The 68276-nt window shown below is 35.9% G+C and overlaps 7 protein-coding genes and 1 long non-coding RNA gene across 10 annotated transcripts in view; 5 read left to right on the forward strand and 3 right to left on the reverse strand.

Moving 5' to 3' along the window:
• Nucleotides 1-4334: 4334 nt before the first annotated feature.
• LOC132787779 (uncharacterized) lies at nucleotides 4335-6613 on the reverse strand. Its single transcript, XM_060795071.1, has 2 exons — nucleotides 5063-6613; nucleotides 4335-4973 (listed from the first exon to the last, which is right to left on the reverse strand). Exons 1-2 carry the CDS (start codon nucleotides 6611-6613, stop codon nucleotides 4335-4337), a joined length of 2190 nt encoding a protein of 729 aa, XP_060651054.1.
• Nucleotides 6614-11473: 4860 nt separating this feature from the next.
• LOC132787760 (E3 ubiquitin-protein ligase hyd) lies at nucleotides 11474-29471 on the forward strand. Its single transcript, XM_060795042.1, is given in 20 exon segments — nucleotides 11474-11625; nucleotides 12765-12962; nucleotides 13023-13302; nucleotides 13358-13575; nucleotides 16465-16703; nucleotides 16762-16952; nucleotides 18186-19969; nucleotides 19971-21654; nucleotides 23189-23330; nucleotides 23398-23631; nucleotides 23756-24231; nucleotides 24288-24495; nucleotides 24566-25324; nucleotides 25433-26443; nucleotides 26505-26578; nucleotides 26645-26967; nucleotides 27028-27234; nucleotides 27301-27448; nucleotides 27501-27731; nucleotides 28878-29471. Coding segments are annotated over 20 exon segments (8682 nt in total). The 5' UTR covers nucleotides 11474-11563; the 3' UTR covers nucleotides 29091-29471.
• A 4937-nt stretch (nucleotides 29472-34408) lies between these two features.
• Nucleotides 34409-44272, forward strand: LOC132784744 (inositol polyphosphate-5-phosphatase A). The gene is given in 11 exon segments (XM_060790569.1): nucleotides 34409-34566; nucleotides 34721-34951; nucleotides 35845-35901; nucleotides 35903-36016; nucleotides 36883-37055; nucleotides 37968-38010; nucleotides 38012-38056; nucleotides 38138-38293; nucleotides 38356-38595; nucleotides 41721-41757; nucleotides 44055-44272. Coding segments are annotated over 11 exon segments (1305 nt in total). The 5' UTR covers nucleotides 34409-34488; the 3' UTR covers nucleotides 44186-44272.
• On the forward strand, nucleotides 38604-41216 carry LOC132784746 (uncharacterized). The gene is made up of 2 exons (XR_009632282.1): nucleotides 38604-40463; nucleotides 40523-41216. It is a non-coding gene; the product is annotated as an uncharacterized LOC132784746 (long non-coding RNA).
• A 228-nt stretch (nucleotides 44273-44500) lies between the features above and the next one.
• Nucleotides 44501-45656, reverse strand: LOC132784745 (transmembrane emp24 domain-containing protein bai). The gene is made up of 5 exons (XM_060790570.1): nucleotides 45388-45656; nucleotides 45199-45319; nucleotides 45059-45129; nucleotides 44793-44919; nucleotides 44501-44723 (listed from the first exon to the last, which is right to left on the reverse strand). Exons 1-5 carry the CDS (start codon nucleotides 45565-45567, stop codon nucleotides 44602-44604), a joined length of 621 nt encoding a protein of 206 aa, XP_060646553.1. The 5' UTR covers nucleotides 45568-45656; the 3' UTR covers nucleotides 44501-44601.
• A 9042-nt stretch (nucleotides 45657-54698) lies between these two features.
• LOC132785970 (protein lin-7 homolog C) lies at nucleotides 54699-57770 on the forward strand. Its single transcript, XM_060792311.1, is given in 6 exon segments — nucleotides 54699-54734; nucleotides 54811-54911; nucleotides 54968-55234; nucleotides 55956-56053; nucleotides 56055-56090; nucleotides 56609-57770. Coding segments are annotated over 5 exon segments (588 nt in total). The 5' UTR covers nucleotides 54699-54734; nucleotides 54811-54874; the 3' UTR covers nucleotides 56759-57770.
• Nucleotides 57771-60840: 3070 nt separating this feature from the next.
• Nucleotides 60841-62080, reverse strand: LOC132784865 (uncharacterized). 2 transcript variants are annotated; one of them, XM_060790745.1, is made up of 4 exons: nucleotides 61972-62080; nucleotides 61710-61885; nucleotides 61496-61642; nucleotides 60841-61430 (listed from the first exon to the last, which is right to left on the reverse strand). In XM_060790745.1, the coding sequence occupies exons 2-4, from the start codon at nucleotides 61851-61853 to the stop codon at nucleotides 61173-61175; spliced, it is 549 nt and encodes a 182-aa protein (XP_060646728.1). In that variant the 5' UTR covers nucleotides 61854-61885; nucleotides 61972-62080; the 3' UTR covers nucleotides 60841-61172. The 2 variants fall into 2 exon arrangements, with proteins under 2 accessions (XP_060646728.1, XP_060646729.1); XM_060790746.1 differs by having other exon boundaries at nucleotides 62045-62062.
• A 1554-nt stretch (nucleotides 62081-63634) lies between these two features.
• Nucleotides 63635-68276, forward strand: part of LOC132786031 (glucoside xylosyltransferase 1) — a 6127-nt gene continuing 1485 nt past the window's right edge. Inside the window, exons 1-3 of one of the 2 annotated variants that reach the window (XM_060792410.1) lie at nucleotides 63635-64170; nucleotides 64226-64338; nucleotides 65554-65734. In XM_060792410.1, the coding sequence (XP_060648393.1) occupies nucleotides 64126-64170; nucleotides 64226-64338; nucleotides 65554-65734 (339 nt within the window). In that variant the 5' untranslated portion in view covers nucleotides 63635-64125. Of the gene's footprint in view, nucleotides 64171-64225; nucleotides 64339-65436; nucleotides 65735-68276 lie in introns of both variants that reach the window. The other variant, XM_060792409.1, reaches the window with a different exon arrangement.

Below are 68276 nucleotides of genomic sequence, written 5' to 3' on the forward strand. Positions count from 1 at the left end.
CAAGAAGCCATCGAAGCTTTCAACAAACTTAAATTATCTCTCAGTTCAGCAGATGTTATCCTAAGTTATCCGAATTTCCAGAAGGAATTTCATCTGACAACAGATGCATCTAACTTCGCAATCGGAGCTGTACTAGAGCAAGAGGGTAAACCAATCCGTTTATTTCTCGTACCTTGTCAAAAACGGAAGAAAATTACGCCGTTAACGAGAAAGAAATGCTAGCAATCGTATGGGCATTGCAAAGCTTGAGAACTTACCTATATGGTACTGCTAAGGTTGTGATATTCACAGATCACCAACCTCTCACCTTTGCACTAAGCAACAAAAACCATAACGGAAAGCTTAAGCGTTGGAAAAGTTACCTGGAAGAATTTAACTACGAGTTAAAATACAAGCCTGGCACTTCTAACGTTGTAGCAGACGCATTGTCTAGAACACCAGCAAAACACGAGATAAACACTCTATCCTCTTCAGCAACGGTCCATAGTGACGATAGCTCGTCCCATAATCTGATATACTCTGTAGAAAGCCCCATCAATGTTTTCAAAAACCAGTTATTCCTACTCACTGATGATAATCCATCATACAACTTCGAAATCCCATTTCCCACTTATCACAGACACATAATAAAAGACCATCTTACACAGAGAAAGACCTCATAGAAATAATGAAACAAAGATTAGACCCCAAGATACTTAATGGAATTCATACATCCGAAAATATCATGGGAAAGATTCAAAACTTTTATCCATTACATTTTATTTCTTATAAAATCCGGTTCGCACAGGGTATAGTGGAAGACGTAAATTCAGAAAGCAGACAAAATGACCTAATGGTACAGGAACATAAAAGAGCGCATCGCAACGCTAAAGAAAACAAAGAACAAATCCTCAGAAAATTTTTTTCCCCAGATGAATAAGAAAGTAATTGCAATAGCCAAAACATGCTTAACATGTAAAGAATCGAAATATGATAGAAATCCTCCGAAAGGCGCTATACAACCCACTCCAATTCCGCAATACCCCGGACAATTGATCCATATTGACATTTATATCACGGAAAAACTCAATATCTTGACAGGCATCGACAAATTTTCCAAATATGCTCAAGTGAAGGTTCTAAAATCCAGAGCTTCCCAAGACATAATGATTCCATTGAGGGAAATGTTAATAGCTTTTGGGATACCCAAAATAGTCGTAATGGACAATGAAAGAGCCTTAAACTCAGCATCTATCAGATTCATGTTGGAAAACCAACTAAACATATCTGTCTTCACGACACCGCCGTATTCTTCTACCAGCAATGGACAAATAGAACGATTCCATTCTACACTGACCGAAATTCTTAGATGTCTTAAGAAAGACCATGACGAACTTACCTTCACAGATCTACTGTTTAAAGCAACCCAAGAATATAACCAGTCAATACATTCAATAACTAAAGAAAAACCCATTGAAACTTTTTTCAGAAGTAATATAGCTAACACTCCAGAATCAATAGAAAAGAAAAGGGAAGAAATTAGGAACAAAATCGAAGGTACACAAATAGCCGACCTAAATTACCATAATGCCAGCAAGAACACCCCCAAATCATATGCAATAGGAGAAGTTATTTACGTCAGAATAAATAAAAGGTTAGGATCAAAATTATCACCAAAATTCAAAAAAGAAATAGTTTCAGAAGACAGAAACACAACAATAAAAACACAATCAGGCAAACTAGTACATAAAAATAATATCAAAACATAAGAATAAAGGAACTAAGCATGAGATCTAATGCTATATTGAAAACAACTCTAGAACATAAGGAATTTCAAGAACAAATAATATCAGTTCTAAAATACAAAATTCAAATTTTTAAAGATGAATTATACAATCTTATACACGCAATTGAATGGGCAAAAACTAATACGATAAACTCTATAATATTATCAGAATTAGAAATAAGTAAAATTGAACAAATACTAGAAAACGAAAAAATAATGTTTGTAAACGTCGAAGAACTATTAGAATTTGCAAAATTAAAAATAGCCTCAAATGGCAAAGAAATGTTGTACATGGTAAGCATTCCACTGTTAGGAAACCAACTTTGCACCGCAATGAAAATAAAACCAACAAAAAAAGACAAAGTTATAAACGTAATTAAGTATGAAAATATTATCAAATGCAATAATGCTTTGTACGCCCAGAAAAATGATTGCGAATCCCATAACGATAAAATCATTTGTCATAGAGATAATATCATAGATTTAAGTAACGATACTTGTATAACTCCTTTGTTAAACCACACAAGACCCTACTGCAATACAGTAAATAGCCAACATGTTCCAGACCATGAAGAAATTTTGACGGGTACAATTCTGCTAAATGACTACACTGGCAGCATACAAATAGACCAAGATGAAGTAGATCTGAAAGGAAACTACCTCATACAATTCGAAAACTCCACAATAAGAATTGGCGATGACGAATATGAAGCTGGCGAAGCAAGATATGCAGAAGCGATTCCACCACTCTTCCAGATGATGGCAGAGAAAACCAAAGCCAAGGAAGTACTATCGCTACAGATGTTAGAAGAACTTAACATCAACAACACTCGAAGACTGGATACGCTACGAACTAACAACTTTAAGGCCAATTCCATCAGCTTCGCACTTTCTGGCATATTGGTGATAACTTTCACTATACTGGCTATATTGGTATGGAAACTCAAGTCCACTCCAAGAGCAGAAAAAACCACAGAGATACAGAAAGGCGAAACATCAAGCAATGGAACCCAAAAACGCTTCTACATTGCGTCCGAGGACGTACGCGTTTAAAGGGGGAGGAGTTAAGTCCAGACATTCTTCGAAGTCATGGCCACCACAAAGTCGGTTGCCATGAACCTTCCTCATGCCAACGACACGTGCGCTGCGTCGGCACTTTTAGGCCAGCAACACTTGCGCAACAAGTGCAATGCCCAGACCTCCGTGGGATCGCTGGATCAGCACTTGAACCAAGGTGCATTGCGCGCACCACGCGCAACTCCAAGGGACACCTGACACCAGCGGCTACAGCGACAACGGCAGCGACAACGGAAGCAACAACGGCAACAGCGGCGGCAGCAGCGACAACAGCAGAACAGCAGAGGTGTCTTCGTGTGTTAACAAATAAGAATTAATGTTTAGTTTTTAAATCGAAATCAAATAAACAAGTCGAGCTCTGCTCGCAGTTATATTTTTTAAAACTCAAGAGAACCCTTGTTCTTAATTTATATATATTATAATAGCTGTTAAATTTTAGCTTTGCGGTAATCACTTACCAGATGCTTTTGGTCTAAATAACTAAAAAGTGGACAGGGCAAGCTAAACCAGTATGAAAGCTACTCGAGTGTGCTCGCAACTGAATCGTGGAATAGGGGAAAGGATACAACAGCCTACTACAATTGGACTCACAGCAAGGCTCAGGCGAGGGTCACGACTTCGGAGTTGGTATATGTACAGTAGGTCACAGCTTATTTCAACCAGCACCAACCGTCAACTTTGAGTCAGTATACTGGCCAAACTAAAAGAGGTATTAACTTTATTTAAACGCAGGATTTTAATTTATGTATATGTGTAGGGGGGCGTCTTCAGAATAATAATAACACTTTAACTTTTCGAATTGTTGTGCCGGTCAGAATAGTAGAACATATGTAATATGAAAAAGCACTAAAAGTGGGCAGGGTGACCAACATGAGGATAAACTAGATCAGTGTGACTGCGCGTGTGACAAGGTCACACGCACAGTATACTAACTTTGTCGCTATCGATATCAATCGATCGCGACCACACTGTCAGCTGTTTTGAGTGGTCACTCCTGCCATCATCTGGCATCAACATCCTCCCCCCCTTGCAATGAGTTGCAAACGGATTTATTGTCCACATGGACCGGACAGAATCCAATTCTGGGCCATTGGCAAATCGTTGGTGCTCGGCAGGATGCCATGTTGAATGATGTGAGGATACACATCAGTGCCGAGCACCAGGGACGGAGGGGGCAAGGATGTGAGCGAAGTTGGAAACTCCCCAGAGGTGAGGCCTGCTCGTGGGCGACGGCGAGCGGGAACGTGGCCGTGCTGGAATTCAAGATCGAGTCGTTTCCGGCTGGTCGTCGCGTCGTCACTGACGACTTGACATTCACGTATTTGGCTGGTTTCACCAAATAAATTTCTGGTACTTGGGTCCCATGGCAGCAATCATGTAATAGAGTTGAGGCCCATCCACACGGAGAAGGGCATACAACATGGAATGAAATAAGAATAAATGATTATTACAGTAGCTTCTTTACAGTATAGGACAGAAACGAAGTAGGAGGTTATTCGTCTTTGTGTCGATGCCTATCTGGTTTGGATGAATGATGAGGCAGATACAAATTAGGAGTGGTGACGGGCTTCCGGAATGGAAGAGTCACCCGAGATCTGCCACATCTGCTGCGTGAAGTTGTGTTTTCGCAGCTAACCAGCTTCGACGGAATATCCTCCGCCTCCCAAACTTTGGAGCTTAGTCTGTCGAGTTGATCGTCTGCTTGGATAGCGACTCTTGTCGAAAACGCAGAGACAGTTGTCGACACATTCTGGGAGACGGGGCCGGTGAGAATCCAATCAAACACGGTTTGTTGGCCAAGGAGTGAGCCACAAATGTTTGGCCGGGTACCGCTCAGGATGACTGACGGAAGGATATCCGCGCCAATTAAGATGTCAATCTGAGCACCTTTGTAGAAGTTTGGATCTGCCAGTTCAATCGCTGGTAGATCCTTTAGGAACCCTTTCGGCATTCGGAATGATGGCTGCTTGTCTGCCAGTTGTGGAATAACGAACGCTGAGGTCTCGATGTGGAGCCTCGGTTTCGTTGGACAACCAATGCTGAAGTTGCATAACTTCTGCGGTTGGGCCGCAATTGCATGATTCAGCCCGGATACTTGGGCTTGCACGGATTGGAATGGCAACTTTATGCGCTGAAAAATAAACGCTCAGAAATGAAAGTCGCTTCGGACCCTGAGTCGATAAGTGCTCGTGCGGTGTATGTAGTACCTAGATGGCATACATTGACAACCGCCGTGCCGAGAAGGATGTTCTGAGCGTTAATGGCAAAGTAATTTTGTACATTTGTTGCCGATTGATTCGGAGTGGACTGTATGTTGGGAAGTGTGGATGGAGTGGAAGAGGCACCATTGTGGGCACTGTCGCCCCGATGGAGAAGAGTATGGTGCCGCCTCTTGCATGTCAAGCAATTGTGCGCACTCGTACACTCTCGGAGTTGGTGACCTCTTGCGAAGCAGTTTAAACAGAGACTTTTCTGTTTGATGTAGCTCATCCGATCATTGACCGACATTTCAAGGAAGCTTAGACAAACCCGGACAGGGTGATTCTCTTTTGAGCACAAGTCACACGATTTGCCTCTCTGAGTGACTCGGGCCTTGAAAGAGTTAATTCGCTTTGTACTCTGCTGTGGACGGGATGGTCCAGCGGTAGAGTTCTGCGAGGTTTTTTGATTCACGTCCTCAACAGCCTCGAGCGTACGATAACGCTCGTTGAGGAATGTGCTCATGTCCTGCCATGCGGGAATCTTGGACTTGTCCACCAATGATTGCTCCCATAGTGAGAGTGTAAGTTTGGGGAGCTTGGATGAGCAAAGAAAGACCAGGATGCAGTCGGCGAAAGGACTAGAGACTGAAATGTCTGAGTGGTCAAGAGCGGTCAAGCACCGCTGAATTGTGCCATGCAGCTCCTTAATCGCTGCTCCAGACTCTAGCGAAACCGTGGACAGGTTGAAGAGAATTTTTAACTGGCTCGTTATTAACAAGCGCTTATTTTCGAATCGCTCGCAGAGAGCACTCCAAGCCAACGCGAAACCATCGTTCGTCAGCGGAAATTTGGCTACGATCTCATTGGCCTCATCTGCGGTTTTTGAATTGAGATGGAATAGTTTCTCAACCGGAGTCAACCTCGGATTGTTGACGTAGATGGCCGTGAAAAGATCACGGAAGGTCGGCCACCGCAAGTAATCCCCACGGAATACTTCGATGTCGACTGGAGGGAGCCGGCAGCCACTGGAGTACACAGGAGGAGCGGATGCTTCACTCCTGGTTGATTCGGAAACTTGTGTAATTTGCCCCTTTACATGGGCGAGACACCGCTCATACACTGCATAGCAGTGGTCATATTTGGCCTCCATGGCCTGTATGCCTTCGTTGTCGCCGTCTCGATGCAGTGCATCAGCGCACGTGGCATAAGCGGTCTCTACACTGTCCCAGAGGGCTTGCAGGCGGTCACGACGGATCTCGTACGTGTGTACATTGTCGTCTTCGGCTGCAGGCCCTCTGACCCGACTCTCAAAGTGCACCAGTCTGTCAGAGACGGCGATGAAGTTGCTGAGAGCCATCGCACGGGTGTTGCTAAGTTTAGCCTGGACGGATCGTGTAGTTGCAGAAGAAGCAGACGGCGATGGACGATCAACTTTGACTCGGAGTTGAGCGGCAGGAGTGGCGGATTTGGATCCCGAAGGAGCGGGCGAAGCGGACGACAGGCGACGAGCTGTGGTCGGAAGCTTTAATGAAAGTTTAGAGTCCTTTTCACTCTTTTGGCTTTTGGACATACTACGCTTCGGCAGCCGAGAGCAAGCACAAAAAATGGAAAGGAACTTCGGCTATCACAGGATAGTGAACAAAGCCGACACAACTATATACGGAGTGTATATTGAATATATACGGAGTGTATATGGAATATATACGGAGTGTATATGGAATATATACGGAGTGTATATGGAATATATACGGAGTGTATATGTGTGTAAGTGTCGTATATGGAAGTGTTCGTGTATGTATGTGTGTCGTATGTGGATGTATATGGGCAATTCTCAAAGAAAGGTAAACCACGACCGAAAAAAATCTTCACATTCATCGTATTTTTTGTATAATGTCATAAAGAAATATCAAATTTTCATAATACAATGGATCCGTAGCATATCTCGGTTGTTTTTATAAAAAATTTGCCTGCAAACTGAAAAATGTAATTTTTCTGTTTTAGCTTCCTTTGTATGCATTTTATGTTTTATTATTTCACAAAGAAAACATATGATATGTTTGCTCTTTTTCTACCAAATCTCTTAATAGCAATCCAATAATAAGATAAAAAATGCAAAGTGAGCGAAAATATGTTCAATCAACTGTTTATTTTTATTTTGCTTCTTATCTATGTTCAAATCGTACGTTCGCGACCAAAAACATCATTTTATTGTAATTGCTCCGCAATAAGTGCAAGCAGGTGAATGAAACTTCTCGTGTTAAGTGATTTTGGTATATATATTAAAAATATAAAAATCGTTGGGGTTACTCAAACCAATCTTTTTATTGATTGTCAAAGTAGCGTACGTTCGCGACCTTACCTATAAGCATATGTCGATTTTTACTAGCGTCGCATGGATTTAAAAATTTTTTTTTTTGTTTTTGTTTTTGAAAACTATGTCGTTTGCAGTTACTTATTACTTGTTAGTTATTACTTATTATTTATTACATATTTTTCTTGCTATTAATAAATTTCAGTACAAATTTCATATTTAATAAAAATTTATTTTTTGCTTTTAAATGTTATTAGACACATTAAATTGAGTTTGTTTTGTTTGTTTGTTTTGTTTTATGAAATATGAAGTTATTAATAAAAAAGTTGTGGTAAAAATAAAAATTTTATTAATAAAACAACATGGAAAAATCGTACGTTCGCGACCGTACGTTCGCGACCGGAACTTAATTAAATTAAAAATAAATAAATGGAGATATTTTCTTGGGAGTAGACTTAATAGAAAGCTACATGATTCTACTTTAAAAGTAAAGTTATTTCTTTAAAATATCCCGTCTCAATTCGCAGAGTTTTGCATTTTACTGTATTAAGCCAAAGTTGACTTCCATTTCGCGTACGTTCGCGACCGCATGTTTTGACAATATTATGAAAATTAAAATCGATAAGCCCCATAATTTACACTAACCAAAGAGCTATACAAATGCTATCGAAGAGTAAAAAAAAAGTTTCAGGAAACGTTTGTTTTCGATTTTATTTTTCTAATTTATCTCGTACGAACGTACGTTCGCGACTTTGAAATGCCCATATGTGTCGTATGTATATGTATATATATATGTGTATATATATATATAGAGTGTAGTGGATCTACGCGCGTTTGTCTTTAATAGAGTGCAACTTCCTTGTTATTTAGAGTAAAATAACACGAAGAGGTTGCATACACTGGAGTGTGTCAAAAAAACAGACAAACACGAAACGACAGAAATGTAACAAAGTACATACAACAGCGGCCAAATAGGAAAATATAAGCGAACTCTTTTAAACTGTATAGATACTTACACATACATATACATATAAGGATATATATATATATACTGTGCAAAGTATACACAAAGTAGAAAAGATTGCGGAAAGAAAGCCGGTAGAACGCTTATGTACTTATATATATGCTGTGTCACATATATTTAATGTACAAGGAAAAATAATATGGCGCGAACACGACACTTGCACAAAATAAATGGAGAATGTATGAAAGTGTATTACTTATCTTGAAAAAACCAATGCTATTGCTGGGGTCGAGCGAATCCAATCATATATCCGGCTCGAAGGACCAAAATGTGTAGGGGGGCGTCTTCAGAATAATAATAACACTTTAACTTTTCGAATTGTTGGAATTTGTAATTTTACAATTATTTTATTGCACTTGGAAAATGTACACTTGTTGTGCCGGTCAGAATAGTAGAACATATGTAATATGAAAAAGCACTAAAAGTGGGCAGGGTGACCAACATGAGGATAAACTAGATCAGTGTGACTGCGCGTGTGACAAGGTCACACGCACAGTATACTAACTTTGTCGCTATCGATATCAATCGATCGCGACCACACTGTCAGCTGTTTTGAGTGGTCACTCCTGCCATCATCTGGCATCAACAGTATATGTATATTAAAAATTGCGGAACATCGCTGGAAGCGAGGAATAAACTAACATGTACCACTCAAGCCAGCCAGTGCGGTAGGCGAAAAATTCTGCTGATTTTCGAATGCGTTGAGTGACCAACTAACTGGAGTAATCTGTGTTAAGATTTCTCAAAATAGAGAATGCATATTACTGGTTAATAGAGTGCTTTGAAGTTGAAGGTAACTACTCTTTTGCTGAAAGTGCAGTGGAAGGTCCAGTGGTAAAAAAACAAATATTAGACAGACGTTTTTGAGTTAGCGAATTAGATATTATTCAATCGGATAATGAAAGACTGTCGTACCGACAGTCGTAAGAATATTGTCGATGCTTACACACTTATATGTGCTGGTATTGCATATTGGAACTCCGAAAATAGATAGACAGGAAAACTAGGATACTCCGATACTGGACCGTATGTGAATATCGAATCAGCAGTTCCAAAATAGAAAAAAATAGTCAACCTAGTATTTTGCACTCATATCAAAGAGAAGTATTAAAATGGATAATTTCAAAAATAATAAAGCATCTAAAACCACTTTCTAATACAGAAAATAGAATTAATATTTATATAAAAATTAAAATAAAAAAAGTACTGCAACCAACCAATTTGCAATATAATTTCTTCTTGGAATATTGTCGCCTTAGAAATAGACAATGATTGTTTTTTCATCTATTTTTTTTTTTTTTGTTATTTGTTGTTTTTGTTTTTCTTAATAAGTGCATTTAATTAACACTCGATTTAGACCAAGTGCATCTGCTTTAATAATGCAGTTCTATGATGCAAGTGTTAACAGAGCATCACGCGAACAGCTGCCTAGGGGTAAGAAAAAAATTCAGGCAGAAAAAAGAAGAATAACAAAAGCAATAGAAACAAATCACCCGAAAATAAGCAATTTAATAAGCACGATGGAGATTCAAAAAAGTATAAGCACTAACCATACAATACATAGATGCGTCAAGTCATACAACCAAAACGTATCATTAAAAACAGTATTATTGCAGCCCCAGTCGGGCCGTGCGCTGCGATTCGAACACCGAGCCTCTTCGGCTCATTCGAAAATTCGAAGCTCTAACGCAGCGCGCAGCGTTGAGTTCAGTCGCAGATCAAATGCGTAGCGATGAGCATGTGCGTATTTCGTTGCGCTCTGCTTTCGTTTCTATGTATGCGTGTATGTATCTACATGCTCGCCTATATCAGTATGTGTATGCGTGTGAAGTTTTACAACGTGCAGTTGTCTCACTGACAAGCAGCTAGCTCACGTCAATTTTGTTTTGCCGCGACGAAAGTCTTGAAGATGAAGACAACAACAATTGCTCGCGTTCTATATGTTTGCAGTTAAATGGCACTTGCACAAAGGACCGCGTTGGCTCTGCTGGTGGTTTGCAAGCCCAACATGTTGTGGGTCCGGGTTCAACTCCCGATCGAGAATATATGCATATTTTGTTTTTTTTTTAATGACATTTAAATTTTTTCATTCCCTTTCTAATGATTTTTGATGACTTACAATTTTGTAATTTTAAATAATAAAATAAAGCTGTAATTCTTTTTGCAAGCACTCAAATTAAATTTTTGTACCAAAAGGTCTAAATTCATTTTCGCGACCTAAACATATGGTCGACATTTCAAGAAAAATATTGAATATTCGAGTTATGCTGCGTGCGAATATTAAAAACTGTGTTAATTTAAGACCGCCAGAAGATCAATTAACCATTTAATTATTTTTAAAACAATATATGTATATCTGACCCCACCTCAAATTCGGGTAGCAACAATTTTCGTTTTTGTGAGCAACCGATAAGTCATTCACCATTAGTTATCGCCTAAGCTGCCATACTATTGTTAGAATGGAAAAACATGTAAAAATACTTAAAGGGATGGCATAATAATCTGTTAAATATAATTACTTAAATGCTAAAAATAAGTAGTTGAAATCACCGGAATGAAATCGCTTAAAAGGGTGGCATCCCCTTTTTTTGTAGGAAACAGCTGATTGCCGCTCCACTATTTATTGAAAATGTAAGTTACAAAGCTTTATTCTCGAAATAGAGAAAAGGCAAATATATTGCTTTCAGGAGAAAGCATAAATGACTTATGAAGGACGAAATCATCCTTATGTGAGCTTTATCCACTCAGGAAATTAAAATTTCGACACTGAAATATATTTGATTCTTAAATCTCATTGGTTTAATCTAATCAATAATTCAATATTTATAAAATTGCTTATTTTCAGTTGAAATGTTACTAAAACCTTTTCTTCATGTTTAGTAACTTTTGTACCTGCAAACTGATGTTCATGAGATTTTTTTGAACATTAACACAATAGGATCGCATTATTCAAGTAGATGCGCTTGGTCTAATGAATGTGGAGTTACAATGAACCGATTATTGTGCTCAAAGCGACATTTCAAAATGTAGGTTTGAGATGAACCCCATTCTATCGATATATCTCAACAATCGGTTGTTAATGTATTTCTTGAGTTTTTTGTAGCATCTCTATTTTTAGCTACATTTTCCAAGCTGAAATGAAAATTGAGGAAGTAGTGTGTTTCGTATAGTAAAAGAAATTTACAATGGTTTCTATGCAATTTGTTTTGCAACCACTTCCAGGAACTGATGAACAATTTATTGATAGGTAAGAATAGTAATAAATTACAAAAATATTTTGTATGTATGTAGGGAAATCCATATGTGCCTATGGCTTTTGCACATGTGAAACACATGTACAAGTATGTATGCATGTATGTACATACATACATGGACATGTAAATTTTGTGCATTTGCAATATTTTAACAATATATGTACATATGTATATGCCTATGTCATGTGTTCCATTAATAATAATTTTGTATTTTCATACACGTAAAATACACTTTAAAACTGGTAATTATTTTATAAAGATTCCATTATTTAATTCGGTACATTAGTTTTTCATAAATTGTTTTTACATATGTTTGTACTCTGACATACATATGTACATATATACACACATGCCTAAATGTGTAACGTGCGCATATGTATATATAAAAATTATTACGTACATATATGCATAGTATTTTGTTTAGAGATTATTGAAATAATCGACGTGTGCCAAAACTTTAATACATCTTATGACAGGTTCATACCATACATGCATTTGCTTTTTGTGATATTCAAGTTGTCAAAATTCTTTATCATTTTCAATATGACAATTCCAAACCAAATGGCATCTGTCAACTAAATTTAATAAGACATTTGGACAATATTGGACCAATTTAGTCCAATATGTCAGGATTTCGCAATAAACGACTGATCTATGTACGATCAATTAACCTATATGTGAACATATATATAAGTGCATGTGCCCCATGATTTTATTTAGAATCGACTATGATTGTTAAGATATACTTCAAAAAAGCCGGGACTGTGGATTACAGTTGTAATTTGTGTTGGAATTTCTCTTTGATTATAATAATAGTGCCATATTTTTAGAGTGTGTAATTGAATAAAAAATGTTTTATTCATCAGTGTTACATTTTCAAAAACAATTAAAAATATCTCATAGTTGACCTCTAATTTGATTTCGAAAACACCTAAGGACCTGACGAAGCCGATCTTGCTAATATATAATGTCTACGCAGTTTGTTGTTAAAATAACATTGTCATTGAATTTGTTGGTAACGTTACTACCTTGAATAGTTATGCAATGCTGTTATGTGATGCCAGTAGTTATGTGTTCTTTTATGAAATTTACGTATTTTTTTAATGGATATTCTTTAAAATTTTTTATATAGAATACGAGAGGTATCTGATAAAGTCAACCGCTTCGGCTCTGGCACTCATCGGATTTTTGAGCAGCTGAAAATACCAGTGAAAGAAGTGGTGATTGGTCCCAATCATCTTGGAGTTCTTTTGGAAGATGGAAAGGCATTTCGAGTAGCGTTTTCAATAAACTCTGAAAAACTTGATTTGACTAAATCCGATAATAAATGGTGAGTTTCTACATTTAATTTTTTCATAACTTTCCTATACAAATATTTTATAATTAAAAGTACCGCATCGGGTGGAGTCGCAGCGTCCAATGGACCAAAAGTGCCATCTTCATCACGTCCAATGCCTCGGTCCAGAGCTCGGCTTCTTCGAGCAACAGGAAGGACAGGCTCAAGTGGACAAGGATCAGGATCAAGAAGTACTGGTGTAATAATTGGTGGTAGTTCATCCAGTCGACCACTAGTGACTGTCCCAACCACATATGTGCCTGAAGAACTTATATCTCAAGCAGAAGTTGTCCTTCAAGGAAAAAGTCGAAATCTCATTATAAGAGAACTTCAGGTAACAAATGAACTTATATAAACTTGGTATGCACGTTTAATGTTTACCTTTATAGCGCACAAATCTTGATGTGAATTTAGCTGTCAACAATTTACTTTCACGTGACGACGAAGAAGCTGAAGATACTGAAGAAGGAGGGGATAATTATGTTCCTGAAGACCTTATTTCCCTATTAGACAATGGATTTTCAGGCGACAATAGCAGTGTTATAATAGATCCCTCTGACGGTCTTTTCTCAGAGGAAATTTTCAGTAATTATTCCAGTATCAGAAAGTAAGTTATAACATATGAAATTCTAAAGATTTGAATGCATGCATTTATATAATTTCTGTTTCACATTAATTATAAGAGAAAATTCACATTCCCTTAATAGCAATTCTGATGGAAATTTTCAGCCACTAAACCTGGAATATTTTCATCTAAAATCAGATTACTCGTATTTCTTTCACTTGTACGTCTTCGTACGGTGTGCATCTCTCTCATAAGCCGAAAGTCACAGTTCTTTTGTTGACAGTCTGCAAATAGTGATAGTGCGTGCTCTAGTTCTTAGCAGTTTCACCAACTTTTTCGAGCTTAACTACTTAGGGGTATACCATACCATATAAAGGTATCTAAGTGTTTAATAGGAATTTTTTTATCCAATATAGCAAAACAATAAATTGATTTGCAATTTTATTTAAAATAAATGCTATTATATAAAACAGAAGATAAATTGTTGATAAGAAAAACGGAAGAATGGTTATTGTGAACAAGTCACAAAAATATATTCAAATGTGTTCAATTGTGACACTCGCTATCTATTTTCAATAAATACACAACAGTGGTGCGGCATTATTCATTAAATATACCAAATACAAAAGCTATATTTGGTATTTCGATATACTATTGCATTCAAAATCTACCATTAAGTACAAAATATTCAAGATTGTCAACCAAAGCAAGCAAGACCTGACTGCACCAACCACATAGCAGGAAAATTGAAAGAAACGCGGCCTACTATAGTAAAACACTTTTTTTTTGCAAATGTGTTTTATTTGCTCAACATAGTTCCATTCAAGAGTGATACGCTGATTATAGCGATTATTACCTCCAATTTTTCGATAGAATTTTTGTAGTACGATATGTCGTTTGCTTCAAAACGCGCACCATTTTTGCTGATCACCTCATTTTTCGACGAAAATTTTTTCCTAGCAGTGAGCATTCTTTTGAGATTTGAAAACAATAAATAGTCGCTGGGGTAAGATCTAGTGAATACGGTGAATGCAGAAGCAATTCGCAGCCCAAAAAAGAGACGTGAGAACCTTGACAGCCGACTGTAGAGTTTTTCCGCGCCTTGGAGCGGGCTCATCGTGTGCTGACGAACTGATAAACTAAATTTGATCTGCGTGCAATCACATAGGCTTTCTAAGATATAGGCGTTCTTACGAACAGACTGACAGATAAACATGGCAATGTCATCTTGGTTTTTGGTGAACTCAAAAATTATATTTGATCTATGTGGCAGCATTGAAGCATTGGAATTAAAGTCGATTTAGAGCAGAGTCGTTTATCTGTGGCACCGCGCAATTCCGTGGCCGATGCTTGCTCGAAGACGAAGGTCGTCCAGAAGCAGTCGTTATGCCAGAGAACGTTGATGCCGTACGTGAACTAATAATGCAAGATCGTCATGTAATATATCGTGAGATAGAGGCATCCTTGGATATTTCTTCCACCAGAATGCATTCGATGTGGCATAAACACGTGGTCGTAAAAAAAGTCTGTTCTCGTTGGATCCCGCACAATTTGACAATTGCCCAAAAAAAGGCTTGTGAGGATTCGTTCCAAGAAATTTTTAAATAATACATTCGCGTTGCTTCAAAAGACCATTTATAAATGACGAATCATGGATCTATGCTTATGAGCCCGAAACAAAACAGCAATCGATCGTGTGGGTCTTTGAAGACGAGCCAAATCCAACGAAAGTTGTTCGTGGAAGAAGCACTTCCAGCAAAAGGTCGCTTGTTTCTTCGGTAAAACTGGTCATGTGGCGACTGTTCCGCTTGAGCAATGTAGGTAGGTCAATTCTGAGGGGTACACCACAATTTGTTTGTCTGAAGTCCTTAGAGAAATTCGAAAAACGAACAAGAAAATTCGCATCATTCTGCACTGTTGTCATGGCAAACTCTCACACATCAGCTCAAACCCGCGCCTTTTTCACCGGCCAAAACGTGGAATTGATGGGTCACCCACCGTACAGCCCTGACTTGGCATCCAATGATGTTTTTTTATTCCCGTCAGCGATCTTTGACGCTAGAAGATGCTGTTGAAAAAACATGCCAAAACCATGTTTTAGAGGTGCCTCAAAAGGAGTGGAAAAAGTGCTTCGACAATTGGTTTGAGCGCATGCAAAAGTGTATAAACCTTGCTGGAGAATTCTTTGAAAAACAATAAATTCATTTTTGATGATAAGTATTTCTGTGGCACTCCTTTATGTAACAATTTACATTTTAAAAATGAAACTAACTGATGTAAATAGTAGCAATGAGGCTCGATTTATTTATTTTTATTATTATTTTTTATTTCCCAATTCAAAATGAAATTCGTGTTCATATTGTACTTTATATGCATACCATTTTGATGTTGCTTTCGTTATTTTCAAAATGAGCAATCAGACCAAACTTATTTAGTTCGTTGCCCAATATTTAAAATTATTATTACATTGTATTTTGACCTAGTCTACTCTTCATTAGCGTATAGTCTTTATTGGTTAATGATGTTGTACATGTTGTTAGTGACCAGTAATCATCATCAATATATATTATGCTGATGATAAATTTAATTAACATTATAACTTTCGGTGATAAAATGCCTCATATTTTCAATTTCCTGCGCACAAAGTACTCACAAAGGCATAATTTCAACTTGCATTGATGATTTATTCTTTCCCCTGAAAGCAATATATTTTCCTTATCTCTTTTCCCCAAATAAAGGTGCAAAGGTTGGGTCAAAAATTAATGTTTAATCTTCTGATGAAATTAACGTCAATAAACCAATGAGTCAACTATTTTTGAGAATTGTCTAAATCGGTACTATTAATTTAATTCTAATTTTAATCTGTAAGAAAAGACATGCCCAATTGGATTTTCGACCATAATCAATGATTATTTACTTTCGTTTTTCCAGTTTGCTTTTCGATCGTATTAGAAGTGAACGGACTAACGCCAACTCATCTGGAGCAGACAACAATCAATCTAATCGCTCATCTTCATCAAGTGGTGTTATAACGGGAAGCGGAAACCTTTCTGGACAAATGTCTTCCGCTAATGCTGATCGAGAAGCGTTTAGCCGTTGGCGGGATCGACAGTATTATGGACCAAGACGATGGATTAATAAAGATGATTACACATGGGATAAGGAGACAGGTTAATTTTCAATGTGCAAATTTGTTTTTAATTTTTCATTACGAGAACACTTTTGCAGATCAAAAAAAGAAAGAACCTTCAACGATGCCATCACCAATTTGGATATCTGAAGAATGGCAGCCATGGCCTGATAAAAACTCAGTTCGTTTTAAAACAATTGGCGCTTTATATTCCGAGTTTATTGCACTTTCGGAAAATGGAGAATTACATCAATGGCGCTGGTCAGATGTGGAACCTTATAAATGTGATGTAAGTAACTGTACACTAATTTCTGATATGTTGATTATTAATATATATTTTGATCAATGTAACATTATGGTCTCTTACATCAAATTCATATTGAAACAGATCTGATCTACATAAAATTGTTTCACAAATCAGATAAATATCCAAAGTCATTGACACCATATTAAGAAATTGAACAGCAATCGGTAGTATAGAAAATGCCAATACACGTGGCTTAAAAGAATTTTTAAATATATAAGTAGGAATGAGTCATATGACTAGCCTAAAGATACCCACATCTTACAAAGGGCTTAACCAAAAAAAATGACCGTAAATTTAAAAAAACCTTTTTTGTTGATAATCTTAATCTTCAAATTTCTGATCTATACAAAATCTCTTCAATGCTACAGATAGAAATAGATAGAAAATTAAGTAAGGGGAAAAAGTAGCGCAATTCTTAATTTTTTCAGAGTTCCAATAAGTTTCTGAAGCTATTAGTAAATACTGCTGAATATCACTTGAGGTAAAAGTTCGACTTTCCAAGGGTATAGCAGCTAATACGATAACTCATGTTGTTGTTCTCCATACCATGAACTGTTGGTTTATTTTCGGGTCATATTTGTTTCACCAAGTTTCATCAAAAAAGCTTCATTAAAATTAAACACTCCTTTTTAAAGGTCCTGGCATTCATTCTCAAGTCACATCAAGTTTCGACGTAACTTTTCTCGCGCACCTTGAAGATTTTTGTTCCCTACAGAAATATGAAGTTTGCGGAATTTCATCTATGAAACCTTCATTTATTTGACTATAACTTTGATTACGAAATTTTCTATACTTTTGCATTTATTAAACACAAGTCACAAATTTACCAAACTTTCGTTGTGTTTGTTCATCGTATTTTTAAAGCATATTTACATATGTACATATAAGTTATTCATAAAAATGGACAGCCATTGTATGTGATCTTCTTGCACATCATGAGTACACATATTTAAAGGAAATGGCTTCTGATCGGTGTGTCTTTATTTGCATTATAAAGTTATATATATGAACGGTAAAATGCTGAATATTTTACCAAAAATTTATAATGAGATGAGTAATAAAGTTTATATGTATTGATTTCTCAAAGTAGGACTCTTATTTATTTGAGTGCAAAGTTGAACGAAATTTTTCATTTCCATATGATATTTAGAAAATGCAACGTTAGTTGTTTAATAATTAATACTGATATTCACCTTTGTTTTTATCTTACCTTAGGCGGAAAACGTATTTCATCCAAAGTCCATGTCACTTAACATTGTTGAAAAAGTTGAGCTTATATCTGCGAATTTCATAAGATGTTCGATTGTAACTGAAACAAATCGAGTCGCCACTTGGATGGATGAACAACTGGGTTATTTAGGAGCAAAATTAGAGCACACTGCAACAGCTTTTAATGAGTTCAACATCGATCCGATTTCAACAATCCACGTGTGTTCCTTATACACTGCGGTTCGAACCGATAATAACAACATTTATTGGTGGGGAGTACTACCATTTGATCAACGGCGATATTTGTGGGATAAGTTCCGAACAAAAACCAAAAAACCATTCAAAGTGGTTGCAGCTGATATAAACGTAGGCTCACAAGTTATAATGAAGAAGTGTCCCATTTACCAAACTGGATCAATTGGATTCACCTCCACAAATGGTGTTCCAAAAGTTGGACAGTTATTAAATTCAGTGTGGGATTTCTCAGATGTTTGCCGAATGAAGATTCTAAACATCGGTACAAATTTGGCATCGGATAAAAGTCAGGCAGCAGCGGTTATATCCAACACAGATAAGGATACATCAAAGCCTGCTCAGCCTGTGCAATCTACAACTTCCAGCAAGAGTGGACAATTATGTTCATCAAGCAAGGAAACAACAGATCGTATCGATATGCCGCCCCCGCCTTCACCAGCATCTAGTACTTGCAGCGATACAGGTAGTGTCTCATCACACAAGCGAACTAAGCGAATGACAGCTAAGGAGGATAGTACCAATTGTCAAGAAGGCAGAAAGGATGAGGAAATATGGCAACTAAAAGATGTTGTTTTCGTGGAGGACAAAGTGGGCCCGATTGGAAAAGTTCTTAAAGTTGATGGCGAGTATGTAGCAGTCAGATTTCCTCAACTAAATTCCTCCAATAACATGGTGATGGGAACTGCTACAAAGGAAGAAGGAAAAGAGGATGATTGGCAACTATGTCGACTACTGCGACGTGAAGACGTGCAAGTGTTTAGGTCAGCAGCATCATCACGTGGTCCAGATTGGCTCCAAAAGCAACCGAAGAAAATTAATATTAGCGCTGATTTATCTAACTCGCAACTGCTTACAATAGCGGTCGATACGCGTGGCATTCATGTCATCAAAAAAGTATTTGGCAAAATTCATTACAGTCTATATAATCTGTATAATAGCAAACAAGAACAAAACTGTCAATTTCCTACAGACTGCATGTCATTTTTGGGTACATCTGTTAGTAACATTGCAATGTCATGCAATAATGATTGCAACGGCAACAGTAGTACAATAGTGCTCCAAGATGGAAACGGTGCACTTTATCCACTAGCAAAGGACTGCATTGGTTCAATTAAAGATCCTCAATGGTTTGATTTGCCACCTGTTAAAGCTGTTACTATGGCAACTATTTCGTTACCCCCATCACCATCATGCAACAATTTAAAATCAAAAGTTTGCATGACGGCGCTACTTTTTGTAAGCCAAAAATTAATGCCGCATATATTGCGATGTGATGTGAAAAACTGCATAGCTGTGCTAAAACGTCTTGAACAAGAAGACCGTAAAGAAGCATTATCTGTTGTAGAAGAACATTGCGATGGGAATAGGAACATATTTCATGCATGCGTCATAATGTGTTCGCCAACATCCAATAAGGATTCTCAATATTCTTCACAAGATTTCGCCACTACTAATTCCGAAAAAAAAAAAAGCTTTGGTTCTGGGTCCGGGGCTTCGGTACCACGAACGGGGTCATCGTTAGCCTACGGCAGCGCTTTTTGCAGGAAATGGAAGTAACTTTAACGAGACTTCCAGTTTTGCGACAGTATCAGCTGGCGGTATTAGCTCACCGTCTACGTCTACGTCTAGGGAAAATCGAATCAGTCTGCGTGACATGATGCAACGTCTCATCAATACTGAACAGCAGTCGGACCAAAACAATCAACATCCGTCAACAAGTGCTGGGGAGGATCATGCCTATATCCCAATGCCCTGGACAGTTGACTCCGGCGGAACTGCCAGCAACCTCAGCACCACAGCAGCACCTCAGAGTATAACTGATATTGGTGATGATGGTGATCTTTCGAAAATCTTACCTTCGTCATCGCAGAGTAAAATGGCAAGTCCAAATTATACATTTGATGTTATACAACGACGCGAATACGCCATCGTTATACTTCAGCATATGTGCTCGAGTTCTGCGATGCGCCCCTATCTCTATCAGATGTTAAGTGCGAAGGATGCTCAGGGTCAAACGGCGTTTATGTTAGCCGTTTCATCTCGTGCGTACGAAGCTGGTATAATTCTTTTGAATACAATTCTGAGTGTTGCGGATCAAGAATCGCAGTTGAAAGATGCCATGATTTTCCCAACTGGGTCTCCCCCAGATCAATCACCGTTACATGTGATATGTTACAATGATACATGTTCTTTCACTTGGACAGGAGCGGATCATATCAATCAAAATATTTTTGAATGTAAAACATGTGGACTAACTGGTTCTCTATGTTGCTGTACTGAATGCGCCCGCGTTTGCCACAAAGGTCATGATTGTAAACTTAAACGCACAGCGCCGACAGCATACTGTGATTGCTGGGAAAAATGCAAATGCAAGGCTCTAATAGCTGGTAATCTTACTAAGCGTTTTGCATTGCTTTGTAAACTGGTCTCTTGCACTGATTTGGTTACCAAATTTAATTCCAAAGGCGAATCGATATTATTATTCCTCATACAGACAGTAGGTCGTCAGATAATAGAGCAACGTCAATATCGTTTTAACGTTAGAGTGCGCAATAATGTTGTTGCTAATAATACTGGAAATGCAAATGGTACCAACACTGTCATAACAAACCGAAAATCTTCATCTCTAGACGTCGATAGTGATATGCCAGACCATGATCTTGAGCCTCCGAAATTCGCAAGAAAAGCGCTAGAGCGGCTATTAATCGATTGGCAAGCTGTGCGCTCTATGATAATGAGTGGAGCCGAAAGAAACGATCCTCCATCTAATTTACAAAATGACAGCACGAACTCGGATTCCTTTAACGTTTTTATGCAGTCTCAGCAAGGATCCACATTACTAGACAAGTTTACACATAATTTGATTGTAAAATGTACCAATGATCATCTAGATACGCTGTTGCTGACTTTAGTGCGCGAACTACAAAACTATGTTATTGCCGATCGCTGTAAAGATGCCGAGGAAGTTGCACGACGTTTTGTACGATCAGTGGCCAGAGTTTTTGTTATTTTTAATTTAGAAAAACAGCCAAATCCAGAGAAACGCAAAAGTCACACGTCTTGCAATAAATATGTTCAAAGTTGCGTTAAGGTGTTTCAAACGCTCCATAAAATTTCTATTGAAGAATTGTGTGAAGTATCCGAGGCTCTAATTGCACCAGTGAGACTTGGTGTCGTTCGTCCTACTGCCCCATTTGCCATGTCCTCATCTAATCTTGATGTAAGTTATTGTATATTATAGATATTATAATATATAAATATTATATTATATAAATATTGATTTTTTTATACCCGCTACCCATAAGAAAAATGGGTATTATAACTTTGTACCGGCAGGAATTTTTTGGAACGGGCATAAGAAGGTATCTCCGACCCTAGAAAGTATTTATATTCTTTATCAGCGTCAACAGCCAAGACGATCTAACCTGTCCGTCTGTCCGTATGAACACCTAGATTTTAGAGACTATAAGAGATAGAGCTATACTTTTTATACCCGCTACCCATAGGGTAGAAGGGTATTATAACTTTGTGCCGACAGGAAATGTATGTAACAGGTCGAAGGAGGCATCTCCGACCCTATAAAGTATATATATTCTTGATCAGCGTCAACAGCCGAGACGATCTAGCCATGTCCGTTCGTATGAAAAACTGGATCTCAGAGGCTATAAGAGATAGAGCTATAATTTTCGACAGCATTTATGTTTGCACGCAGATCAAGTTTGTTTCAAATTTTGCCACGCCCACTTCCGCCCCAGCAAATCAAAATAATCGAATAACAAGCGTAATTTTAAAGCTAGAGTTGCGAATTCCTGAAAATTTGGATGCGATCAGATAAAAATTGTCGAAGTTATTAAAGAAATATGGGCAAAAACGCCTACTTACTTGGGGTCTTAGTTGCTTTGGCTGACAATCTGGTATATTGTGCCGTCTATGGTATATTTTAAATGCGGTATTATATCGATATACCAAATATACCATTTGGTATATTTTAAGTATTTTTGTAGTATATTCGGTATATTTTGAGAAAAATACCGCAAAATATATTTCTTTTATTCAAAATGGGTAGCGGGTATCTCACAGTCGAGTACACTCGACTGTAGCTTTCTTACTTGTTTCGTCAATGTTTATGTTTGCACGCAGATTAAGCTTGTTTCAAATTTATGCCAATCCCACTCTTACCCCATATATTGACAAAACTCGAATAACAAGCTTAATTTTAAAGCTACAGTCGCTAATATAATATATTTTGTATATATAATAATACCTATAGTCTTTGTGATTCCTGAAAAGTTGGTTGCGATCAGATAAAAGTTGTAGAAGTTATTAAAGAAATATTTTTGTATAGGCAAAAACGCATACTTTCTAGGGGTCTTAGTTGCTTTGGCTGATAATCTTATATATTTTGCACTCTATAGTATATCTCGCATGTAGTACCAAATGTACCACATGGCATATTCTTATAGCATTTTTGCGGTATATTATTTTTGCTTTTATTCAAAATAAGTAGCGTGTATCTTACAGTCGAGCACACTCGACTGTAGCTTTCTTACTTGCTTTAAATTTGGATAGAAAGCGACGTCCACATAATCAAAATGTTAAAAAAAAGAAGGAATTCACGATTTTTATTATTTTATTCATTCCTATTTTTATTTTAGTTAATTAACACAAAAATTAAAATTTTTTTTTTTAGGAAGATTGACACATATCTTTATAAATTTTTATATTCCAACTCAAGTTAATTTTTATATTTTCAGAATTCTGATGATTTATTTACTGTTGAGCCATTAGCTCCCTCCAATATTGAAATTAATTCCGAACAAATTGTGCACGATGCAATCAATGCTCAGAATTCGAATTTTAGTGGGCAACAAAATTACGATATAGTTGCCATTGATAGTAAGTAGATAATTTTTTTTTCTATATATGTATAAATGAAACTCGTTAATTTACAAAACTGCCTTAGCCCTTAGAGACCCATCAGAATCGGAAGAAATTCCTAATCGAGAAAACAACTTAAGTAGCCAAGACGAAGACTTAATAGAGAGTCAAAGAAATGAAGAAGCTATGCAGGATGATGAAAGCGACAACGATTTTACATTTAATGATGCAGAGACAGAGTCGGACTCCGATGACAACCAGAGCAATCAAGATGCTCAAAGAAGTGGTCAAGCTGGTACCACTGTTGGATCAGAAACAGGTAAATTTTAAACTATGCACAGTGCATTACTTTACACTAACAATACTAAGTGAGACTTCTATTTTTATGTCTAAAAAATGTTTTCACAAAATGTGTTTTTATTTTGTTTAAATATTTATTATAGATATTGGAGTTCTTTTCTTGGAAGACGAGTCTGGCGATTCCTCAGCTCAAGAAGAAGAAGGGTCAGAAGATGGCGAATCGGATGAACAGTCGGATGAATTTAGTTTCAATGATCAACAGCTCGAACGTCGCAACATAAACTCGAATGCACGCAATGATCTCACCCCACAAACAATGCAATGGGCAATTAGAAGTCGCGAAAATACTCGACCATCCGTTCGCGTTCCAACAGGATCCAATCTCGTATTCATTGATCCTATGGCATTACGACGGACAACGGTGCCAGCTAGTAGTACTACTGTTAATACACCGACAACCGAGTCTCATACAATGGCAACAACGGCAAGCAACTTGGGACGAGCTTTTGGTATTACAATTCGTCAAATTTCCGAACTCTTGGGTATTATGACATTCAATATGATGAATGATATAGAAACTTCACTCAAAATCCATATTGGGGAAGCCATAGCCGTTCAGGTAAGCTTACATGTTTAATAAGAAAGTGTAATGTCTAACTATTTTTGTTATAAAAGGCATTTGTTGAAAAGCGGTTGAAACCAACTTGGGACTGGATGTTTACAGTCATGGACGGTACAGAGGCACAGCTGAAATTCGGAGCCTATTTGGCGAACTACACAGATCCAAATCATCCATTACATCCGCTTAATCTAAGTGCACAAGCTACATCAAATCAATCACCTTCTACTCCAAATACCGCAAACGTGGGAGTTAATGTAATTGGTGAGGCCATTTAAAACTATTTGTATCGATTGTCTTTACTAAATTATGAATGCTTATTTTCCTTTCGTAGGATCAAGTTCCCGACGCGATTTCTTTACTTATTGTCTTTCATTAATGCGCGCTCACACTTCAGAGCATAGAGATGCTCTTCCCGTTTTAGATATAACCGCATTGCGGCATATTGCTTACGTGCTTGATGCATTTGTCTTTTATATGCGTAACGACACTAGCTTTTATGATAAAAACGATTCTATTTCTGGACGCGTTAACAATTTGGCGAATTCAGTTGAAAATTATGATACTGATGAAGAACTAAGTAATCTAGACGATTCAAATGTTGATAACAGACAATGTCATTTAAATGTAAACACACGAAAGCATGCATTTTTTACCAGATCTGACTCAACTCTCAGCTTGGGTTGCTCGGCGCCTGATGGATTTGATTTACCTCTTGACATGGCAATGCCTCTTGCTGATAAGCCACACTTGTTACAACCAAATTCAAAACGACAAGAGCTGTTTGCTAATCTGCCATTACATAGTTCCGTTACTGGTTCAAAAAGCCATACTAAATGTAACATATCCCATCAGCGTTCCATTGATCAACCACCCACACGTCTGGGATTTTCGAATTTTATGAAAATAGATGCTCAAAATAGAAATAATGTAGAAATGACATCTACTATGTCCGATTTGAGTACAAAAATTACGGAACCGAAGGAGGATACTTCCTCATCGTACATGGATGGTGATACTGCAGATTCAAATATATACATACAGTTAAAGAAAAAACAGTGCTTAGACGACTCTAAATCACATGAAGTTAAAGGTAAATCGTTTATATTGCAAATTGTTATGCACGACAATTATTTGTACTCTATTTTATAATGTTAAATATGATAACATATGGTTAATCATCGATTTCTCGTAAAATTAGGCAATAAGTACATTGGCGATTCAGATGGAGGAGATATTCAAATGAGCGATGATACCGCGGGACCCAGTAAATCGGATCTTTTGCTAACAACTCGTCCCGAGGTTATTATCGCACCTACAAAAGGACAAATCCGTAGTGGAGTTCTAGAGGAAGTCGCACCATTACACAATTCTATGTCAGTATCTGCGGTTCGCAGCGTAATCGTCAGAGCTGGAGCTTCGATTTTAAAATCGGAAACGGATGAAAATAATGAATCCGAACTTTGTGCATCATCTTCCGAAAATCAAATGGCTCAAAAACACAAATGTGATAATAGTCGTGAGAAGATACAAAATCAAACAGTAATGTTTCCATTTCGTGGATCATTATTTTACAAGAGCAATTCTTCAGAACTGCCATCATGGAACTTTCTGCTGAGCCGTTGGAAGCTAGCACTTGATCTTTTCGGTCGAGTGTTTATGGATGATGTTGGTATGGAACACGGTTCTGTTTTGCCCGAATTGAGAGGCTTTCCAGTTAAGGAAATGCGATTCCGACGTCATATGGAAAAACTTCGTAACGGGCAACAGCGTGATTTGGTACTCTGTAAGCTCGAACGAAACCGTGAGAATTTAATAGTTCAAACTTTTAAGGAATTAAATGCTCAATTTGGTACACAAAACCGTCGGACTCAGCCACCCATAACATTCAACCGAGTTAAAGTTACATTCAAGGATGAACCAGGTGAAGGATCCGGTGTAGCCCGTAGTTTCTATACGTCTATTTCAGAAGCTTTATTAGCAAGCGCAAAATTGCCAAATTTGGATTCAGTGCAAGTCGGAAGTAGTACGCAAAGTAAATACGGTGTTCCATTTTCAAGTATTCTCCGAAGTCGAACTGTATCGGGGTCTAGCCGTGATCCTCCCTCTTTGCAGCGGCGTGGTACCGGCAGCAAAATATTATGGCGCACTGCACGTGAACGAAAATCTTTAAACATTGATGCTAGGCCATACGTGCCAGCAGGCAACACAGGTAAATTTCTGATATTTGAAGATTAGTCCTGATTATTAACATTTTACATATTTTAAATCAGATAACACAACTGAAAGCCCAAATGATCATTTGTCCGTACATCTACAACAGTTAGGAGAACGTTTATTTCCCAAGGTAGATATTTAAATACTATTGCAGTTAACGTTTTACTAATATTTTTTGAATTAAAATATGTATTAGATCCAATCGATAAACTTAACGCATGCATCGAAGGTAACCGGCATGCTTCTAGAAATACCAACTCCCCAACTGCTTTCGGTATTATCTTCAGATGAAACACTAAGGCAAAAAGTCAATGAGGCAGTTGAAATAATTTCGTTCAAGCAGAAGTCGGATATGCATATGCAAAATCAACAAAAAAAGTCACCATCTGCAGGACTTATTGATTCAATTGAAGATGACAATGAGCCACTGTTTTACTCGCCGGGTAAGCGTGGCTTTTATACTCCAAGGCAAGGACTGGCATCTTTTGAACGCATAAACGCATTTAGAAATATCGGCAGGTGAAAATAATAATAATATTATGAATAATCCATACATATTTAATATGTTTTTCCTTTTAGACTTATTGGACTTTGTTTATTGCAAAATGAATTGCTCCCATTGTTTCTTCAAAGACATGTTTTGAAATACGTGTTAGGACGGAAAATCAAATTTCATGACCTGGCATTTTTTGATCCCGCATTGTATGAATCATTTAGACAAATCATCCAAAACGCATCAACAAGAGAAGGTGAAGAAAATATTAACCGAATGGAGCTTAGTTTTGTGTAAGTGTTCTAGTTTTCTATTTTTTTTTTTTCAATTAATGTACTCATATAACTTTTGTATTTCAGCATTGATTTAATGAAGGAGGAAGGTTGTGGCAACCGTGAATTAATCCCAGGAGGTCGCGATGTACCCGTAAGCTCAAGTAATATATTTGACTATGTAAGGCGTTATACAGAGTATAGGCTTATTAAATCACAAGAAAAAGCACTCGAGGTAAAAGATAAAAACTATTAACCCAAACGGTCATTAACCACTAAATTCACAGGCTTTAAAAGACGGTATATTCGATGTTTTGCCAGACAATTGCATGAACAGCTTAACAGCAGAAGATCTTCGATTGCTTTTGAATGGAGTCGGCGATATCAATGTATCAACATTGATTTCTTATACCACTTTTAATGATGAGTCCAGTGAAGGACCTGACAAACTTTTAAAATTTAAGAGATGGTTCTGGAGTATTGTGGAAAAAATGAATACTTTGGAGCGTCAAGATTTGGTAAGTCTAAATTGGAAATCTGTCTTTTCAAAATCACTGGTATATAAAAAAAAACACAATCTCACCCCAGGTTGCACTGTGAAAAATTACAAAATTATTGCTATTTCTATCGAGGATTTCTTTAAGTGTTGTTTTATTCATTAATTTTTTCGAGTTCTTTTGAATCATGCGCAATTTACAAAATTTCATTATTTTGACATTAAAGATAACCAGCTTGATGGACTTATGAGCTAATAAGTGGAAACTATTGCGATTTTATCCCAACGTGGTACTATAGAATTTATGAGAAAGGATATATATACAAGTAAAACGCATGGGTTTTTTTTAGTTTTTAATATCTAAGAACCAAAAAAAAAATAGATTTCAAAGTAATTGTAAAATGGATTTATGGGCCTCCGTTAATGATTCGGCTATCATATTACAACTTTATTGTTAACATAGAATTTAAAGCAGATAGCTATTATTTACTCGTTTCTCTTTTTATTTAATGAACCTATTTTTCTATTTTAGCAAAAAATGAAAGCCAATATAACTCTGAAAAATGTAATTTAAATCCGTCCGATATGTTGCGTACAAAATGGCGTTTTTCTATATTTGTGTATCCGTCCTTAAGAAAATAAAATATATTTTACATATATTTAGACAAGAACTCAATATTAGAAGGTTTTGGAATAAATAATTGGTTGTATTCTTATTTTGTCGCGGTTGTCTATTTCTAGATTACGTTATAAATTATATTTACATTAAATAATCCCCAGGACAGCCGATTATTTGAATAAAAAGATATTTTTGTGGCGATATGTGTATGTATACACATGTTAATTTGCGGACTGTAATTATTGTAATAAAAATAATAATGATTTTGTTAATTTAGTCAATTTCTCTGACATTGCAAGTTTTCATGCCATTAGAAAAATATTTTTAAATAGTGAGACCTTAAAATGTTATTTTTTATATAATTTTCCGTGTCAAATTCAGGAAATTTGTGGGTTTTTGTATGAATGAATAGCAGAAAATATAGGGTATCTGGAAACAGCGCTTAAACGAGTCCGACAAATAATATGTAGTTCATAATTTTCATTACTGTAATATTATGTTTACTCTCTGAGTTTCTGTCTTATATTAATATGAATATATGATTTTTAGGTATACTTCTGGACTGGGTCCCCGGCACTACCAGCATCTGAAGAAGGGTTCCAACCTTTACCGTCAGTTACTATACGACCCGCAGATGACTCACATCTTCCTACTGCAAATACTTGTATATCTCGTCTTTATATACCATTATATTCCAGCAAATCAATATTACGTAGTAAATTGCTGATGGCCATTAAATCTAAAAACTTTGGATTCGTTTGAGCAAATTAACATTTCCCAATTTATGTTGATAATTTGAATATTATGAGTATTTGAAATATGACTATTCCGCATTTGTGACCAATAACTTATGTATGTTCTATATCCATTACCCAATTTTTTCACTTTTTATACAAATTTTATTATTTTTGTTTAAAGATCCCCGTCTATAATGAAAAAAAAAATATGATCATTCCTGGATACAGTTCGACTGGATACAAATTACTAGGAAAATGTTAAAAAGAACAAAGATAAAACTTTAGATGCTAGGGCAAATTTGCTTCTAATTTTACGATCACTTTCATATAAGATGTAACACAATATATAAATATGTATATTAACCAGGGAATAAAACTTAAATGGTAACCATTATCCGAAATATAATACCATTTCTTGTTTATAAGATTTTATCTTTTAACAGGGCCCTGAAAACACTAATTGTTTCACATATTTTTAAAGAATGCTATCACAATTCTATGTAAACGATCTAGTTGGATAAGATTAGTGTCTTTAAATGCCCCAACATGTATGAAAAATTAGCTATCTTCGCTAAAAGTGTACTAAGTAATTTATATGAATATATAACGTTTTTTTTTATTTTGTCATTATGTGCTATTAAAGTTTAATAATGAATCCTAACCCAAAATGGTAGCACTTATAAGAAAATTCATTATGAGCTTAATTAGTTCCATTTAGTTATAGGCTCATATCTCACACACGATTCATTTCATAAATATAATTTCACTCATATAATGTCTTTCATTTAAAAAGTATAACAGGTACAAAATAATTAATAACAAAATAACTAAATTATTTTCTTCTAGAAGTGGATTTGAGTTCTGATATTCGCCTTCTTCATGCTCTAAGAATAATTAGCCAAACTACAGGAAAGTGGATAGTGCTTTCTTTCATTATTATTAATCACGACATACAGTACCAACGATTGCCCATACCAAACAATACCAGATACATGTTTGAAGCTATTAATGAAAAATAAAAATTAAATTAAACTAGAGAAATTAAATTTGACACGGGAACGGCATAAGCAAAAAAATTCATTAGCTGAAGCATTCGCATTATTTATTTGATTTTAAATTTTATATGCAGTCCTGCATATCCACTCCACAGTTTTAATTAATGATATTTTAAATGTTGAGTAAATGCCTCAAAACACTTTTAAATGTTTTTAAATTATTGTCTATTATTTCGTCTGTGAATTTCTTTATTTTGTGAAGTTACGAAAACTTATATGAAGTTAAGCCTAAATAAAGCGATTTAATTTATCTGGACATTGTAATAATTTATTGCGGACTTTTTTTTATATGGAGTTCGGTAGAAATAGGGCAAGGTATGGTATCTGGAAGCGCTCAATCTCAACACAAATGTTGTAAGCGCAAGCCGAAAAAGTTTTCGCATAATACTAGTGCTCTATGCTATTACAAATGCAGTTAAACATCTATCCAAATATATAAGTGCATCTTTGTGATTAACGCCTGCATTCGCATATGTACAAGGTATTGTTTGATTATTTCGTGTGTTTTAGTTTCACTTGCACTGGCAGGGTGGTTGCTGTGGCAAACTCGTGAACCTCTAACAAATGCCATGACGGTATATTGCATGCACCATAACGTGTCCTAGGCCTATGGACTTCTCAGATCGTTTGGTTGATTAGATCCGTTTGGCACAAACGGTGTTATCCAGTGTTTCGTGAACAGGGCTGCAGGTCTCACGTAATCTTGTCTATTACAACTAAAATATTTATATTTTTATATTTATATATATATATATATATATATATATATATATATATATATATATTAATTTTATTTGTATTTGCAGCAGGCAACAACAATAATAAATGTATTTCCTCTACTGTGAAATACCAGTTATCGTCAACAGTACTAACAGTTTTCGCAATACCACCATGTATTTGCTGAGCCAGCAATCAAAACAACATCTCTATGGTATTTGCAATGGAGACACCTAAAAGAATAGCTTCTTTAATAAGAAAAATATTCAGGAAACAAAAGTTTACATAAAAATTGAGTAAACTATAGAATTCTTTCCATGTAATAATATATTCTAGCATTTATATTTCTCGTATCAACTAGCAAGGACCAGTAAGCACTACTAAGAGGCATAAGGCCTGATGTAACTCCATCTGAAGATCCTGATACGCTAAGAAAGAATGGATTTAACGTTAAAAATGAAATCAGTATATTATACAGTGATATAAAGCCGCAACCTTTGTTTAATGTGGAAATTCCATTAGAAACTAAGGCTCTGACAACACGATTCGTCCAGTGTTTCAGATTGCTTCAAGCTTTATTAAAAAGAGAATTTCACAGTATGAAAACTGTGTACAGAACTACAAAAACTGTCCCCGAAGTCATCTTCTTAACAGCAGCCAGGACTTCTAAGCTATGCAAATGCTTTAAATTTTAATTTTAATTGCCCTAGAACACTGTCACATGACTCTTTGTGTACAAAGAGAGTCTTACGTTTCCCAAAAGCGCTTCACCAAATTTTACAACTCATTGCCTTTCTATTGTGCCTATCGTAGAAAAACATTTCTGAACTGCATAGTTAATGCCATTTTCCCCCAACTTAAAAAAAGTATTTTTTCATTTGAATAACTTTTCGGGAATCAGAAAGACTATAAAGATATTTTATTTCTCAACATAATCTCCTTTTGGACGTATGCACTTTGACCACCGATCCTCCATTTTCCCAATACCTTCCATTAAATAGGATTTGTCCAGGTCCTCAAAATTGGCGTTTGTTTCACAGATTACCTGTTCATTTGACTGAAATTTCTTACCCACAAGCCATTTTTTGGAGTTTGGAAATAAATAATAGTCACAGGGTGCTAAATCTGGAGAATAGGGTGGATGGGTTAGAATTTCATAGTGCAATTCACACAATTTCGACATGGCCGCAACGCTCTTGTGAGCGGGAGCATTGTCCTGGTGAAACAAAACTTTTTTCTTCGCCATGTGCGGCCTTTTTTTCTTTAGCTCCGAATCAAATCGTCCCAAGAGATTGAAATAGTATTTTCCCGTAATTTTTCTGCCTTTTCCAGATAATCCACATGAAATACACCTCGGGCATCCCAGAAAAACGTTGTCATCACCTTGTTGGCCGACAAACAGATCTTTGGCTTTATCGGTGCCGTTTCTCCAGTTTAAATCCATTGCTTTGACTGTTCCTTACTCTCTGGTGTATGGTGATGAATCCAGGTTTCGTCAACAATCACAAAACGACGAAAAAATTCGTTTTTGTTTGCGTTAAGCAATGCCAAACTCTCCTTCGCAATGTGCAAGCGGTTGCGTTTATTTTCCATTGACGAAAGCTTACTCATGTGTAAAAATTCGTGTAAAATGTTTCCAACGCGTTCCCGAGAAATGTTTAGAGCATTTGCAATCTCTCGCAGCTTGATTCGGCTATCATCCAATATCATTCCATGGACTTTATCCACAATTTCTGGTGTTGTCACCTCTCTGGGACGACCCGGGCGATCATCGTCAAAAATGCTTGTCCGCCCGCGTTTAAATTCAGCAGTCCAATATTTTATTGTTGAAAACGATGGAGTTGAATCCTTATAAACTTTGTCTAACTCCTTTTTTAATATCGTCGTTGGATTTCCCTTTTAAAAACAGAAATCTTATGACAGCACGATATTCGATTTTAATCATGTTGAGGACAATGCAAAAGTGAATGCGCTAAAAGTCCTGCCAAAATTACCAGTGTTGATAAAACCGCCTGAAACTTTCACAGTAATCAGCTGATAGAAAACACTAATCGAATAAAATATTTACGAATTTTTAAACATTTTTTTTTCTTTGTTAGGCCGACTATTTATCAGCCCACTCTCGTACATTGCTTCAATTCACTAAGTTATAATACCCTTCTACCCTATGGATAGCGTGTATAATTAGAGTCTAATTATTAGACTAATACAAGGAAAAAGAAGAACGTGTGATTCTCAGGCGTGCTGCGGTTTTCACTTTCGTTTTGGGACCAAAACGTAACTTTCGTTTTTAGGTGCTTCGATTTTGGCAACCTTTTGGTCATCGTTATGCTATCAGAACATTTCATTTCTTACAGATGAAACCATGATACAATTATACAAGGTAGTGCCGTCGGAAAAAGCTTCCGTCAGTACGCATTCGTATTTCCACGCAAGAGGTTGTCTGCGGACGAATTTTTTCTGCAATTAACCCTTGCGCTAAATGACATTTTGCAATGTATGCCGTAGATACGGATAGAATTAAAACATTTCGAAAATTAGAGAATTCTCATATATATTGTTAATATTATTCATAAACAACTTACATTTTAGAAATATGTCAAAAAGACATTAATATTAGCTTCAAATTATGTAAATATTAATATCATCGTCTAAGGGTTAATGCGCATTTCATTCTCGTCCCGCTCACACTGCTTGCTGTGCTGAGTCTCTTTCACTCGCACTCATTGTTATGTTTAAAGTCGGACAGCTTTTTCCGACGGGACTACCTTGTATAATTGTATCATGGATGAAACAGCTAACGTGTGTTTTGATCAGAAGTAAACATAGCGAGAAGTGCCTTTCGTATTTTCAATTGCCTCGCTCACCAAAACGAAATTGTTGTTGCCGACGGCAAAATTTTATTGCCTTTTATTTTTTCTTTTTGCAAATAAGATCTGATTTAATGTAGAAAAAGGCTCTGCATTTCGGGAAGACAAGCTTGCTCGTTTTGTAAATCGAAAGCAACTTTTGAAAGTGAAAACGGGAGCATCAATTTTTGCGTTTTCAAAACGAAACCGAAATGTGAATGTGAAAACCGGAACCCCGCTATTTATGAATTAATCCATTAAACCAGTAGATTATCTCAAACTCAAAGGATTGTAATCTTGGTCGATAAGGTTAAATTTCGTGTACTGCCAACCAGCAGTAACAGCTCATGTGAAATAAAAACAATTCCCATAGGTATGGGACTGTCCACATCTAAACAAAAAGGTGCCTAAGCTTTTTAAGCATTAATAAATAATTCACCACCACCGGATAAAAGACATAGAGAAAAAATAGTAGTCAACTGGACAACATACATATAATGAAAACTTAAGATTTTCTTCAAGAAGCCTCAAGTAGAAAATTCTAATCCGTATATCAAATTATAATTCCCATAACATTATTAAAGACCACAAATTTAATTTTAAACTAGCAGAAAAGTCATTGAATAAAAATAAAAATTCAATTTATAATAACAAAAATATACATACTGATATATATATATTGTTATGGTGATACTTACGATAATTTGTATGAGTTATCGATATATGAGAAATTGAAATCGATTATGTGAGAGCTCTGCTCTAGTCCATCAAAAGATACATAAATTTCGGGTTAAATTAAAAAATGGAATCCATAAGTAAGGAAGTGATAGATACTGAATTAATGCTAGTAACAGCCAATGTTGGAAGTTTGTTTGAAGATGTAAGTACGTAGAGAATATAGTAAAATTGCAGCTGTAAGGGTCGCTGCATATTATTCATACGCACTACATACGTATGTATGTATGTATATTCATATGTAAATAAATAAAAATTTGAATGTAAATATATTGTATGATTTTGCCTTTGCTGTGCAGCCAAAAAGACTTCTTTCAATATGGTTAGAAGAGTTTATTGCCAAGATTACGGAATTGAAGCCACAATTTTTAGCATTACATCTTCAAGAAGTTGGAGGAAAGACATATGAAAATTCGATGGATCACGTACAGGAGTTTATTAAATACTTAAATGAAACAATGGGATCAATGGATTATACTTACGTTCGCATTTATATGGATGAAGATTACAAATCCGTTGAGAATTTTACTGTGAGTATGTTAAGCGATGGTGTTCTGAGTACAAACGTAATACATTTTTTTGTTTTTTTTGTATCTCCCATTTATTTACTTGAACGCTATATGCATATGTATGTACATATGCAAATTAATATAATATAGGGCTTCGATTCTAAGGCTTCCAGACGTTACTTCATCAGATAGCGTATAAATAGAAGTCGATTTCATGTAATCGCTTTCTTGTACAGTTTTTAATTTGAATTTACATATCCGTTAGCATAGTGTTCATAATTCCAAAGGTGCTACTTTGATGAACAAAAAAAACTATCTCCAGAGTATCACTTATGAACAAATAAAGGTACTTTTAAATTGCAGTCAATTAAGGCAGTGTTGCTAAGAAAAAAAAATTGCGAAATAACAGAGGAAACAAAGATGCCGGAACCTTTGTTAGAAAGTGAATACTATAACAGACATGGAAAATTAAAACCAGTGTGAATCTTTCAGAAGTGTAAAATGAAACAGGGCCGTAAATTTCTCACTAATATAAATTAAAACTAGCAACTAAAGTTTCGTCTTAAAACGGCTTTACAAATTGTTTATATACATACATATGTATGTAGGCAGACATACAAGAGGATTCTGATAAAAACGATAATAATAATAATTAATGAAGAATAGTATTATAGGGGAAACTATACGTAGTTAAAAAAAAAGTATGTTTTCATTGATAATGTAAAATACATATGTAAATTTTAAGAAAATAATAATATGAAGAAAAAAGCAGGGTTTTAGAATTTTTTGAGTGACCGCATGTTTACAAAAGTTTTTGTTGTCATTAGTGAAAGAATTTATGTACATATGTACAAATTATGACTATAATTTGCATTTTCTATATCGTCTACCATTTTATTCTATTTATTCTAAAGGCACTTGGCAACATTTACTTCGGACATAAAAATATTTGTACCCTAAGGATTTGGAATTTTTTTAAAGCACGGCTGGGAAGACAAACTTAATGAGAATCAAATATACACTGGTAACATTGAAGCAGTTGCAACCAAGGAGAAGTCAAAGTTTCCTCAACATTTTTTTCCTGAAGCAAGTATTTTTTTCCATTAATAAAGTATATGATTTCGAAATCAGCACAATTTGCGGTTATTGCCATATCGGTCTATTCTACCAACCAAACAAATAACTATAATTAAATAAATTCTGATATTTACGGTACGTTTTAAGGTAATTATCTCCTGAAAATACGGATTTGATCGTATACAATACTTTTAAGATCCATGATTACGATTTCATGTAAATAATTTGATAAATCTGTCTAAATTGAATTGAAGTAGCGAATTCTAAATTTCACATTTGCATTAAATGTGTTCCAATATTATTGTTAATTAAAGTACGCAACTAGAAATGTATGTTTTTATACCCGCTACCCATAGGGTAGATGGGTATTATAATTTTGTGCCGGCAGGAAATGAATGTATGTAACAGGAAGATCGAGGCATCTCCTATAAAGTATATATGGTATATTATTGATCAGCGTCAACAGTCGATCTAGCCGTGTCCATCTATAAGATATAGAGCTATAATTTTTGTTTCGTTAGTGTTTGGTAAGTTTGCACGCAGATCAAGATTGCTTCAAATTCTTACTACGCCCACAACCGCCACCACAAAATTGACAAAACTGGAAGAACAAGCTTAAATTTAAAGATAAAAACGCCTGATTACTAGGGGTGTCAGTTGCTTTGGCTGACAATCTCGCATATTTTGCACCAAATATACCATTTGGAATATTTTTAAAGTATTTTTGTGGTATATTATTCAAAATGGGTATCACAGTCGGGCACACTCGACGGTAGCTTTCTTGTTTAACATTATATTAAACATAAATCTTTAAGTTGACATTCTCATAGGCAATGTGACTTAATTAAAGGTGTCTTTTTTTAATTTTATTTTAGTGCAAATGGTCGCGAAAAGGATTTATGCGGACGCGTTGGGAAATTAACGGCACAGTCATTGAGTTGGTAAACATACATCTTTTCCACGATGCATCTAATTTAGTAGCTTGTGCAGATTTTCCATCAGTCTATTGTAAAACAAGAAGACGAGCTCTGATACATACAATTGAGAGGTAAATATAAATGCGACCATTTTATTTTGTTAGTCAAAAGTTCTTTTTGCCAATGTTAATGAGAAATATGCTAATAGTGGTTGTTCATTTATTGTGCATGGTGCTTATTTGTTCATAGAGTACCCTAAGTACCAAACTATCTAAATGAAAACCAACTATACCATATTTCATATTTATACCCGCTACCCATAGGATAAAAGGGTATTATAACTTTGTACCGGCAGGAAATGTATATAACAGGTAGAAGGAGGCATCTCCGACCCTATAAAGTATATATATTCCTGATCAGCATCAATAGCCGAGATGATCTAGCAATGTCCGTCTGTCTGCCTGTCCGTCTGTCAATATGAAACACTGGATCTCAGAGACTATAAGATATAGAGCTATCATTTTTTTTTCGACAGAATTTGCTAATTTGCACGCAGATCAAGTTTGTTTCAAATTTTTGGCACGTCCACTTCCGCCTCCACACATCAAAAAATCAAGTAACAAGCGTAATTTTAAAGCTAGAGCTGCGTATTTTTGGTGTATACAATTATAACAATAATATTTATGATTCCTGAAAATTTGGTTGCGATCAGATAATAATTGTGGAATTTATTAAAGAAATACTTTTGTATGGGCAAAACCGCCTACTTACTATGGGTCTTAGTTGCTTTGGCTGACAATCTGGTATATTGTGCCGTCTATGGTATATTTTGAATGTGGTACTATGTCGATATACCAAATATACAATTTGGTATATTTTTGTATTTTTCTAGTATTATCGGTATTATTTGAAAATAATACCGCAATATTTTGCTTTTACTCAAAATGGGTATCTCACAGTCGAGTACACTCGATTATAGTTTTCTTACTTGTTTTGTTATTATCTGGTGTATATTACCATTTAATTTTCTTGTACTAAATCAGGTTTCACTTGGATGACAAAAATGGATCCGTCCCCTTTTTTTTGCTTTGGAGATTTTAATTTTCGATGTGATACTGCAGGCGTTGTAAAAGTAAGTAACTGTCATTAACTCATAATAATGTCATGACTGTTATAATGCTTAATATTTATGTATATAAATTTTATGATTCAGGAACTGACTGCAAATTTGGTTGCCCATCGAGTACAAAGTATTAAAACGGATAATACTAAAATCCACTATCGCAATTCCATTGGCAATAACATACTTACATTGGGAAAAAAAGAGTTTAGTCACGCTGATCATCAGCTTAAATTTAAAGAATATTGGGTAATGAATGTATATTGTGTTTTTTGTCAAAAATATTTATAGTTGTTGCTCTTGACTTTTAGTTAAAAAATTTTGATAAGGAATTGGAGCCACTCACGGAAATTTTGATTGAATATCCAATAAACTTTATTCCTTCATATCCCTTTGAAGAAGATCCCGAAATGCCCACCGATTATATGTCAACAAGATGTCCATCGTGGTGCGATCGTATTTTGATGACTCCGCAAGTTAACGACATTATTGCATGCAATGAATGGAAATATGATATAATTGGAGAATCTGTCTGCATGGGAGACCACAAGGTAATGTAATGCAAATGCAAATATTTATTTTTGTTAGAATATATTAATAGTAAATCACTGAGTGACATAGAAGGTTTTTATTAGCCTCGTAGATTTAAGGCAATATTGTTGAAACTTTGCACAAGCTAAATCAAACCAGCCGAACCTTATATACATATGTATATGTGCCAATTAGCAACAAATCTTAATAATGGAATTTAAATTTTCATTTCCAATGTCACAAAACACACAAACATAGCGTAAATGACAATAAAATTGCTTTTATTTTTTGGGGTTATTTTATTTAAATTAACTCGTTTTTAGTATTAAACCATTCTTTTTAGATTGATTTTATAAAAAATGTGGGTTTTTAATTTTTCATTTCGTATATGAATATTCATGTAATTCACTCGGGTCAAGCTTTTATAATTGGTTTCTTTTTTATATAGCATAATTTATAATGAAACATTCAAAAGTAGTAATGCAAGATAAATTCGAGATATGTATACACAGCTGCTATCATTAGAGATCATTTGAAAATATTTAAAATCTATTTTAGTTCGATTTAATTTATATTTATTTTGGCAATTTTGAGATATAATATTATATTTCTCTTTCACCAAAAAAACTAACTTACAATTACATATATATTAAAGTTTGTGAAGGGCAGTGTATTTTTAAGCCAAACTTTGGAAAATTTGTAATCACGCTCTAAGCAAGTTTGCTCGACTCTATGCTCTTTATTATGTCATCATAATACGATTGACGAACACACATATCAAAGCAGTGCATACTATAAGCGTATAAATTTCATTGAGTGACTTTCTGAGCACAATTTTTTTTAACAAATGGGTTTTACTCTGCTTATCGATCGCTTTGCAATGTAAGAGCACGGAGCAGTATATAGTAAACGAATCGGGGTATATATCTTTATTTACTCAATTTGTATGTGTTTATTTTTATCAAAACACGATATGCAGATGCAACACTGATTAGTCTAATTTTATTTGTTTTATTTATATCATTAAACATATGTATAATATACAACAATTTTTTTTTTTATATAAACTGACATTATTTATAAATCTAATCTCAAATGTGAATGACTTTCAGCTGAATTACTCTTACCACTTCACTTTTTCCTCTGAGGATTTGTATTTCTGTTTTCTTACGATTCAATTTTTTCCTATTCTGTTTTAATTGACTAAAAGGAGACCATTAGTAAAACAGTGCCGACTCTGGTGAGGCATAATTGATGCCCAGCATCAATCGGTGACTTTATAATCTCTATAAAATTGGGGTGTTCAGAGAATATAAGAAATAGAACTACTATTTTGCCATACACATTTTTGGATAAATAAACTTGCAAAAAAGCACAAGAAAAGCGAATTATGGTTATGTTAATATTTGTAGCTTGGCTTGTTATGTTAGATTTCTACAGTATTAATGTGGATAGTAATGATTTCTGAACACAATTCAATTCTTTTATTTGAATGCAGCCAAATTCACAAATAACGAATAATTACGTTTAGTATTTTTAAACCCGCTACCCATAGGGTAAAAGGTTATTCTAACTTTGTGCCGGCAGCAAATGTATGTAACAGGTAGAAAGAGGTATCTTCGACGCTATAAAGTAAATATATTTTTGATCAGCGTTTGCTTTATCTCGCACTGTCTATAGAATGACTGAGATTCTTCCGTTTATTTTGCGATGCTTCTAGTTTCTCTTTTTTTCTTTTCACTTTTATAAACTTGTCAAATTTTGTGTCTGTTTAAAAATTGTCAGCTTCGTAGTTGACTGACCGACATACTATAAACCTTGGTGTTTTTTTTTAATTTTTTATATTTGGTGAAATGTGATCCAGAAAAATTAAAGACAACATAAATTTGTAAGTATGAACATAATTAAAATATTTTAAATACACTCATCCAAAACCATTCAATTAAGCTAATTTAGATCAAATGTTTGGATACATATTAAGACCAGCGCTATTCCTAAGAGAAGCAATTTTGAAGAATATTATCTGGCAACTGATTGCAAATGGAAATCAAGTTAAAACATAAAAAAATTTTGTAACCTAAAAAAATGATTGTAATAAATTTAATAAATTAAATTTTTACAACAAAAAAAAGTTTGTTTTTTAATTATGACTCGAAATAATACTCAAGTATATGTAAGCCTGAATTGTTATTAAAACGAGTCATACATAATCTCTCTAAATTCAATAAAATAAAATACTATCGCAGAAATGACATCAGTACGATGAAATTGAGACAACAACCTTGTGCGTTCCTTCACAATGGTTAGTATGCCAACCATCTCTGACAGGTTGCATCTTCAGATCTTTATCGGTCCTACGGCTGTATGGGTTTGATAGTACAGGTTTTGCAGTACGGATGTGAAACACTTATTGTTGATTATACAATGGAGGTTGTTTGCTTTTAGTTTCAGTTGTGTTTGTGTTCAAATAATTATATTCTTAGTTTTCTAGTTGTTGGTATGTAGTGGTAATGTTGGTCCTAAGCTGCTGCCTTGTGAAACTCCAGTTACAATCGTATAATCACCGGAGTTGAATCTCACTGTAAATTTCATATCTTAGAGATAAGACTAGAAAATATTGTAAGTGTTATTTACCTTGTTTTGCCTCGTACAAAAACTTTTTAACCGAACTCTCTTGAGAGAGATCAAAAAATGTGGTTGTTTTTCGACAGCGTTTCTTATTGTTGATATTTCGCGACTTACTTAATAGTTCTATGCTTTTGCGAAACTCAAATTAATGTGATTAATTGTCGGGTATAATATTATGTATGTTAAAATTGTGGCATTCAGTCTCAGGAAGGAGATTTTTGTTGTTTAAATTTTAGTAATTTTATTTAGCATATTAATGGCGAGTAAAAAGGTAGCGGAATTTAGCCATTTTTATTATTACTGAAATCTGATCGCGAACAATGTTTTTACAGCAGTACAACTAATACACTTACTACACTCCACATATTCTCCAGCCATATGTATGTGTACTTTTTGCCGACAAATACTTACAACAACAATAGGCAATTGTTTAATATAGCTCATTATATGTCTGTGTGATAATTATTATTTATTTTCTTATATTGCTAATATTTTTTCTTCTCTCTTTATCATGTAGCCTATTTACTTAACTGTTCGACTAAAGCAAAATAAAGGTACTTATAGATCATGTGATTGCAGCTGTTCATACTCTCAAGCAAACAACATCAACAACAATTTGACATCGCCCACTCAGTGCAACTTTTGTCAGTATTCGAATAATCTTTATAAAAAGATCATAAAAGAAGATCGTTATATTAACCACAATAACGTAACCCCAGACTCTACTTTCTATTGTGGAAAAAATTTAACTGACTACAATCAATCCGCTTACGAGCTACATAAAAAAGACAAAAGTACATTTGAGTATGAAACCTCTACCTTCCCAAACATTAGCATAAATATAGTTGATACTGACGATCCATATGTGTGCCAATGCACTCCATCATCTATAAGTGAGTCTTTGAATACCCAGTATGCAACTCAAACTACACAAAATATCTGTCCTATCTGCAAAAATATAAAAAAAACATCAAATAATATAACAGAAACTATGCTAGTAAATCAAATGGATTTGCAGCACTTATCAACTATTAATGTGTGTAACGTACATGTCGATCCATACACCCCTGAAAGTTATGAGTCTCGTTCACCATATCCAGAACTGTGCTCTACCACTTCTACCTCAAGCAGTAGTTGTAATGTCGAGCTTATACAATGTGAATTTTGTTTGAACAACAAAATTTGTAATCATAATTCTAAGCAAGTTTGCATGAAGGATCTTTTGTGTTTAAGAACTGAAAAACAATCAAGAACAACTGTAACACCTATTCAATTGCAATCGCGACTAGAAGATCTACAACGAAAGCATAACGAAGATAGGGATAAAAATACAATAAGAGAGGACGATGTTCATCCTGTTGTAGCTGTTTGCTCATCTAAGAAAATTTTAAATAGACAAAATCGTAGCACAAGTAATTTTCATATGTGTTGTAGCATTCACTAATTTAAGTTAAATGTTGTAATTTTTATTGTAAATTTATATGCTTAAGTTCTTTTGTTATTAAATTAATATAAGAATGTTATTAAGTATTAATATTGCTTCGACAAATAAATTCCTGTATTTACTTAATGGTTGATATCTCTTTGTATGCATTTAAGCAACGTATGAATCTGCTCGATTGACATACATACATTTTTATAAAAATTTGTAATCGTTTTCGTTTTAAAAAATCATGTGAGAACTTTATCTTTTAATTGAACTTTATGCTTTTACAATGTGAAAATGAATTTATTTAAATCAAATATGTTCCATTATTATCGATAATGATTAGACATTTTAAGAACAGAACCGTGATGTCATTGGTGACGAATTTAATAATTTCTGATTAAAATACTGAAATTATAATTACATGAATGAAAACTGGCTTCCGCGCTGCAGATTTTGACAAACTGGCTTACAGTATGTTCATTCAAATGATAATTTAGTGGTGTCTCTAAGACTTATTCTTCACGAACTCATTCATACACCCAATATTTGGAGATGTAAAATTTATTTTTTAAATTTTTTACGCATTTTAATTTTCTACTAAGATAATGATAAAAATGCTTAAAGCTGTAAATAAATGTAAAATACAAAATTTATTTTGTTATGATAATTGATTTTCTGGTCACCCCGAGTTATAAATCTTTCATAACATATTATATCATTATTTGAATCAATGTTTATTAATGGCATGAATCTTCTGAATATGATCAAATTTTTTCTTTATAATTATATATTAATTTCTGTTATTTCTTTCATTTATTTTCTAGAATTTCTTTTTAATAAAAAACACACATTTAAACTAAAGATTTTGTTTTACTTTTATTTTGTGTTCACACCAAATTTTTTTAATATCGTGAAAATATCTAATATTAAGTAACAAAGTATAAGTCTTGTAAAAGACCCTTTAAGAAAACTCAGGAAGATGTGGGAAACAATAAGTAAAATCAAAAACTACTTAATCTTCAATTAAGAAAAAGAATTATGATTTTTATTGTAAACAATAGTTACATCGAAAGTTATCTAACGATCGAATAACTCTTTAGTTGTTCAAGAAAAGAAAAAAAAACTGCAAATACCGTATTTTATATTTGAAAAGAAATATATCCCAGCAGTTTTTTGTAGATGTATGTCTTTTCAAATGGGTTTCTGTCAATCACATATTTAGAGATTTTATTTTTAATTTGCTAACATTTAATATTGTTTCAAAATTTATGAATTATTAATTAAATTATGATTATTCAAAATTTACATAGAATGTTATGCCTGAATATTGCGTTTCTACATATTTCAGATTACTCGTATAATGCTTTACTATATTTTAGTATATAATGTGAGATTGTTAATAATTTTACAATATTATTATAGGTTCCATGAGCCCTCGAAAGGCACCGAATTTATTGAAGACTTTAATGGAAAACACAATGGTAGACGATAGTCTTTGGATGGAACAGTCAAATGTGGAGGACGCCAGTACTTCAGCGAAATCGATTTTTTAATTCTCAATACATAATGGTAAAGGCTATATCTCCTAACATCAGTAAAGTGGGAAAGGATGAAAGTATTTGCCCTGAAAAGCTAAATACAGATCATTCAGGAGTACTATTAAAAGAGACAACCGTCTAAACAAGCAGTTCAAAATGTCGCCAATGCCAATATCAGATACAAATTGTTAACCGTGTTTAATACATCTCAATTATTATCTAAGGTTATAAAATAGCTATTGTGTGTTGATTAAATTAATAGTATACCTTGAAATATGATCACAATTCCACAAATTTTTAATATAACCCAAAGCAATGCAATAAACAAAAAAATATTTATTTTAATTTATTGTAAATTGAGTTGGAAAGTTAAGTATGAGGCTGATATTAATTTTGAAGCCCAACAGACACTTTTCGTACAGCAATTTAAATTATTCGATAAGTTTTTTGGCTTTGAAATATCTTCTTAGGTACAAAACCTGCCATGTCGCCAATCCAAGAAGACAGCACATACTAAAAATGCTAAAGAATAGCACCCTGCTATTAGTTTTTTCTGAAACATAGACAAGATTTACAACCTTTAGTATATTTTAACTATGAGTGGATGTCATTATGTTATCACCATTAGTATCTCGCATTTCCTCCTCTCGCTTACGCATTAGCGCAAAGTCTCGCACAATTGAATCGGAAAGGTCCTCAAGGCGTTTAAGATCAACTTCTAAGGGCTTCAATTTGGAAGCCTCGCCAATCTGCAAAGAGGCAGTTTACGTCAATTCATTCAAATTTACAAAACAAATTCAGTATTTATTTTAACCCCACATAAAATGCAGGGATAGTGTCAAAATATAATTATATATATGAATATTGATATGTGGTAGTAAGACTTACTCCTTCATAGCTCTTTGTTTCAACTCCTTTTTTTGTGACAAGAGAGACTTCCTGACCGATTCCACGTTGATCTATAATAATCATTCAATATTGAATAGAAAATATGTAATATAATATTTGTTTATTTATGGTTCACTTACGAGGTGGCACTTTGGAAATAAAGCAAATCTCGTACGTGTCATAAATTTCCGACATAAAACTAAATTTCCCTTTGGTGATGTGTTCTTTTTGGGACAATATATGTCCTTTCGTATCGCGAGCCTTTTTAAATTAGAAATGTTATACATGATGTATGTACATATGTGCATTTTCTTACAAGTTGTACTTACAACATAATCTATAACTTGGCCGGGAACGTCAGAGACTTCGTATTCACCCATTACCAATTGATTTGCCTGTATATCTTCTTTAAGACACTTTTGTGTGTTTGGTGTCAAATGAAACATGACACTCTCGAGTGACCAAAAACAACCCACGATTGTTAAAAAACCAAGCAATACTTTTATCATTTTCCTAATATATTAAATTCACAATGAATGAAAGAAGAATGAAAATTGTAACTGAGATGAGGTGGCTATTAGAGCCTTTACGATACATCAATGTATCGATATTTCAGAAAAACTAAAAAATATTCGATGTTTTCAGTAATATCAACATCAATGCATCGATGTTTTTGGCCAATATCGAAAACTATTCAAAAATGTGCCAAAAGATTAATAGCCTATTTCCACTTCACTTAGTTTTTTTACGTTTTTTAAAGTCCCGTTTCGGGGTTTCCAATGGCACGAACCGAGAAATATGGGCAACGGTAAAATTCTCAATATGGCCGCTCTGAAATGTCAGCTGTTCAAATGTAAACACGAGTTGGCGAACAATTCAAAAAACAGCACGCGCATATCTAAAATGGAAAATTTTCTTAAATTGCAGGATTTTTATGAGGATTTTGACGAAGTGGAGGGAAAATTAACGGAGTATAGAGTATAGGCCATTGCCAATAGTAAAGAAATCGCCATCAGTTTGGGGCTATGTACATAAGTAGATTTGCGGGCAGCAATGTAATATTTACATAAATACATTTACTTTTTAGCAACGGCATGGGTGTTTTTGGGATCGCGATGTTCCTGGAAACAACGAATCATTTTTTGAAGATAATTTTCGAATTAATAGGGAGGAGTTTGGCACCCTTGTGCGCCTTTGTGGATTGGCCAAAAAAGCCACTACATTTCTCCTCCCATAACTCGAGCAACATAGCCCCGTGGATGCCACTCCACGATATTGACGGCTTTCGAGTTTTTTGGCTCATCTAAAATATAACAAATTTGCTTTAAAAAGCAAAATAAAATTTTTATTTTCCTATTTTCATACCTTGGCGCACTTAAATGTCAGCTGTTTGTTTAGTGGTAAGCTTTTTTTCGTTGTCTTATCGATCAAAATATCGCGTAATTACCCAAAAAGTGCGTTCGCTGTTTCTACGTAGCTCGCGAACGTAGAAAAATTGACTTTTTTTCTTATGGGTTTTTACATGGGGCGAACGTAACATTCGGCCTGAACGGCAAAAAACCAAAGAAAACCGAGGTTTTGGGTGCAGTGGAAATAGGCTATAACTTTCCACATTCAGCTCTTTTACGTTCGTCCAAGTCCTGTTTTCGCGCTTCCACCGCCACGAACCGAAAATAATGGGAAAATGTAAACAAGATGGCGAAAAATTTACAAAACTGCGTATTTCTGAAATGAAAACCTCAATGTCGTTAAATTTTCCTCCCAAAACTCATACAACATTTCTTCGTGAATAGTCTACACGATATTGCACGAAATTTGTTCTAAAAAGAATATCGGTTTTTTTCTTATAAGTTTCTTTACATGGGACGAACGTAACATTCGAACTGCTCGGTAAGGAACCGAGAAAAACCGAGTTTTTTTGGTACGGTGAGAAAGGGGCATTACTCTGAGTAAGTGCACTTACTAACTATATATATATACTTATATACATACTTATATATACTTATATACATAGATACTTCAAGTCCTGAAGAAGAAACGTTTTAAGTAGTGTTTGCAAAAAAATTACCGGCTATTCTTTCACATTGTAAGCCAAATTTTTAATCATCAAAAATCAAGGCGCAATTAGTTATTAATTCTGTCACTAAGCTAAATCGCATTTTTAAGCTATGTAAATACATATTCACGATCGCGAATTAAACTCGCACACCACAAACTATCAGCAGAAACAACGCAGTTCTTGTGTTCTGCAAAAATTTAAGACACAAGCAATTGCTGTCATCTTTCGAGACTTTCGTCTTGTCTGAACAAAATTTACGTTCGTTAGTTGCTTATCTGCGCGGCAACTGGGCGTAGCAAAACTTCACATGCATGTACATACATTTCAATAAAGATGAGCATGTAGATACATAAACGCATATATACAAACGAAACCACAGCGCAACGAAATAGCTCACGCTCATCGTTCCGCAACCGATCTGCAACTGAACTGAGAGTGTGAAGTACTCTGAGCCATGATACAATTATAGAAGGTAGTCTCATGATACAATTATAATAGTCTCGTCGGCAAAAGCTACTAAGCTTTTTTTCTAGCTTTCACGCGTTAAACTATTGTTTATAAAATTTAAGGTTTATTTTCGTGGTACATATGTTTGTATATGTAATTACATGTAATTTTGCCTGTGACTTGAAAAATTATCAAGCTTCGACACCGACACTATTTCAATAATAGTAAGAATACAAGTAAGAAAGCAATTAGCCAGTCGAAATGCCAGCGATCGTGAACAGTGTCAGAGAGCATGCAGTGCTGCCGACAGAAGCAACGCTGCTGGCTATTCCATAGCCATGATACAATAATACAAGGTAGTCTCGTCGCGTGCCTTAACGTTCGGCTTCGAGCCGGTATCGTCAGTGCGCTCGTGCTTGTTGAAGGGAAAGGTTGTATGCGGACGATTTTTTCCCTATTGTATCATGCTGCTGGGCTGGCAAAAATCCTCTGCTGAACCCTCCCCGAGGGTGCTGGCTGGGTAGGATCTGTATTACCTCAGTGTCAACGGGTAGCAGATCTCTACTATACGTCGATATTTCAGGAACTGCAGATCCTAGCTGAGGACTCTGTTCCTTATCTTTCGGGCATCTGCCTGAAGATAAGTAGCAGAATCCATGGTACGAGGTGTCTGGCGGTCAGACTGAAAACGCTATGGGGGGGCTCCCAAGAACAAAATTAGCCAACTATGGTCTCGGAATGGACTCTTTAAACTATTCAACTCGGGCTGGGATGTCAGCCCAAACGTCGGTGGAAGGCGTGACTGCTACCACCGGCGGGCACGGGGGGGGGGAGAGATCCTCTCTGCGTGTCGCCAGCGGTCACACCTCTGAGGCGGCGGGAGCAGGCCGTATCAGTTGTAACAACACTGCCACCAAAAATTCGAGGTTGGTGCGCGCGGGTGCTGTGGTCTTAACCGACACGGACCAAAGAGCGCTGCGCCAACTTCTACGGTGGAGGGGAACGTCTTCCTCTTCAGTCACCCCTGCCTATCGCCAGCACCTCCAAGGTTGCGCAGCGGGGCGCGGGGGGGCTGAAGGAGAAGGCCAAAAATAGGGCGGCGACCCGTATTCACGCAAGGCTTAGTGGCGTAGCTAACCTGTCCGTCAAGGACCAGGAGAGGCTTGCCTGGACCAACACGTGGATGCGGGAAAACCAACTTAGCCCCTTCCAAAAGACAATAAAGTGCAGACCGGTTCTACCGGCCCTGCCAACAACAAGGTGGAGTCCATGGCAAGCATGCGCCAACGGTCCGCTGAGAGTCCCAAGCAAGGGGCTCCAGTGAGCAAGAAGCTGCGAGCACCTGGCTCCACCAACACGGACTCGAACAGGACGAAACAGAGAGCAACGGTTGCTGAAACTGCCAGGCGGCATCTCGCCGTTGCTCTCATAGACAGAGGGACCCTAACGGGAAAATGTCTGCAGAGCGGTGGCGGTTGACCCATAGTAAGCTGGTCGACGCACTGTTTGTCAGGATGGAGAATGTCCCAGACAGTCCAATGCCTACATTCGAAGGCACTGGCTGGCTGAATGGTGTCAAGATCCTGACATGCAAGGATGACCCAACATTGCAGTGGCTGCAAGCGACCGTACCCAAACTGGACGGGCTGTGGGAGGGGGCCAAGCTGGACGTGGTGGACAGGAATAATATTCCGTCCATGCCGAAGGCGAAAGTCCTTTTCCCAATAGTTGTCCAGGAGAGCGGGCGCTTCAGCTGCTTAAAAGCAGAACCCGGCCATACCGACGAGTGATTGGTCCGTGCTGAAGGTTGATGAACCTTTACCCAGTGGTGGGCAGCACGTGATCATTCAGATCAACAAGGAGGCCGAGGATCTGCTATATAAACGCAATGGGAAGATGGCGTGGGGCTTAGGGAGCGTGTACCTTCGCCTCAAGAAACGTCATCCGAACGACAAGGACACACACACGCTGAGGTCTGGGGAGGTTGAGGCAGATCTCGGTCTCGAGAGCGTGACCGACGCCACCCAGCACCTCAGCCTGACTGACAAGACGGAGGAGGTGGGGAGGAACTGTCCATGGAGACGGGCCCCCCCGCGAGTTTGCTAACCTCTAATGAGTGTGCTGCAACTCAACCTCCATAAATCCAAAACGGCTTCGGCGGAGCTACTCCTTGCCCTGGAGGAAGTGTCCGCCTACGCGGCTTTGGTCCAAGAACCGTGGATAGCGTCGGGCAACACGGTGGCTGGACTGAAGTCGCCCAACTATGATTTATACGTCCCGACATTGGTAAGCAGATCGAGAACTGCCATCCTTGTAAAGAAGGGGCTAAAAGCTCATCTACTACCTAATTACAGCAACGACGATCTAACCGTGGTGGTGCTGGAGAGCCGTGAAGGATGTTTGCTGCTGGCATCCTGTTATATGGCCCACGACAAGCCGGCTCCACCTGACGAGCTGCGGAGGCTGGTGGACATGGTCTGCTCCTCCAATAAGCATATTATTATCGGAACGGACGCCAACGCCCACCATAGCGTCTGGGGAAGTCCCGACATCAACGACAGGGGTGAGTCAGTTCTTGATTTTATCCTTAACCATAAGCTTAGACTAGCCAACAGGGGTGAGGTATCTACCTATGTAGGTCCCACCTCCAGTAATGTGCTGGACTTAACGATTTCAACTGAGTGTACCAATGTTGAAGAGTGGAGGGTCCTGGACAGACCCTCCTTCTCGGACCATAAGTACATTCAATTTACCATTCCTTTTAACAGGGTACCTGCGGCTCAGCCGTTCAGAAATCCCCGTAACACGAACTGGGCGAAATTCTCTAGCCTTGTTTCCAAGTCTCTTGGTTCGCCGGGTAACATCAACTCGGTGCAGGACCTAGAAACTAATGTCAATGTCCTTTCTGCAGGACTACTTTCAGCGTTTCGCCAATCTTGTAGACTCTCAAGACCGACGAGAAGATCGAAGCCACCCTGGTGGAACCCAGATCTCTCATCGCTACGTGGAGAGCTTACTAGCATGTTTCAACTTGCTAAGAAGGCGGACAACGAATATGTCTGGGACGAGTATAGGTCTCTCCTGAAGTCGTACAAGAAGATGATCCGATCATCCAAAAGGTCTTCATGGAGAACCTTCTGCTCGGACCTGGATAACATCAAAGACACCTCCAGACTGAGGAAGCTGCTGTCCAAGCAGGCTTCCAGTCCTAGTCTGCTCAAGTCGGGCGATGGAGCGTGGACGGAGAGCAGTGCTGAAACTCTTGAAGCACTGCTCTCAACTCATTCCAGGATGTATTGGAATAGAGAATAGTGACTGGCAGCTCTTTCCTAGTCTCCCAGTTATGAGACTCCCTGCCAGTCTAATTACAGATAACAAAATAATTTGGGCTATCAACTCCTTTGCGAAGGTCAGGTCGCCCGGTCTCGATGGACTTTCGCCAGCAATGCTGCAAGCCAGCAAGCCCACGATTGTTCCGTGGCTATCGGGTATCTATTCGGCGTGCCTCGCATGGGGTCATATCCCCACTCTTTGGAGGACCTCGAAAGTCATTTTCCTGCCCAAGGCGGGCAAATGCAGTCATGTGGTCCCAAATGACTTTCGGCCTATCAGCCTAACCTCTTTCCTGCTAAAAACATTGGAAAAGCTACTTGATTTGCACATCAGAAGCAACTCAATGCATCTGTTGTCCCCAAATCAGCATGCGTATACAAAGGGCAAGTCCATTGAGACTGCTCTCCATGCTCTAGTAGCCTCCATAGAAAAAGCGGACCACTATAAAGAATATGCCTTGGGTGCATTTCTTGACATTTCAGGCGCCTTCAATAACGTCACCACTGATGCTATTATGAAGGGCCTTACCTCAATTAACACGGCACCAGCGATCCACAGATGGGTCAACCGCCTTCTTTGTGACAGGCGGGTGGTGGCTACGTGGGGCGATGCGGCCATTACAAAGGTAGTGCGAGGTGGCACTCCCCAGGGTGGGGTTCTCTCGCCTCTCCTTTGGAATTTGGTCGTAAATAGCCTACTTCTAAAATTTACTAGACGGGCCCCAAGTTAATTGCCTATGCTGACGACATAAGCATTTTGATAACTGGGAAATGCCCAACCACCCTTAGTTCCGTAATGGAACTTACTTTGCGGGAAGTTAAAGCATGGGCCGAATCAGCCGGGCTCAGCATTAACGCGGATAAAACGGACCTTATCCTCTTCACGAAGAGGTATAAGGTACCTGCGTGGTCCCCCCCAAAAATAGGCTGCACTATGCTAAAGCCGAGCCTAGCAGTAAAATACCTAGGTGTGGTCCTGGACAGCAAACTGACATGGAAGCTCAATGTGTTAGAAAGGGTGAAGAAGGCCACCGGAGCCTTGTACATGGCGAAGAAGATGCTTAGTTGCACTTGGGGCCTCTCTCCTAATCTAATGCGGTGGATATACATCTCAGTTGTTCGCCCTATCCTCACCTACGGTGTTCTAGTGTGGTGGCAGGCCACTGAAAAAAGGACGTACCTATCCATCATGGAAAGGACACAGCGTCAAGCGCTACTGTGTATCACAGGCGCTCTCAGGTCGACGCCAACTAAAGCCCTCGAGGTAATAGCTGGTGTGGAACCATTACACCTATACGCGCAATCCATAGCCGCAAAATCGTCCCTACGGATTGCCGCAACTGGCAATTTGGGTCTGCTAGGCTATGGTCACAGCGCCATTGGTAGGGAGACTAGTAGAGACTTGGACTATACTATCCCCTTACCAGTACTGACCATATTAACACTATATTCTTGGAACCGGAGTGCTGGCGGGAAGGGTTATGCATTCCCGAAGCCCTCAACCTCTTCACCGACGGTTCGAAGATGGATGATGGTGTCGGAGCGGCCGTATACTGCCCGGACCCGGTCTCCAAACAATCCTATAAACTCCCAGACCATTGCAGCATCTTCCAGGCGGAAGTTTTGCCATTGGCAAGGCTGCCGAATTGGCTCGGGGTTTACAGCGTGATCACACCTCTATTAACATCTTTGTTGACAGCCAGGCTGCAATAAGATCAATGCACTCTGATGTGGTCAAGTCCAAAGTTGTCCTGGACAGCAGAAGAGCAATAGAGTCGCTGAACGCATCTGCGGTCGTGCGAATCTATTGGATCCCAAGCCACCAGGGCATCGATGGCAACGAGATCGCAGACACTCTCGCCAAAGAGGGAGTGGGGCTCGATGTTGGCAACATGTGCAATGTTCCGATATCCCTGCGAACTCTAGGCAGTGAAATTGAGGTGCGCTCTAGACTTCAGTGGGACGCGAGCTGGCGTAATGCCAACTCGTGCAAAACTGCAAGGCTGATGTGTGCCTCTACTAACAAAAACTTAACCAAATTCGTCATGCAGCTTTCAAGGAAAGACTGCAGGCTAATGCTAGGCATTTTAACTGGCCACTGTATGTCAGCTGTCCATGCTGTAAAGATGGGCATCACGAACAGTGATCAGTGCAGGAAATGCAACGAACCCGGGGTTAAGGAAACACTTGAGCATCTTCTCTGTAGATGCCCAGCGTTATCCCGACTCCGGTTGAAATACCTTAATTCGCCGTGCCACAACGATCTTCGGGACGTCTCACGGCTATCTCCTAGGATGCTGCTGGCTTTTGCCAAAAATGCATCCATACTGCGCGATTTCTGAGACGTAGATAAGCTACCGGTTCAGCTACGGACCTCCACTGGTCTATGCTTTGCCCCGTACTGGGGCAGCCGGTCCTACCTAACCTAACCTATCATGCTGCTGGCAGACGCTGTCACAGCATTACAATAACATTAGCTGTCTGCTTCACCCGACAGGTTGTATGCAAAATGAAAAAATAAATTTAAACTAATTTAAATGTATATTAAATTTTTATTAATAAATTATTCTTTTTATTTTCCCAACTAGTCGACCATGTTCTATTCGAATCATATATACATAAGTTTTGCTTTTTGTTTTATTCAAATACTTACAGGCATGCTCCGGTTTTCACTTTTGGTTTTCGTTTTGGGATCAAAACCGAGATTTTCGTTTTAGGTGCTCCGGTTTTCACACGTTTTTGTCATCGTTTTGCTCTCGGAACGTTTCATTTTTACTGCTGAAACAACTGACTTGTGTTTTGGTCAAAAGTAAACAACGCGAAAAATTGTCTTTTGTATGTCCAATTTTTTGCGTAGATAGAACTCTCATAAGAATATTTTTATCCTGCATAGTTTATTTATGCTTCCCCTGAATGAAATATATTTGCCTTTTGTCTTTTTTGCAAAGAGATATTTGAAACTTTCTTTGAAAAAATCAGTTGAACTTAGGCGATAACTCATGGTGTCGGACTTATCGGTCGCTCACCAAAACGAAAATTGTTGTTGCCGACGGCAAAATTTTATTTCCAAATTTGAGGTGGGGTCAGAAATTAGTCGTTTTAAAAATAATTACATGCCCAATTGATCTTCTAGAGGTCTTAAAAGAACGACAATAAACCAATGAGTCAACTACTTTTTTTTCCTTTTGCAAATAAGATCCGATTTAATATAGAAAAAGGCATTTACTTTTATTTAGGCAAGACAAATTTTCTCGTTTTGCAATTCGAAAGAATCTTGTGAAAGTGAAAACGGGAGCACCGAAAGTGAAAACCGGAGCATGCCCGTTAGATCCGTTTTCAACATTTTGACTATTCTGCAAGTATTTAAAGTTCCGCCAAAACCCAAAGTGTCTTATTTAACAGTATTGTACTCCGCTTTGAGTCGGCTCTGCGGAGCTGGTTCTGCACTAGATCGGGTTACTCGATGCGAAATTAACTTGTTTTGGCAGGTTAAAAAAAGTATATTTTCCGGTTTTTTGAGAAAATATGAGGATTTCAACTAAAATTGCTGTCTATCTTCCATATATGTATATGAATCGACAAACGCATTGTACGCTCCTTTATCGGTTAAGAAAGATAAGACATTGTCAAAAATGTTACTACCCCAATTTTTCATTCACGAACACGGATTTAATAGAAGGAGAATCTTATTTTATTGATTCGCATTTAAACTAAATTTAAAGACTAAATATCTGTTAAAAAGGTAAAAATAAAAATGTTTTTGCATCCGATATTTGTGTATCGATAGGTAACGCAGAAGTTGCGGAGCTATCTTGACACAAATAAGTTGCAGAGCTTTGTATGTTGAGGATATTTAAGAATTTTCTAAATTTATCGAAAATATTGATTTTACTTTCATCCCTACCACAATATAGACAGCTGAAGGTTTTGGAAAAGCAAACACATTTTTCTATTGAAATAGAAGAGTTCATAGTTAAAATGGCCGAAGTTTCTGAACCACTGACGTTGGCCAGAGGTAAATCTACATTGATCTTCCTTAGTACAGACTATCATTATCAAAATAATTTGCAGATGTAAAAAGATCCATTGAGTTGTTAGAAAAGCTTCAGTCCAGTGGAGATTTTCCGACTACAAAGTTAGCTGCACTGCAAAAGGTCCTCAACTCTGATTTCTTAAATTCTGTTCGTGAAGTCTATGAACACGTTTACGAAACAGTTGATATCCAAGGCTCTCATGATGTTCGTGCATCCGCGACAGCGAAAGCAACCGTAGCCGCTTTTGCTGCTAGTGAAGGGCATGCTCATCCACGAGTCGTCGAATTGCCAAAAACTGAAGAAGGTATGTTGAATATAGCTTTTGGAAATAATACCTAAAACTAAAATATGTCCAAACAATTTAAATTTATCGTGGGAAACATTTAATTATTGATACAGCAAGTGTGTTGAAGTATTAATTTGTATTTTAATTGATATTAACAAGTAAAAAAGCTATCTACTAACCGTTTGTTATATATATAACAATATACTCTGAGATCTATATGTTCACAAGGATAGAAGAACCGACGGACATGGCTATACCATCATCTCTGCTTATCAAGAATTTATATATTTTATGGGGTCGGAGGTGACTACTACCTACAGACAAAGTTATAATATCCTTCTATCTGATAGGTAGGGGGTATGATAACTATGGCTTGATTGGTTATCTGATAAACAAATTAAGTTAACCTGTTAAAAGTTATCAGCTAAGGAAGGAGATGAAGTAGACGAGACAGCAGTGAGCAGTTGTCTAATAATGGAGAAGATACGCCGCTTGTTTATGAAATTGCGAATCTGCGGCAGACCTTCGACGGCGTACAATATATTTGACACTTTCCACAAGAACAACCAGGAAGTAATTACTCTAATTGAGATTTTTTTTATTTTTCGTTTACAAGTCACTGAAAAAGAAGGCACGGCTAAAATTAATTCTAAAAAAAGTGTAAAATGTTATAAAAATTACATTATTATATAATTACATTATATATGTATGTATATGTAAATGTCATGTTTCGTTGCAGGTCTAGGATTCAATGTTATGGGAGGTAAGGAGCAAAATTCTCCCATATATATATCACGAATTATACCTGGTGGAGTAGCAGATAGACATGGAGGACTAAAAAAGGGGAGATCAGTTACTTTCAGTAAATGGCGTGGTATGTTATTTTGCAATTAAAAACAATTTTTTTTTAATTTTCTCATAGGTATTCACTAGATTGTTTTATTTTCTTGTTGTATGTACTGGAATATGTATCTACACATTGTTTTTTCAAATTAATTTGTGGAAATAGATCAAACTGCGTCAAACATTAAAGCAAATAAGGCGGTTGATTTATATATGTATATGAGTATATATCAAAATATTTTCAGTAAGCAGACGTTTTCATCCTTTTTTGTTTGGAATTTCCAACATGTACTTTCTTTTGACCATGCAATAATCGTTTTATTAAGAAAGAAATATAAAAACTTGATAAAAATTAAAGAAAGTCCAAAAAATCCTTTTCAACCTTTGTCCAATGATGTATTTATTTTCTCTAAATAATTATAAGAATATTTTTCTTTTTTCCAGAATATATGTTTACACGTATTCACCCGAAGTTTTAAGCGCCTTATAATAAGGAAAGGTGTTGTTTAAGGGCCAATTCTAATTCTTGTTTTACAACTATTCTTTCAGTCCGTTGAAGGTGAAAATCATGAGAGAGCTGTTGAATTGCTTAAACAAGCAAGTGGATCCGTAAAGCTTGTAGTACGTTATACTCCGAAAGTTCTTGAAGAAATGGAAATGCGGTTTGATAAACAACGTAATACTCGCCGCCGTCAATAAAGTTAGAGCTTGAGTATAGTACTAATAAAATATCGTAACTTATTTTGAAAATCAGGCACCAACAGTAACACAACTAAATTTGTTGTATATAAGTAAGGAGAAGGTATTTATAAATATATTTTCGAGTATGTTGAACGACTGCATGTCTACACTAAAACTAAAGTGTATCGCATTAAAGAACAGACAATTCAAACCATCACGTCACAGGTCTTTTGCAAAATGGAAGGTACGCGTAATGAGATGAATTGCACACTAATAAGAATACGTTGCTGAAATAAAAAGTGCAGTCAAGTAGACCTTTCATATTCATGAAATATATACTATAACATAAGATATATGCAGTTATCGGGCTTCACTTTTAAATTACTTGTTCTTTAACTGTAACTTCAATAAATCGAATATATTAAGCCTACCAGAAATGTCCTGCCCGTATCTGTATAGCAGAAGGAAACACAATGTAATTTTTATATTATTTTGTTTGGTGCACCGCTTAAGTGAATCTGAAAATGTTATTTTTAAGCGCGCCCTTGACCTAGTTAAATTTTATATTTGTGTATTGTTATATTTAAATGTTAATTTTTTCCAAAAATGTAATTTTTAAATGTTCACTAAAATATTGAGCTGTAAGTTTCTAAGAACTTTGATTAGAAGTAAGTCTGGGAAAAGAAGAGAATCAGAGGTAGCACTGTCCATGGGGAAAACACACTCGACACTAAAAACCATATTGTTGTTACCCACACTTCTCAAAAAATTCAGTTTCAACTATCGTTTCTTTCCAAAAACTTAACTCAATAAAAGAAAACCCAATGCCAACTCAATACATTCTGAATTGGGATAGTCAGCACTTTAAATCAAAAACGCCACAGAGGCCGATTTACCTAATCTAGCGTAAAGGAAGAAATTACACATTAAGTTATTATTTCAAATAACCCAAAAAAATAATAAATATAAAATTGCTTTTGTATTTTTAAAATGTTTTGTTATATTCAAATAAACAAGTATGAAAGCTACAGTCGAGTGTTTGACTAACTCAATTTATTTTGTTGGGCTAATTAGACCGGCGGGGGGTAACATGACTCTGGTCCAATACATTCCGGGAAATTGGCTTTGAGCAGTGCCTCAAGAGTTTCAGCACTGCTCTCCGTCCACACTTAGTCGCCCGTCTTGAGCAGACTTGGGCTAGCATCCTGCTTGGACAGCAGCTTCCTCTGTCTGGAGGTGTCTTTAATGTTGTCCAGATCTGAGCAGAAGACTCTCCATGAGGTCCTTTTGGATGAGCGGATCACCTGCTTGTTGGTCTTTAGGAGAAACATATAATCGTCCCAGACATAGACGTTGTTCGTCCTCTTAGCAAGTTGAATCAAACTAGTAACCACACCTCGAATCGATGAGAGATCTGGATTTCACTAGGGTGACTTCGATCTTCTCGTCGGTCTGGAGAGCTTGCAGGATTGGCGAAACGCAGGATGTAGCCCTTCTAAGAGGGCGTTTACAGATATTGTCCTGTACCAAGTTGATTGTACTCGGCAGACCTGGCGAGTCAGACTGGAGAATTTCAGCCAGTTCGTGTTACAGGGGTTTCTGAACAGCTCAGCCGTTGAGACTCTGTTAAATGGAATATTAAACTGAATGTACTTATGATCAAAGAAGGGTCTGCTCTGGACTCTCCACTCTCCTACATGGGTGCAATCAGTCTCAAAACTAAGATCTAGCTCGTTGCGAGAAGTGCAACCTACAAATGTAGATCTCTGTTTGTTAATCACAGTCTCTCCTTCACTAATGTCAGGACTTCCAAACGCTATGGTGGGCGGTGGCGTTCGTACCAATAATTATTTGCTTGTTGAAGGAGCAGACCATATCCATCAATCTCCGCATCTCTTCCCGTGAAGCGGGTCCGTCGTAGGATGCTAGCAGCATACATCCTTCACAGCTCTCCAGTACTGTTAGATCGTCAGCGATTTCAACCAAAGCAACATTGGGTCGTCCTTGCATATCAGGATCTTGACGCCGTTTATCCAGCCCGCACCTTCAAAGATGGGTATTTGGCTGTCTGGCGTATTATCCATCCTGACAACAGTGCGTCGATCAGCCTACTGTGGATCAACCGTCACCGCTCTGCAGAGATTTTCCCTGGGGACCTTCCATTGAAAATTTAAGACATAGTACAAAGTATTTGAGATTGTCAGCCAAAGGCACTAAGACCCGATTGCATTCGTTTTGTGCCAGTATTTCCTCAATAACTTCGACAATTTTTATCCGACCCGCAACCAAATAAACTAGAGATCATAAATACTGTAGTTTTTTATTTATGTACCAAATACTTCAAAATTACGCTTGCTATTCGATTTTTGTGAATTTGCGGGGCGAAAGTGTGTGTTCCAAAAAAATTTGATCTGCGGGCAGACAACAAGTGCTGTCGAAAATATATTTCTCTTATGGTTTTTGAGATATAACATAGGTGTTCATAAGGAAAGACAGACAGCTATGTCGTCATCAAGAATATACTATATATTATATATAAATATAATATTATTATATTGTTTTATATATGCATTTCCTGCTGGCATAATGTTATAATATCCTTCTACCCTATGGGTAGTGGGTGTAACGATGACGATATCTGAAAAAACAAATATTATTGGAATAAGACAAAATTTTAAGACTAAGGCTGGGCAAACGATGAATATGTATGAGCAAACAGAAACAGTCAAAAAAGATCAATTTTTTTTTTTGGAAATCTAAAAAAGTAAAAATATTTTTTGGAGTTTGACAAAATTTTGAAACTTTAAGAGGTGGGCAAACGGAAAACGCAGTCAATACAGTTTTAAAATTTTTGAAATTTGTCAAAATTTTGAAATTCCAAAGGGCGGCCAAACGATAAAAATGAGCAATCAAAAAAAGTTGAAAAACTTTAGATTTTCCAAAATTTTGAAATTCTGAAATGTTTTGCAAGAATTCTGCAAAAATTGAAAGTTAAATAAAAATTGTTTTTCTCCTAAAGATCTCACCCTGCCTTTTTTTTTGCCTACATCAGTCCAATGTAATTTTTATTTCCAATGAATCCGGTCAAAAAAACAAGTATTGAAAGATTGTGAATAAAAAAAATTAGGAAATACAAAAACAAGTTTATCATTTGAGCTCTGTTATGAAAAAATTAAATGGATACTGAATTAGGTAATTAACTCCATAGGGAATATTGTTTTTTAAGTAGTTCGAAGCCCTTAGAATCCATGAATCTAATACCCTAGTTTTTAGCCTATTGTTAGTCACGGTACTTTTCGAATGTGGGCCTCTGAAAATACGTTTTAGAGTTAGTCAGCGTCACCATTTAATTACGTTCGTAGAAGATTTAAATGTGCGTTAATATGAACAATATAATCGGAGTCAATGTTGCCAAACGTAAAGCACACGACGCATATCTTTCTTGGATCACAATAGAATTTGTTTGATGGCATGTCGTTATTGATGGCGAAGTTCTGAAGTCTGGTACAACTAAACAAACTGATTCCGTCGCGACTGATTCTGCTCGAAATAATTTCATGATCACTCTGGTACATTATACCATATGTTAACCAATCGGAAAGCGTTCCCTCTGACCGCACAAAATGAGAGCATTTATGTTTTCAGCTAGGTTTTCAACTAAACCGACAATAAATTTAAATTATTAATGATAATCAATGATAATTGATGATCTTTGAGTAAAATTGAGATACTATGTATGTCAAACGATGCATATCAAAGTTAAGAGGACTTGCTGAAGCTAATGTCTGATTCTACCACTAGCCATCATGTAATATATTTTATTGAATAATAGTAGCTACCTATTCATTTGTCTCAAAGAATTTTAGCCATGCGGAATTTAATTTAATTATGCAGTATTTACATCACACAGGGTCAGTTCATATAAAATCGCTTCAGATACTTATGTATGTATGTATTTGCTTGCTAGTATATATTTATAGATTATGTGGTTGAACATAATCTATAATGTACGTACATACATACATATGTAGTTTGCAATTAGCATTCACATTGTCGCGACATTCATATTGTTCTTAAAAAAAAACTAAAATAAAACACGATTTTTTAATATGCCCTCTGATTTTAATAGTTTTAAAACATTTAGAATCATTTGATATCACAATTCAATTTAAGAGGCTAAAACTTAAAATTAAAGAACCGATGCTAAGTCAAAAACTAAAAAAAAAAAAACATTTGACGATGGCTTTAGCGTGTCACAACTAATCTTTTCCAAATCAGATAAAATACATAAACATATGTGTATGTAAAAAAGTGTTTATCCTAGACGTACATAGATGCCATACTTGTATACATTATTTAAATTAATTTATGAATTATACGTACATATGAATATTATGTTTGATTAGGTTAACAAATTAAATGTACTTGGGTTTTAAGTCGTTGGATATAGCTCTTGAGGTCCAAGTTCTGCAGCACTGGATGCAATGGTAGTAACGCTGGATAAACCCTGATCATAACTTGTACTTGCGCTAACTAAACTACTACTGTTTGTAGTTCTATTTCTATTTGAAGTTGTGGACTTAGTTGTAGAGCTCGATTTACTAGCTGCTGAGTTGGAAGAATCGTTATTTCCCGTGGATGAGGGTTCCTCGTCATCAGAACATTCGACACTAGATATTGAAAAATTATCCTGAAAATAAAATTTGAATATAATTAAACATACAATCAAGCAAACAGCAAATATTTAAATCTTACTGTTTCCCTTTGCGGTTTGTAGCCCAACAACTTTAGCTTGCGTTCTTCTCTCATGCGTGTAAGTCTCATTAAAAGTGTATAATGCTGTTCAACCCGATATAAGCAAGTTTTACAGATTGTTTTAGGTAATGGATCAGTTGGTGATATCTATTAAATTAAAAGTAACACTTGCAAACTGTTTCGTATATGTGCATGAATTTATAATTTTATTTACGGTGATTGGCAAGTATCCATTGATTTTCTCAACAAGACATAACCGCTGACCATGATCTCCATAGATGTGAATGACGGTTCTGTGCATTTCTGAGCATAGGCGGCAAAGAAATCCGGAAATGCAAGCCTTCTCAATACTTCCCATAGTAAAATTATTTCACCAATATTTTCGTTAAACTAGAATAAAGATTTTATATTATCTTAACTACCAAATCGTTAATACTTGTAAAGTCAAACGTTTTTAAAACAATTAATAAAGCTACCTAAACAGTACTAATGAAACCGTCTACAATTATAATTAAATATTGTTATTTGCTTTGATATTTTCCTACACACAGATGCTCTGAGGTTGTATTTTCGATCATCTTAAAATATATCGATATACATATACATTTGTTACTGTATAGTTTTCGCTTATATGTTGATTAACCTTATAACCGTATACACGAAGTGCATCTGCTTGAATAATACAATTCTATGATGCAAATTTGTACACCCAACATTAGAACAGCTGAAAATCAATAGAACACAAAAGCTTATATAAATAAATTAACCACACATATAAAATATAATTCTTATATATAATTCTTATATCCATTTCCATTTAGTAGCTTCTTCTATTGTTTTTTTTTTAAGCGCTGTTCCCAAATAACAAAATTTTTACAGTGTCCGTTTTGACATTAAATGACATTAAATTTGGTAAAAAAAACAAGAAGTTTTAGATACACCACTCAAGCATTTATTAAAAAATGCAATTATTCAAACAAACACATTTTTTTTCAATTGCAGTTTTGCGACTTCGCAATTTTAATTAATGCTACGTCTCAGCACGAGAAAATGCCTCACATGCTTCCTCTTTAATTTTTGTTTAAATTATTAATCTCTTTGTTTTGTAGATATGAGTGCGGAATAATAGGTTGTCTATCAGGCATGCCCCGGTTTTCACTTTCGGTTTTCGTTTTCGTCTTGGGACCAAAACCGAGATTTTCGTTTTTAGGTGATCCGGTTTTCACACGTTTTTGGTCATCGTTTTGCTATCGGAACGTTTCATTTTTTACTGCTAAAACAGCTGACTTGTGTTTTGGTTAAAAGTAAACAACGCGAAAAAATGTCTTTTGTATGTCCAATTTCGTGCGTGGATTGAACTCACATAAGGATATTTTTATCCTGCATTGTTTATTTATGCTTCTCCTGAATGAAATATATTTGCTTTTGTCTTTTTTGCAAAGAAAGATTTGAAACTTTCTTTAAAAAAAATCAGTTGAACGGCAATCAGCTGTTTCCCACAAAAAATGGGGATGCCACATTTTCAATGTATTTCATTCGGGTGTTTTCAACAATTTTTTTTATACTCTTTTAGCACATAACTAATTAAATTAAATTAATTAATTTTTAAAAAACATAGTTTACCCAACTTTAACAAATTTATCGCCATCCGTTTGATTACACAAGTATTTTTAACTTGCTGTCGGACTTATCGGTCGCTCACCAAAACGAAAATTGTTGTTGCCGACGGCAAAATTTGATATCCAAATTTGAGGTGGGGTCAGATATTAGTCGTTTTAAAAATAATTACAAGTCTAATTGATCTGCTGGCGGTCTTAAAAGAACGACAATAAACCAATGAGTCAACTACTTTTTTTCATTTTGCAAATAAGATCCGATTTAATATAGAAAAAGGCATTTACTTTTCATTTCGGCAAGTCAAATTTTCTCGTTTTGCAATTCGAAAAAATCTTGTGAAAGTGAAAACGAGAGCTCCAATTTTTTCGTTTTCGTTTTCAAAACGAAAACGAAAACTGAAACTGAAAACCGGAGCATGCCTGTATATTTTTGTCTGTGGAACAGCTGACTTGACATCCAGTATCGGAATATCGATACAACGGAACGAAATTACGTCGGAAACAATTTTCATAGCCATATCAATTTTTTATTAAAAAAAAAAATAAAATAAAATTCTATATTTTTAACAAGATAAATTGGAGTTACCAGTTATTGTGAAAAAAACATTTCGAGACTGTGGACGCACATTGCTGGAAAAGGCTTAGCAACAGCAACTACTAAAACATTGTCGATAGTTTCATTTAATATTCATATGTATCTGGTGTTTTGATCTTCTCAAATGTTGTCATTGATGTTGTTTACATTATTGTTGCGAATTTCACTTAGGAGGTCCATCCACCATTTCAGTAAATCAACATACAGAGTTTATTAAAAAGTTTAATTGCAATTGTGTGTTCTTTCTAATGCGTACAAGAGTTTCTGTTTTTTCCAAAAATATCGTTTTACAACAATGTCCTTATATCTATGCATGTGTGTACATGCATATGTGTATTTATGCATGTATGGCTGCATTTTCTGCGGGTGAACATCTTGTTTGTACAATATGATGGAATTTTATACTTTAGGATTTGAGCATGTGTAATTGGAAGATTAATTTTCAAATATATGTATACAAAATGGTAATAAAAATCGGTTTTATTAATAAAAGAATTTAATATGCTGTTTCTATTTTAGCGGCACTTACATATGTGCTTCTTATGTATGACAGCACTATTAACGCTCTTTTACATATTCAACGAGAGACCTCGTTGGGATTATTTAGAGCCTTTAAAGCAGACTAATAAAATGTAAGTTCTTGAATTGAAGTTGTGAATGTTAGAAATAGTGCAGCGACTGTAGTTTACTGCCAATCATAATTGTTTAACGGTAATCGCCTATCGTTTACTCATTTTTATCTTAAAAAAAAAAAAAAAAATTTTAAACAAAATTTAAAAACTTTAAAATATTTTAAAAATAATTTATTGCCAACACCACACAAAAAACCTACAGTTAGAAAACAAAGTTTTTAACTGTCTTTTATCTATCTGTGGGATCTACATAGGTGTTCATACTTGCAAACGGATAGACAAAATCGGCACGATTAAATGTACGAACAAATATATCTGTTGCCTGAATATAATGTGATATTAGGCGAGACGTTATCATTTTTATTTTTATAACCGCTACCCATAGGGTAGAGGGGTATTATAACTTTCTGCCGGCAGGAAATGTATGTAACGGGTAGAAGGAGGCATGTCCGACCCTATAAAGTATCTATATTCTTGATCAACATCAACAGCCGCCGAGTCTGTCCGTATGAAACACTGGCTCTTAGAGACTTTAAGAGATAAAGCAATAATTTTTTTTTTCGGCAGCATTTGTTATGTTTGCACGCAGATCAAGTTTGTTTCAAATTTTTGCCGCGCCCACTTCCGCCCCCGCAGATCAACACAAATCGAATAACAAGCGTAGTTTTGAAGCTAGAGTCACGAAATTGTTTAAGTTATTAAAGAAATACTTTTGAATGGGCAAAAACGCTGTAGCTTTCTTACTTTTTTTTATATTTTTTTTTATATCCTTCACAACAGCTTTACTTAAATTCTTTGTTTTAATCAAATCATTAAACACACACGTAAAAACATTTCGGAAATTGAATTACATACATATGTATGTATATACGTATGTTAATTAGAATGAATGGTTATTTGATGCAAATCCAGCACCGGCAGCGTCTATCTATGTAATTCATTTGCTTGGTGTGTATGTTAAAATATAAACGAATATATTGATTTTAGGCAGTCAATAAGTAAGTTTAGTCAGGTCAATAAAATATATATTATTATTAAAAAAAAATGTTATTACCTTTGTGTGTATTAATAACTAAAATGTCCCTTATCTTTTTTTAGAAATAATGAAAAGGGAATAATTCATATTGTTGTTGTTACCTGCGGTCAGCGATCTCAAGAAACTCTAATTATGATAAAGTCAGCTATACTTTTCAATTATTATCAGGAATATCTTAGGTTCATAATTTTCACCGAGGATCCATTAACTGATACCCTTAAGGAAAAATTGTCAGACTGGAGTGAGATTGTACCACAAACGTTTGACTTCCAGCTTTTACCCTTAAAGTTTCCAAACCAAAGTGAGTCGGAATGGAAAACGCTTTTCAAACCATGTGCTGCTCAACGACTATTTTTGCCGGTAAGCTTAACTTATACAACCAGAAAACAGTTCATTAAAAAGAGCGAAACACTTAAGTGTATATGTACTTTTGTCGCAGTCCAGTATCCCAAACAATTAGTTACGTTGTTATTTTTTAATAGTATCTATTGGTTACGAATATTAAAACGCGAAATTAAAAACCATTCTAAAATTAAAGGAATATGTTGTATCTTGTCTAAATTTCTATCGAAAGTACAGTCAGCGCCACAAAAAAAGCCGCACTTTTAAGGGTTACGAATTTGTAACTTTCAGGGCCTGTGGTTTCATTATATGATTGCGGATTCGCCCAATTTTTTTTTTAATAAGGTAATTGATGGTATGTTAATAAAAGTGCATACCAATTTTTATTTTAAATTTGTTTTTAATATTAAAAAAAATGTTGTTTTTGGTTTCACCCTAGTTTTAGCGACTTTTCACTATTATGGCAAACTTAATGAAAAAAATCATAAAAGTTATAATAATGAAAAAATTCAACAAAAACTATTTTTTTCCAATTGAACACCTTACTAAATATAAAAAAAATTTAAATCTAGGCAATTTAACATTAGACATATTTTTTTAATTTAACTTAATACTTAGAAATGCCGCCTTTGGCCTTAATTACAGACTTTACCCTATGGAGCATAAAATCGTAAATGGAACACAATTATTTCTTTGTTATATCGTATATCCATATTTTTTCTATACTTTGTTTTAGCTCATCCATAGTTTTGGGCTTTCGCTTTCTTTTTTTGGCCCCCATATAGGCCCCAACATTCTCGATTGGACTAAGGTCTGGGCTGTTTCCTGGCCAATCTAAGGACTTAATGCCCAATTCTTTCTTCAAATTGGACTGATTCTGATTGGTCAAGAGTGCTATTTTCAGATGAGTCCAAATTTAATCTCATTGGATCTGATGGAATTCTCAAGGTGCGCCGTAGACGTGGGTAACGGTTTTCTGAAAATTGCTGCATAGCCACAGTAAAGCATTCACCGTATGTTATGGTATGGGGATGCATATCCAAATATAAAACCTAATCAATTTTAATGGTTCAGGGTATGATCAATGCAGAAAAATACAAAGAAATAATTTTAAGTGGAGTTGTGCCTAGCATTGAGTCCATAAGTGAAGAAGAAGAAGAACCCATTTTTCAGGATGATTCTGCACCTTGCAATCGAGCGCGATCTGTGAGTTACTCAGTGTCCGATTGTTACCAAAACAATTTATTCAGATAAATCGAACATTTTTCTATCTAAAAATAATAAATTTGAAGAAAGAATTGGGCATTAAGTCCTTAGATTGGCCAGGAAACAGCCCAGACCTTAGTCCAATCGAGAATGTTGGGGCCTATATGGGGGCCAAAAAAAGAAAGCGAAAGCCCAAAACTATGGATGAGCTAAAACAAAGTATAGAAAAAATATGGATATACGATATAACAAAGAAATAATTGTGTTTCATTTACGATTTTATGCTCCATAGGGTAAAGTCTGTAATTAAGGCCAAAGGCGGCATTTCTAAGTATTAAGTTAAATTAAAAAAATATATCTAATGTTAAATTGCCTAGATTTAAATTTTTTTTATAGTTAGTAAGGTGTTCAATTGGAAAAAAATAGTTTTTGTTGAATTTTTTCATTATTATAACTTTTATGATTTTTTTCATTAAGTTTGCCATAATAGTGAAAAGTCGCTAAAACTAGGGTGAAACCAAAAACAACATTTTTTAATATTAAAACAAATTTAAAATAAAAATTGGTATGCACTTTTATTAACATACCATCAATTAACTTATTAAAAAAAAAATTGGGCGAATCCGCAATCATATAATGAAACCACAGGCCCTGAAAGTTACAAATTCGTAACCCTTAAAAGTGCGGCTTTTTTTGTGGCGCTGACTGTAGATTAAACTTAGAAAAAAATAAAGACAAGCAAACGATCACAAATCAATACGCGAGCTTTACTTCACAACAAAATGTATTAACATGCAGGAATAATGGAACTTGATAAAATTGTGCAAGTTTGGTAAATTTTAGTAACCGAGAATTATCGATGTCTAAAAAACTTTGGGCTGCTTTCGCTATCTTTAGTTAACAATTTTCTTCCTCTAAACTATTGGTTTGAAGCTGACGAAATTGAGACAGAAGTCAGCTGCAGAATTTTATTTTTTTCTCCAAGTCACTGTAGCGTTTCTTTTTTATGATTATTATAAATATTTTTGACGATTTTCAAAACGTCAACGAAGATAAATTCTTCATTTAAAAAATTTTGAGCATCGAATTAGTTTTTTACTATCGCTTTAGCTAGACATTGAGAAAGAGGCTCTTAAATGTGTTATTAATCTTATGGACTTTAAATACTGAAAGCTCGATTTATAGGGTTAAATACCATTATCATAAATACATAAATATTAATACCAGTAGTGCGATAGGTAAAGCTGCCCCACACTATTCAATGCATATTAATAAATGTATTAAAAAATATTTATATAAAAAAGTTTCCGATCAACATTTAGCATGTTAAACATAATATATGATCATTATTTTT

The sequence above is a fragment of the Drosophila nasuta genome, chromosome 2R (genome assembly GCF_023558535.2).
Source record: "Drosophila nasuta strain 15112-1781.00 chromosome 2R, ASM2355853v1, whole genome shotgun sequence".
Lineage (NCBI taxonomy): Eukaryota > Metazoa > Arthropoda > Insecta > Diptera > Drosophilidae > Drosophila > Drosophila nasuta.

Bases quoted from the DNA above. Each gene is read 5' to 3' on its own strand.
- LOC132784745 (XM_060790570.1), bottom strand. From the start codon at position 45,567: ATGATAAAAGTATTGCTTGGTTTTTTAACAATCGTGGGTTGTTTTTGG. The intron at 45,320-45,387 runs GTAAGTACAACT...TAATTTAAAAAG, and splicing joins GCCAAGTTATAGATTATGTT to GCTCGCGATACGAAAGGACA. The intron at 44,920-45,058 runs GTAAGTCTTACT...GCCTCTTTGCAG, and splicing joins AAACAAAGAGCTATGAAGGA to ATTGGCGAGGCTTCCAAATT.
- LOC132784865 (XM_060790745.1), bottom strand. From the start codon at position 61,853: ATGGGAAGTATTGAGAAGGCTTGCATTTCCGGATTTCTTTGCCGCCTA. The intron at 61,643-61,709 runs GTAAATAAAATT...TTAATTTAATAG, and splicing joins ATGGATACTTGCCAATCACC to ATATCACCAACTGATCCATT. The intron at 61,431-61,495 runs GTAAGATTTAAA...TTTTATTTTCAG, and splicing joins ACAAACCGCAAAGGGAAACA to GATAATTTTTCAATATCTAG.
- LOC132787779 (XM_060795071.1), bottom strand. From the start codon at position 6,613: ATGTCCAAAAGCCAAAAGAGTGAAAAGGACTCTAAACTTTCATTAAAG. The intron at 4,974-5,062 runs GTATGCCATCTA...TTTATTTTTCAG, and splicing joins TCGGCACGGCGGTTGTCAAT to CGCATAAAGTTGCCATTCCA.